General features: G+C 40.0%; 5 protein-coding genes and 2 pseudogenes across 8 annotated transcripts in view; all 7 read right to left on the bottom strand.

Annotated features, from left to right (window-relative positions):
• LOC133126345 (leukocyte elastase inhibitor-like) overlaps nt 1-2,428 on the bottom strand; it is a 5,698-nt gene extending 3,270 nt beyond the window's left edge. The window contains exons 1-4 of the mRNA XM_061238487.1: nt 2,294-2,428; nt 1,459-1,636; nt 728-865; nt 305-422 (exon numbers count right to left, since the gene is read on the bottom strand). Coding sequence (XP_061094471.1) covers nt 305-422; nt 728-865; nt 1,459-1,626 — 424 coding nt within the window. The 5' untranslated portion in view covers nt 1,627-1,636; nt 2,294-2,428. The remainder of the gene's footprint in view (nt 1-304; nt 423-727; nt 866-1,458; nt 1,637-2,293) is intronic.
• A 2,949-nt stretch (nt 2,429-5,377) lies between these two features.
• On the bottom strand, nt 5,378-14,408 carry LOC133127312 (leukocyte elastase inhibitor-like). 3 transcript variants are annotated; one of them, XM_061240097.1, is made up of 8 exons: nt 14,269-14,408; nt 13,205-13,382; nt 11,151-11,243; nt 10,423-10,560; nt 8,617-8,734; nt 8,077-8,219; nt 6,212-6,379; nt 5,378-6,035 (listed from the first exon to the last, which is right to left on the bottom strand). In XM_061240097.1, exons 2-8 carry the CDS (start codon nt 13,370-13,372, stop codon nt 5,628-5,630), a joined length of 1,236 nt encoding a protein of 411 aa, XP_061096081.1. In that variant the 5' UTR covers nt 13,373-13,382; nt 14,269-14,408; the 3' UTR covers nt 5,378-5,627. The 3 variants fall into 3 exon arrangements, with proteins under 3 accessions (XP_061096081.1, XP_061096082.1, XP_061096083.1); XM_061240098.1 differs by having other exon boundaries at nt 13,205-13,412; nt 14,269-14,346; XM_061240099.1 differs by lacking the exon at nt 11,151-11,243.
• Nucleotides 14,409-18,018: 3,610 nt separating this feature from the next.
• Nucleotides 18,019-27,744, bottom strand: LOC133127314 (leukocyte elastase inhibitor-like). 2 transcript variants are annotated; one of them, XM_061240100.1, is made up of 9 exons: nt 27,693-27,735; nt 27,488-27,598; nt 26,111-26,288; nt 23,403-23,492; nt 22,536-22,673; nt 20,615-20,732; nt 19,564-19,706; nt 18,899-19,066; nt 18,019-18,720 (listed from the first exon to the last, which is right to left on the bottom strand). In XM_061240100.1, the coding sequence occupies exons 3-9, from the start codon at nt 26,276-26,278 to the stop codon at nt 18,313-18,315; spliced, it is 1,233 nt and encodes a 410-aa protein (XP_061096084.1). In that variant the 5' UTR covers nt 26,279-26,288; nt 27,488-27,598; nt 27,693-27,735; the 3' UTR covers nt 18,019-18,312. The 2 variants fall into 2 exon arrangements, with proteins under 2 accessions (XP_061096084.1, XP_061096085.1); XM_061240101.1 differs by lacking the exon at nt 27,488-27,598 and having other exon boundaries at nt 27,693-27,744.
• Nucleotides 27,745-28,650: 906 nt separating this feature from the next.
• Nucleotides 28,651-31,172, bottom strand: LOC133127315 (serpin B6-like; annotated as a pseudogene).
• A 9,325-nt stretch (nt 31,173-40,497) lies between these two features.
• Nucleotides 40,498-54,517, bottom strand: LOC133126217 (leukocyte elastase inhibitor-like). The gene is made up of 8 exons (XM_061238184.1): nt 54,097-54,517; nt 51,506-51,683; nt 45,770-45,859; nt 45,096-45,233; nt 42,922-43,039; nt 42,054-42,196; nt 41,397-41,564; nt 40,498-41,221 (listed from the first exon to the last, which is right to left on the bottom strand). Exons 1-8 carry the CDS (start codon nt 54,240-54,242, stop codon nt 40,814-40,816), a joined length of 1,389 nt encoding a protein of 462 aa, XP_061094168.1. The 5' UTR covers nt 54,243-54,517; the 3' UTR covers nt 40,498-40,813.
• A 1,728-nt stretch (nt 54,518-56,245) lies between these two features.
• On the bottom strand, nt 56,246-70,760 carry LOC133126671 (leukocyte elastase inhibitor-like). Its single transcript, XM_061239010.1, has 7 exons — nt 70,673-70,760; nt 64,853-65,030; nt 61,408-61,545; nt 59,619-59,736; nt 57,469-57,611; nt 56,812-56,979; nt 56,246-56,638 (listed from the first exon to the last, which is right to left on the bottom strand). The coding sequence occupies exons 2-7, from the start codon at nt 65,018-65,020 to the stop codon at nt 56,246-56,248; spliced, it is 1,128 nt and encodes a 375-aa protein (XP_061094994.1). The 5' UTR covers nt 65,021-65,030; nt 70,673-70,760.
• LOC133127796 (small nucleolar RNA U3) lies at nt 60,166-60,357 on the bottom strand (annotated as a pseudogene).
• Nucleotides 70,761-71,234: the final 474 nt, after the last annotated feature.

Raw genomic sequence — 71,234 nt, 5'->3', positions numbered from 1 at the left:
ATTGTATTATTGCCCGTTTTTGTTTCTCACCTGATTATTTCTTAGATCATCCTCACTCCCATGCCCCGCCTAGTTTGTCTTATCCCTCAGTGTATTTCAACCCCAGTCTCAGTAGATGCCTTTGTCAGGACGTTGATCTATATGACAGAACTGATTACTTGTAAGCCTGTAATACTACAGATTCCTGAGACGCCCTTTTGCCTGATTTTGAGATTGCCTTACCCTTTCTGTTTTGTCTGCCTTTAGATTTCCCATGGTCTGCGTTTGGGTCTCCTGAACAGTACATTACAGTAGCTACAGTTACCTTTAGTCTGCTTCTCCACCCAGCTGTTAATCTTCACCCTGGCATCCTCTGCTTTTGATTTGAAGTCAACGGTCTCCAGCCCTGCCTGATAGAACTCCTCTGTGTCCTGAATGTATTTCTACAGATTCACAAAGACAATGTTGGAACTATTTTCGATTGTAGCAAGCTGCATGCTTCAGATGGAGAAACCCTTCCAGTGTCTTTCAAAGTGACTTGCCTTTATTTGTAACAGCAATTTGAATTGAAGTGAATGGGAAACAATGAGTGAAAGCCCTATATATGAACATACAACTACCTGATGGTGGCCAACGTAAAACACAGTGCATACACACTGTGGTTAGAATGCAATATGCTTACTTTCACTCAGAAGTATTTACAAGCATTGACAAATATGTACAAGACACATTAAACAAAGTACATTACCTCCAGAAACTCATAAGACTGCTCCCCATACAGGCGATTTGCCAAGCTCAGTGCATACGGGGCACCCTCTTTGTTGAGTTCAGACATCAGTTTTTTTAATCCAGCATGAATGTCATCAGCCTCGTGAAAGTGGAGAGACTGAAGGCGGGTACAGAAAAAGACTTTGAGACTTTCTCTACAGAAAGTACAAGCAAGGCATAAAACTGCTTCAGTTTCTTCTGATTAAAAAAATAACTTTTATCTTACTAACACATCTAGAGTAAATATACGAATCCAACAGCACTGTGGTTGGCCCTTTAAGACTTTACAGAACTTTGCATTCTAAATGTATCTAAATAAAAGGAGAAACCATATTGATTTGACAGTGGCATTAAAGGCAGACAAAGTCACCACCTAAGCCCTATTTTGAGGCAGGAAAAAACCTAGCAATTTGTCTAAAGGAGTTCTGCAAAGAAGAGATACAATTCCTCCACTGTGATGTGAAAGGCTCACTCATTAGAGGACGTGGCAAAAAACATGGAAAATAGCTTACATGCATCAGGTGTCCATTAGAATAACACATTTAATACTGTTTGCCTTCTCAATAGATGATCCTCTCCATGTCTGTTACTGTGCACTGAGGTCGCCCAAGTACTGTAAGCATACTCCTTTACAAAGAAGGTAATTATATATTAATGCAGTTGTGTTGTGCTGGGACGTCTGAGAGTGGCACTGTGCCTGGGTGAACTCACCTCAGCTATCTGTGTAGCTGTGTTCCCCCGGGCGCCCATGTACACCATGGCCAGAGCTGAGGAGATGCTGAGTGGAGAGTAGAAGATGTTGTCCGATTTATTACTCTCACTTATCTTCTTAAACAGATCCAGGGAGAAGTTGGTGTTTGCAGTAGTCAGTGACTCCATTGCTGGTTTCCTGGTAGGGCAAGCATTTCAGAATTAAATACATCATGCAGTTGGAACAACATATAATTTTTCTGCAGTTGAGTAATTTGTAAAGTGCACACTCCAAAAGACAATCTGTGGAAACTTTTCTCATGTCTATTTTCTGGTGGGCATTGGATTTCCTGAATGACGTTGTAAGAATATATCCAGTCGCGGTAATCCAAGTTTTCTCTTTTTTGAGTCATGGGTACGATAATGCCGTTTATTGTAATCTTGAGCAACGAAGATACTCCAAAATAAGTTTACAGTGCTATTCGGCACCATAGACAATACAAACAGAATAATTAATACAGGGTGGAGCAGAATGCCTTTTGTTCAGTGAAAGCAGCATTTCCTTCTATTTTGGTTGCAAGGTAAGCAGGTTTATCCACAATGCAGTTCTGTTCCTTTATAGCTGGATATAAAGATTAACTATCTCATAGCTAACTGTTGAACACAATAACATAATTATTAGATTTTCTAACTATATATTAAACCCAAATTACATTATATCATATCTTGCAAATGCATACTGTCTAGCCATCGTTAGTTTGCCAACTAGCTGATGTCGTTAGTTGCTATATTGCAGCAATTGTAAGATCTCTCAAAAGAATGCCTCACTGAAAGTTTAAAGTGGTTGAATACTCACTTTATTTTCCTATCGTGTTGAAGTGTCAAGCTCCACTCAATCAGAGGTGTGTATGAAAATATTTACTTCAAGCAAAGTTGCTAATTCTCGGCGAGGCGCACCCGCATCACACAACTGTCACCTGTCTTTCTGTTGGGTGCGTCCCTGTATTAAAAATTCCTCCGCTAGTCTCCTCCCCTCATACGGAGGAGACAGGCGAACTACGCACACGGCAACGGGCACGAACTGCACACTATGGACTATGGAATTAAAATATGTTTTGTGCAAATCAATAAATACATTGTCTATGCTGCGGGTCATAAATCTCGTTTTGTGTTCAATGTTTCCTTTTCACAAAAGTCTCACCAGTGAGTCTTGGTACAAACACATTTTCCTTGATTTGGCTCTGAACTCCACTATTTTAGATTTGTTATCGAATAATTCAGACGTGATTAATGTGCAGATTTTCAGGAGTAGCCTATTTATTTTTATTTTTTATTATTTTTTTATTATTGATTTGCATATTTTGGTTTCACCTTGTATAGATTACAACACGTTGCTGGTTTCCTGGTAGGGCAAGCATTTCAAAAGTAAATACATCATGCAATTGGAACTACATATATTTTTTCTGCTATCGAATGGTATGTAAAATGCAGTCAAAATATACAGTAGTTTAAAATGTAAACATTACACACTAATTTTCTCTTATTGGATAAGAACAAAACAATTATTAATGCTGAACGTTTTATGGCTGTTTAACTTTTAGCAACAATGGGCTTTTGAAACAAAGTTCAAATAAACCCTATAAACTCCACTATTTTGGGGACTTCATCAAACACATTCAAAGACAGCCTTTATTTATAGGCTACCGACCCTGTGTAAAAAAGGATCCATTCAAAACAACAACAACAACAACAACAATAATAATAATAATAATAATAATAATAGCCTATTTTTAGAATGAACAGTGCTGCACACTCCGAAGGACAATCCGTAGAAAATTGTATAATTTCCATTTTCTGTTGGGCATGTTGTGAGATTTCCTGAATGATGTTGAAAGAATTTCCAGTTGCGGAATCCAGAAGTTTTCTCCTTTTGGAAATTACATTTGTGTCATATTCATCTTTTGATCTCAAATCAAATTACCTAATAAAATAATAAATTTCACTTAAACATTACCATACATTTGGAGGGCACTGTACATATTAATCCTTCACTATTGCTCACATAATCTTAGATAATTCTGCTTAAATCTATGGAAATGTTAAAGTGAATGTAAAGTGGCTGGAAATTTTTTAAATACTGTAACCATAATTTATACAGATAAATAAAACTACACCTCCGCCAAGTATCTATTTAAGGTTATATAAATAACTATAATACACATTTCAAGTCAGAAATGTGTTGTATTGAAAGCAATGTCAGGATATGGGTGTGGTCTGGACTGCTTCACCACCCCACCTCCCTCCTCAACTTCTCCCAAAATGTACCACCTACAACTAAATTGTATTGGAGGAGATGAGAGGCTGGTAGAGGGATAAATTCGGTAGAGGGATTAAGAGCTGCCTCACAGCAAGGAGGTCCTGGGTTCGAATCCCCGTCGGCCGGGGCCTCTCTGTGCGGAGTTTGCATGTTCTCCCCGTGTCTGCGTGGGTTTCCTCCGGGTACTCCGGTTTCCTCCCACAGTCCAAAGACATGCACGTTAGGCTGATTGGAGAGTCTAAATTGCCCGTAGGTATGAGTGTGTGAGTGAATGATGTGTGTGCCCTGCGATAGACTGGCGACCTGTCCAGGGTGTATTCCTGCCTCTCACCCAATGTATGCTGGGATAGGCTCCAGCCCCCTGCGACCCTGATCAGGATAAGCGGGTTCAGATAATGGATGGATGGATGGATTAAGAGCTGAAAATATTGAGAGGGAGGATGGGAGGAGATATGAAATGAGACTAAAAAATGTATTGGCCATTAGGTCAGGGAATTTTTGGTGTCATCAAGGACCGTGACCCAATAGCTCAGAGTCTGGCAGTAAGTCCCCATGTATAGGAATAGATCTAAGTGTTAAGTATTTATTAGACTCATGTCTTAGATTTATTAAGTCTTCTGCTGCTGTAGCCTATCCACTAAAGAGGTTTGATGCAGAGTGTGTTCAGAGATGCTCATCTGCATACCACTGTTGCAATGCATGGTTATTTGCGTTACTGCCACCTGTCAGCTTCGACCTCCCTTCTCTTCTGACCTCTCTCATTACATTAACAAGCCGTTTTTGCCTACAGAACTGCTGCTCACTGGATTCTTTTTTTGTTTTTTGCATCATTCTTTGCAAACTCTAGAGATGAGTTTGCATGAAAATCCCAGGAGATCAGCAGCTTCTAAGATACACAAACCACCCTGTCTGGCACCAACAACCATTCCACGGTCAAAGTAACTTAGATCATATTTCTTCCCCATTCTGACATTTGGTCTGAAAAAAAACTGAACCTTTTGATCACATCTGCATGCTTTTATGCATTTAGTTGCTGACACATGATTGGCTGATTAAATATTGCATTAATAAGCTGGTGTACAGGTCTACTTAATAAAGTGGTCACTGAGTGTGAGTTGCTATTGGAATTCATTTGATTCCTCTAATTTTGCTGATGCTTAATCCATACCATAATAAGACCATTCTATCAAGTTTGCAATCTTTAGAGTAACTTTAAACGGTCTTTATGATGTTGAACTGGACTTAAAGTCCTGTGAAATGAAACAGGAGAGTGTGGGCTTTGTGCAGAGTGTGCATAGATTTCAGAGGAGAGTGTTGCTAATCTACAAGTGCAACCACATATGTCTTGATTATGAAGAAATCACGAATATGAAGAAATTGAGTTGTCAAATAAAAATGAAATGATGTGGCTGCAAGGTTGTGCATCCTGCTAAAACACTGGTTTTTCATGGAACATAATTAGCCACCATTTTAGCCAGTTATAGAGATTTTGGTTGGCAAGACTGTCCCAAGTAACACCTCTGGTTGATTGGGCATCAGTAGTCTGCTTGTACCAGCTGCACATGGAAAGTTCTCCTCTGATGTAATTACTAAGCAGCTAAGTTAATAAAGCAACTCATACAGTCAAGTTTAGTGCACTTTTATTTTCAAAAATGTGACACTGCTTATTGCTTGTTGTTTTCAGTTGATCACTAAGTAAAGCAGAAGTATTGAAATGCATTATATTTCAAAGAGGATACCATAGAAATCTCACAGTACAATATACTGTAGGAAACATTATTTAGTTGATTACATGTTTTAAGACAAGCAGCATTACAGAAATATTGAATGTCTAGACATTATTGCTTTAGTAGAAACGGCAGAGTTTAAGACTTCAAGGGGAGCAGAAACGGCCATAGAAGAGGATGCTCTGAGTGGGGTTGTGTCTGATGAAGAACAGGAAGGGATGGTCTGCGGTGAACATAATTGGGGGTGGCCTGGCACATCGATACATCATCATGACAGCAGTGGCGGCAGCAGCCTCTGTGCCCTCCTCGTTCACCTCCACAAAGGCCTTGTGCACCACTTTGGACACCACCAGGCCATTGTTGGGAGACATGCCAGAGAAGTCGCTTTTAGCCACATCAAAGGCATCCTTCATGCCCATACTGACCAGAATATCTTTCAGGTCATAGCTCTCTTCCATCTTGAACTTGGGCAGAGCCACATTTACCTCAGGAGTATCCATATTTTCAGGCTGTGTCCACTGAATGAGCTTTTCGTATGTAAGCTCCCTTTCCAACTGTAGGAAAAAAGAAAAGAAAATTGCAAGTGTGGGATTCTCAAAGTTCAGGAAACTCTTTATCATATACCATACTCTGCCAAGTTTGAACCCAGTAGGTATTGTCTTGATTGCCTTGGAGCCAGTATTATAGTTGACAAAGCCATTCAATTATTGTACCCCAAATTCAGTCTTACCCTCTCAAGCCCTGTGGAGTCATCCTCAATCTCTCTGGGCAGAATAATAAGCATGCTCAGCTCTTTACCAATGTAAGGCATCTCCAGAATCTGACAATTGACCTCCGGAATGAACGCCAAATCAAATTTGGCCTTCTGGTGCATCATCTGTACTGGCTTACTTTCATTCTGAAAAATTCAAGATGGTGGAAGTCTTTCACATACAGTTGTAAGCAAACATCTGGGCACCCCGGGTAAAAAAAAAAAAAAGCCTTTTACAATTAATATCTTGGTGAACAGAAGCAAACCTGAACTGTAAATGTTACAGATAAACATGAGACCTTTCTGCAAATTATAACAGTTTATAAATGATAAAAAAGGAAAAGGGCCCGGTGCAAATGTTTGGGAACCCTTTTGGATTATTCTTTGTTACTTTGTTACTCTTTTCAATGAGTCAGGTGAATATAATTTCAGGACTGAACTTTTTATTCTTTTAACTCCATGACTAAAGAATCAAACTGCAGTGGCTGTTCTGTCTGGCGTAAACAACCATGGCTTCCTCTAAACAGTTGTCCAAGGATGTCAGAATGAAGATGGTTCATCTGTACCAAGAAGTGGAAGGCTACAAAAACTCTCTCAACATTTCAAACGGCCTATTTCCACTGTGAGAAACATTATTAGAAATGGGAAGATAAATAGAATAGTTGAAGTCAAGGCAATGTTCAGACAGAATGGCCAGAGACTTGGTGAGAAATGCTCAGAGGAACCCACACATCACTACAAAAAAGCTGCAAAAAAGAGTAGCAGACACAGGTCTAGCTGTTCACAGGACAACAATACAATATACTTTAAATAACAAAGACATTGGTAAAGACATGGCAGAGTTGCCAGAAAGAAGCCCTTTCCTATGACCTCAACACAAAATTATAAAAAAAGAAAACATTGAGAAGCCTAAAGCCTTTCGGAACAATGTGCTTTGGACTGACAAATCCAAAATTGAACTTTCTGGCCACCACCAAAGAAGGTATCTTTTTGAGAAAAAGTGTGAAGCCTTTGTAAAGAAGAACACCTTGCCAACTGTTGTGTGGCAGCTGGGGGCACAGAGTGTGAGTGGAAGGAAGAATAGATTCTACCAAATATTAAGACATTCTAGAGGCTAATGTTCGAAGGTGAGTCTAAACATTGAAGTTGAAGATTGGGTATTCCATCAAGATAATGATCCCAAGCATACCTCAAAATCAACCATGAAGTACCTCTAGGAAAGAGAGATGAAGGTTTTGGAATGGCCACCACAGTCCCCAGACTTGAATATTATTGAAAATCAGTGAAGAGATTTCAAACATGTCATACATGTTAGAGGTATTCTGCCAGAAAGAATAGGGAACATTCCAAAAGTGAGAATTGAAAGACTCTTAGCTTGCCACAGGAAGGCTTTGCAAGCTGTTATAGTTGCCTGAGGAGGAGTTACAAAGTACTAAATGACAGGGTTCCCAAACTTTTGCACAGGGCTTTTTCTTTTTTCTTTTAAAACTGTAAAAGATTAATATTAAATAAATGAATAACTGTAAAATAAAAAGTAATCTTGCTTTAAAATATGTCATGTTTAAATTTGTACCATTTTGAGGTCAGGTTCCCTTCTGTTCACCAAGATATTCATTGTGAAAGCTTTTTCACCATGGGTGCCACAAAGATTTCTTACGACAGTGTAAGTAGTGCAAAAGGTTGTTTTTTTCACTTGCACTTCTTTTCAAAATCAACAAAACATGCAATTTGACCAGGGGTGCCCAACCTTTTGCATAACATTGTAAAATGTAAACTGCGTCAGTGCAGGCCACAATTCTGAATGAGAACTCTAGTCAGGAAACTGAGTAAGCATGAGCTGTTACCTTGCTCAATTTGAACAGAACTTCCTTTGTGTCGGCCTCTTTGAATTTCTTGTCCCAGTTACCCTTAAAATAGATGGCATTCACCAACACCAGTATGGTCATATGATCAACAGTCCCTTTCGCCAGCAAGTTCTTGATTTTCTCTATAAAGAAATGACAGTAAGTGGAGTTGTACATATGTGACTGTCATAGTACTGTAGTAAGATACACTGTGAAGCTACTGAAAAACTGCATTGTTTTGGCTAATGCAGATGTGGTTCATGCAGAAGTTCATATTCGTTTCCACACCAAACACGTGGCAAGATATTTGAACTGATAAAACCCAGTAGTCTTTTTCCCCTTGATTTAAGTGGAATACATAGGCACTGCTGTAAAGCATTCACATTTGTTATCATTTATTAGATGCCAAACAATGGAAACTGACAACAGCAAGCAGCTGTCCACTTCTTGATCATTTCAGTGGAATACGTAGGACAGAGGATCTGCAAATTTCAAATGAAAGTCTCCTGAACCTGTAGATGTGTCTGTAACGGCAGTTACCTTGAGTCTGCTTCTCCACCCAGCTGTTAATCTTCACCCTTTCATCCTCTGCTTTTGATTTGAAGTCAACAGTCTCCAGCTCTGCTTGATAGAACTTCTTTGTGTCCATAATGAATTTCTACAGATTCACAGAGACAGTGAAATTCTAATACTACTACCACTACTAATTAAAATAAATAATAATACATTTTATTTAAAGAGCTTTCCAAAAGACCCAAAGTCTCTTTACATCAGAAGTCACACAATTCAAGTAAAAGAGTTGCAACATCAGTCCAAAAAAAGAGAAAATAAGATAATAATACTACTACTACTAATAATAATAATTATAATAAGTAATGCAAACAAATACAAGAATAAGCCAATGTAAACAGGTGAGCTTTGAGTCTAGATTTAAACATGGTCAGTGACTGCGTTTCTGACAATGGGGGGGGGGCTGGTGTAAGTGTCATTGTCCCATTGTCTGGTATGGGTAAGTACCCATAGCCGTTTCTTGTGTTCTAGCAAGGCATTTACAGTAGGTAAAACTGATCAAGAGGTTAAATATAATCTGGAAAGGAATAATTCATAGGAAAATTGATTTTATTAATTTATTACTTGTTTTATTTCACCAGGAAAACAATAAAACCTATCAAAATAACTCTATTATACTATTATTATACAGTTGTGTCAACAGTAAGATTAACAGCAGGCATTAAATATGGGAGTACAATTCAGTCACTGTGTCATGAATCATATGTCTATAATCAGCATGTCAGGTTTAAGGTTTTGTACATTTTGTAGAACCATTGAAAAGGTTCCCTTTGTCTAATATTACATTTTGTCTAAAGATTTGAAACCATTCAGTGTGACAGATGCAATAATAGAGGAAATCAGGCAGAGAGGAAATGCTTTTTCATGGCATAGTTTCTCCCCATTCTGACATTTGGTCTAAAAAACAGCTGAACCTCTTGACCATGTTTGCATGCTTTTATGCATTTAGTTGTTGCCACATGATTGGCAGATCACATTTTGTGCCATTGCCTATTGTTCATTGCAACCCCCAGCAAACCTTAAATGACTCTACCGGGAAAACAAAATGGAGTTTGAAGCTCAAGTATTCAGGAATTTTACATCTCATAATTGTCTAGCAAAACACAAGAGAAAGAGAAAGATCCAAGAGGTGGTGTGGTGCAACCTCCTGGAGTTGGCATGGAATGGCTCTGCAATGTTAATGATCATCCAAAACCCTCATGGCTGGGTTTCACATTTTTCGACAGAATGGTAAATATGGAGTGCCATATGGAGTGCTGGAGTGCCAGATTTGTATACATTACATGACATTACATTATTGGCATTTGGCAGACGCGCTTATCCAGAGCGACGTACAGTTGATTAGACTAAGCAGGAGACAATCCTCCCCTGGAGCAATGCAAAGTTCAGGGCCTTGCTCAAGGGCCCAACGGCTGTGCGGATCTTATTGTGGCTAGACTGGGATCAGAACCACCGACCTTGGGTATCCCAGTCATTTACCTTAACCACTACGCTACAGGCCGCCCAGTATAAAAAATGAACCCAATCTTGAAAAGTGCTTAAGATCTGTTTGGTCAGCATCAGTATAGGCCAGGGGCTTACAGAACAGGAACTATTACTGAGGCATGCACTGATGAGACATTATAGCAGTATTAATTCCTGATTTCAACACTAATCAGAGTGTCTGAGCATGCAAGAATCAACTGGTACAAGGTCTTATGTTGACTAGCCATACATTCATTCACAAGTGTTGGAAAATGTGTACAAAACACAAGGTCATTAAACAAAGAACATTACCTCCACAAACTCGTAAGACTGCTCCCCATACAGGCGATTTGCCAGGCTCAGTGCATACGGGGCACCCTCTTTGTTCAGTTCAGACATCAGCTTGCTGAATTCAGCATGAATGTCATCATCAGTTTGGGAGCGGAGAGACTGGAGACGTGTACAGACAAACACTTTTTGGGTTTGTTTCCTTACAGAAAGTACAAGCAAGACACAAAACTGCTACAGTTTCTTCTGATTAAGAAAAAATCCCTTTATCTTACTATCTAAATGTGCAAATCCAACTGAAAATAAACTTTGATTATACCATAAGCACTTTCCATTATAACAGAAGTATCTTATTTAATATAACAATTGTGCAGTAAATCTTTGTCTTTTCTGAACAAGCAAGCAAGAAAGAACAATAAAAAGGAAAGAGGCCAGAGTTTCTCTATTAGTCTGTTTGAGTATTAAAACACATTTTCTTTGTGTATTGTATTTATCAGACAATAGTTATGAGCAAACCTTCAGATTAGCATTTTTTTTTAACGTCTTTAAATTTCAATATCAACTTTCACAAAATATGACTATGGCTAAGGGTAAAGACAAACTCTGGAACAAATTGGTAAAGTTAAAGACCAAGACACCATCACCATAGCTCACCAGTCACCCAACAAACACCCATTGTTAAAGCAGCATACTGTATATACAATACATCTCATCCAATTAGTAACCCCAGCTGCAGTAACTTATTTCATCACCTTCAACACATCCAGTGGAAGCTGGTGTCTCTGTAATTGTTGTTGCTGTCCAGAGTTAACTTCGGGTTCTTTTTCTTTCGTAAAGCCAAGCACCTACAGCATCAACATTTTTAACACTGTGATGACATTAAATTCTAGTAGAGAAAGCTTTTTTCTGGAAATTCAAATGACAGAGAATATTTGAGAGACAGAGTATGATTCTTGGACATTTAGTAGCTGCCTTTGTGGAAGCCCCAAGTACAGGGGTCATCTGTACATGTACATAGCCTACTGTGTAAACATTACTGCACAAAACACAATAGCTGCCCAGCCCTGAACACATTTCATAACCTGAATTCCACACTGGCACTTAGGCATTACATTAAGAAGACTTAGGGAGGCTTAAGCTGCACTGACAAGACAAGAATCATATGCTGCATTCAATACCAAGTAACACGGTGACTACACATGGGAAGAATGAAGCGCAGCTAGTTGTTGAAACTTGTCGTCATCCATCCAGGAAGCCGTTACCTTGTTGAACCACAACGATATGTGATAGTAGTAGGTTGTCTGCGGTTATAAAAGGCTAAATTGTGTCGCTTTGTGAAAACTAAATATATTTTAAGGAACAAACAGGGCTAACTCAGTTAGCCATGTAACCTACATGAAAAAGTTCTGCCTCGGCTCTATGTTGCTAGTAGCTTAGGCTACATCTGCCTGCTTCATACTACGCTGTTAAGTGATTGGACACGCTAGGAAAGGTCAGCTTTTTTTTTCAGCAATTTATACTGTAGTTTTATATACAAAATTGAAACACTAATTACATAACAGATTTCAATTTTGAAACTATGAAATTAATATATTTGAATTTTTCACTTAGCATTTTATAGTTTTTTTGTCATCTGGCTGTTGCACTGCTATGGAAGAAAATAAGTGCCAACAAGATCAGGACCGGGAGTGAGGTCCACTGCTGTAGACTGTATTTCTTTATTATAATTTTTACTATACGAGGTTATATTTCAAAGAGAGCCCTACGGGCCACCATAGTAATGACTCTAAGACAACCCACACAAACCACGAAAGCCGGAAATAGAGTCATTTATCCAAAACTCAATTTTTAACACATTTAGCTAAGGAACAGAAAAAGAAAAAAAAAATTCAATTGACTTTCAATTATGAAAGTTCCATAGCGCTATCCAAACACACACACATCTAAAGATACATGTAACACATTTTGCCTATAACAAGCCACTTTTGGAATTTGTTTAATTTGTTGTAAAACACATACAAATGCATATGGAAAATTGTAAGGTAACCCAATTTATTTTACAGTGCATTGCTGCTTTTACTGAATTTTTTCAAAACTCACTGAATTTTTAAATTTATCTCTAAATAGTACAATAATTTAAAGACATTATTTTGTGTCCTGGACGCTTGGCCCATTAATAATAATAATCGTTTGAATGCCACAGCCTGTTTGAGTATTGTTGCTGACCATGTGCATCCATTCATGGCCACAATAAACCCATCTAATGGCTACTTCCAGCATAATAATGCATGTCACAAAGCGAAAGTCATCTCAAAACATGAAAATTAATCCAATGTTCTTCAGTGGCCGAACCAGTCACCAAATCTGAATCCAATAGAACACCTTTGGAATACGGTAGACCGGGAGATTTGTAGCACGAATGTGCAGCTGACAGATCTGCATAAATTGTGTGATGCAATCATGTAAACATGGAACAGAATCTCAAAGGAATGTTTTCAATATCTTGTGGAAACCATGCCACAAATAATTGAGGCTGTTCTGAGAGCCCTACCCATTTGATTTAATTTGCTCTCTATCTTTTCTTGTGGTGAGACAAGTTAAAATGACAAAAATATTGTGACGGAGCAGCACTATTGCATAACATGTTAAACACAATGAAGAAGTCTTCTCAATGGATGATCCTTTCCAAAATGTATGTTAGACTGAGATATCTCAAGTACTGTAAGCACACTCCCACACACAGGAAGTAATGCAGTTGTGGTGTGCTGCAATGTCTGAGAGTGACACTGTGCCTGGGTGAACTCACCACAGACATCTGTGTAGCTGTGTTCCCCCGGGCGCCCATGTACACCATGGCCAGAGCTGAGGAGATGCTGAGTGGAGAGTAGAAGATGTTGTCCGATTTATTACTCTCACTTATCTTCTTAAACAGATCCAGGGAGAAGTTGGTGTTTGCAGCCGTCAGTGATTCCATTGTCGGTATCCTGGGAGGGCGATTCAGAATTCATGTTTTGCTGCAGTAGTAAAGTACAGGAAAACTATGTGCTTCACACTCGCAGTACACAGAAATGTATATGTTTGCTTGTTGGATATGAACTCAACACTTAATGGCTGATGAAACCTGCAGCAATGGGCTTTAAAGTTCAGACAGATAGATGATGCTGAGGTAATTCATTTTAAATCCACTATTTTGGATATAGCTTGCCAAACATAACCTATGTATTTTAAGAATGAATTGTCGCTGCATACTCCTAAATTCCTGTGGAATTTCACATGTTCATATTGAATGGATGCCTTCCTGGAAATAATATCTAGTCTCAGAAATCCAAATTTTCTCTTTTTCGATTCTAGTGGAGAACCTGGTCTAAATGTTTATGTAGTCTACATCAGGCAAAGTTGTTGTTGGGACGGCAATTTGTTTACTGTTATCTTGAGCAACAAGCCTGTCGGTGCATCTGACAGCACACTCCAAATTAAGTCTACAGAAAATTTCAAAATAGGTTTGCATTTGGCACCATTGAGGCAATCCTAGCAGATTAATCATACGGGGTGCGGTAGAATGCCTTTTGTCATTCAGGGAAAACAGCAGGGAGCAGCATTTCATACTTTGTTGCCTGCTGAGTGAGCAAGTTTTGCACAATGCAGTTTTGTTCATTATCAAAACTAGACATCATAGCTAGACATAAAGCTTAACTAGCTCATAATTAAATGTAGAACACGATACAGCAAATGTTTGAGTTTCTGTCTCCATATTAAACCTATAACATAAGATATAGCAGAACCCCCAAATGCATACTAGCTACTGTAGCTATCGTTAAAGATCTGTCTAAAGAATGTCCCACTGGAATTTTGAAGAGGCTGAATACTCACTTAATTTTCCAGTTGTTTTGTTAAGTCCAAGTCGACGACGAGCGTGTGAAGCCTACTAGGTTACTTCACGGAAGAAGACAGTATTTGTCCGCGAGGCACGCCCACATCATAGAGCCCGCATGTCATCTGTCCTTCCGCTTAGGGAGGGCGAACTTCACGAGACAAGCATATTCTTTATAGTCAGCCGGCAGAAACTGTACTGGAATATATTTTTGTCAAAATTATGTATATCCGGTGCGTATTAATCGCCGAACTTAATGATATATAATATGATATGAATGTACCTTGATGGAGACGATGTTGTTCGTTTTTGGGCCGATCAGTTTAATTTTAAGTTTTTTCTAGCTTTTGGACAAACGCAACCATTTCTATGAAACACAAATTTTCAGTATGAGTAATTTCCCACTTTTCAAAATTGATTGATTTAAGGCTATTAATGATACTAGCCTACGTAAATTAAACAGAAAATATTTTTTTTACCGTGCCGTAAAAAAAAACCCCTTCCTGATTTCCTCCATTCGTATTCGTCACACTGAATGGTTCCAGACAAAATGTATTAGACAAAGGGAACCGGAGTAAACCGAAAATATTCATTTCGGTTATTTAACGAAAAAACGAAATACAGTTGCTGTGGCCATGCTCCAAAACCTACCAATTAAAGCAGTTTTGTAGATTAGAGTGGGCTAAAATTTGTCCAAGGTTGATATCAAATTATAGGAAGCGTCTGATTGCAATTATTGCTGATAAAGGTAGTGCATCTATTAATTAATTTAAGGGGGCAATTACTTTTTCACATTGGTGGTATTGAAAACTTTTTTCAATGAATTCATGAACTAATAAATACAAAAAGTGTTTAGTGTTTACTCAGGTTCCCTTTGGCTAATATTACATCTTATCAAAAAATCTGTAACCATTCAGTGGCATCCTTCACTATTGCTCACAAATAATTTTGTGATATGTATGGTATCTGGGGTGGCACGGATGGTGCAGTGGGTAGCACTGCCGCCTCACAGCAAGGAGGTCCTGGGTTCGAATCCCCGTCGGCTGGGGCCTCTCTGTGCGGAGTTTGCATGTTCTCCCCGTGTCTGCGTGGGTTTCCTCCGGGAACTCCGGTTTCCTCCCACAGTCCAAAGACATGCAGGTTAGGCTGATTGGAGAGTCTAAATTGCCCATAGGTATGAGTGTGTGAGTGAATGGTGTGTGTGCCCTGTGATGGACTGGCGACCTGTCCCGGGTGTATTCCTGCCTTTTGCCCAATGTATGCTGGGATAGGCTCCAGCCCCCCTGCGACCCTGTTCAGGATAAGCGGGTTAAGATAATGGATGATATGGTATCTGGTTGAATGTTTAATGGTCACTCTGATGTCGAACTCTGGGACCAAGAAGGGGGCAAATACTTTGTCATGGCACACTGTATATAGTAAAAATGTATAATAACATAAAAACACTTTTCCCCTACCATGATTTTGGTGGGCACTGTACGCAATAATCCTTCATTATCACTCACATAGATAATTCTGTGGTGTGCATGTTGTCTGCTTGAATTTATGTAAATGTTGATTGAATGTCAAACTGTACTTCATCTCTGTGCCTCAAGAGGTGATCTGAAAGAAGCAGCAGCAACCACACATTTCAGAGGAGAGTGTGTGCTAGTCTATGCTCCTCCCGCATTGGGTGTGGAGATTGCACCACGTTCATCAATGCATCAGTTTCATTACATTACATTATTGGCATTTGGCAGACGCTCTTATCCAGAGCGACATACAGTTGATTAGACTAAGCAGGAGACAATCCTCCCCTGGAACAATGCAGGGTTAAGGGCCTTGCTTAAGGGCCCAACGGCTGTACGGATCTTATTGTAGCTGGACTGGGGAACGAACCACCGACCTTGCGTGTCCCAGTCATTTACCTTAACCACTACGCCACAGGCCGCCCTTCGAGTGGGAAAATTCGAGTTTCAAGTGGGAAAATCAAGCATATGGAGATATTGTGAATTAAAAGTGAGAAATCTTGACTGCAAAATAGGCCATCCTGCTAAGCATTGGATTCTACACAATTGTGGTGAGCAGTGGTTACCATAGCCTTTCTGTCAGCTTTAACCAATCTGGCCATTCTCCACTGATGTCTCTCATCAACAAGGCATTTCCATCCACAGAACTGCCGCTCACTAAACTTTTGTGAGTGAAAATCCCATGAGATAAGCAGTCAGAAATACTCAAACCAGCCCATCTTGCACCAACAATAATGCCACGGTAGGAATCGCAGAGATCACATTTTCCCCCATTCTGATGATGTATGTGAACATTAACTGAAGCTCTTGACCCATATCTGCATGATTTTATGCATTGCAATGCTGCAATATGATTGACTGACTAGATAATCGCAGCTCAGGGTGAGACCCTTGGAGAATGGGCAGTGGCTTCTCTCATTGGGCCCAGATTGCTGGCCAGCCATGGAATCATGGCTTTTGGCCGCGGGCCTTCAATAAAATGTTCCAGTGTTTTCCAGAGTGTTCCAATAACTACAGATGCCTCCTGGAGAGGAGTTCACGTGAACCTGTTCGAGTTGGAGGTGATTTTCAGGCTTTGGTGTACTACCTGCCAAGGTCCCTGACAGACAGTTCCTCACAGGAGGGCTTGCAAGCCTTTTCTCTCAGGGCTGTCATTGAGGGTTGTACATAAGTATTGATCCTCTCATTGAACAAGGGGCGCTGCTTGTGTCTCATCAGTCCAGGATGGCGGGTAGGATGCTGAGGGGTTCCCCCTGGCTATATCTAGCTGCCAGAAACTTGTTGATGGCCTGACGTTGGGCTGTCAGCCCCTTCTCAGCTGCCTCTTATGGGTGCACAGAGGCTATGCCCACCAAAGATGACATGCTCTGTCTGTGTATCCAGCATGTTTGCAGTTGGGAGGTGAAGGCTAAGGCCATCTCTCCTCCATAGCCTGGCATTCCAGCCAAGGGTTCTGCCTCACTCCTTTGTGGCTTGGACTTTGGTTTTGGTCTTTTCATCATCCTCGTCACAGGTCACCAGAGGGGGCTGCCATTATGGGCACTGAGGAGTTACACCTGCGCGATTAAACAAACAAATCAGCTTTTTGTCTGTTTCAGAGATTCAGTGCAAGGGCAGGCTGTTTCTGAGCAGCAACTGGCTCACTGGGTGATCAGTGCAATAGCAGTGCTGTGTTGCCCCCTTCGACAGGAGTGGTGGCTCATTCGGCCAGAGGGGTGGCAACCTCCTGAGGAAGTTTGGGCAGAGGTGCTTCCATGGAGGACATTTGTGCAGCAGCTGGTTGGACTTCTTCACTGGCATTCACCAGGTTCCGTCACCTGAATGTGGCATCGTCTGTAGGAGCCTCTGTTCTGTAAGTAGCAGACCCCCCTTAGTTGGTCCCCGTACTTTATTAGTGCGAGTCAGGGTGTTCTTGTGGCGATGTTATAGCATTTTACCCTTAATTTTGGGGGTTTTCCCTTCTGTTCAGGGTGACATTTTTATCCTGAGAAACGGTGGTCCTCGACTCCCTTGGTTACCTATCGAACCCTCCATTTCTGTGAATCACGGCACATAATTACCCTCAGATTTAACCACATACGGAGATTTTTCTCTTGGAATGACTGTCATGCTAAAGTAGGATCTCTGGGTGACTGGACACCAGCATCCTGCCTGTTCCAGATGTGCAGAGTACTAGATTTGAAAAGTATTTATCCGATGCAATGACTGAGCAGCAAAGTCAATAAAGCAACTGACACAGGAAAGGTTTGCACTTCTTTATTTTTGGTTTATATTGGTTATTGCATGTTATCTTTAGTCATTGTTATAGGTTTTAGTTTTAAGATATAATGAACTGACAGGAAGCAATCTTTTGTATGATGCCTGTATTAATTTTCAAAGAGGATACAATGGAAATGAATGGCAACAATGTACTACAGCAGACTAACATGATTTAATCAATTACATTCTTCAAAGGCAAAAGCATTGCAGAGCCATTTAACATGCAGACAGTCTTTAGACTCCTGCTTATAACTGGAAACTGCAGAGTATAAGACTTCAAGGGGAGCAGAAACGGCCATAGAAGAGGATGCTCTGAGTGAGGTTGTGTCTGATGAAGAACAGGAAGGGATGGTCTGCGATGAACTGATCTGGGGGTGGCATGGCACATCCAAGCATCATGGTGACAGCAGTGGCGGCAGCAGCCTCTGTGCCCTCCTCGTTCACCTCCACAAAGGCCTTGTGCACCACTTTGGAAATCACCAGGTCATTGCTGGGAGACATGCCAGAGAAATCACTTTTGGACAGATCGAAGGCATCCTTCATCTCCATATTGACCAGAATATCTTTCAGGTCATAGCTCTCTTCCATCTTGAACTTGGGCACAGCCAAAAGTAACCGAATAGATTCCATCTTCTCAGGCTGGGTCCACTCGATGAGCTTGTTGTACGTGAGCTCCCTTTCCAACTGCAGGAGAAAAGAAGCCATTGATCCAGTTGAGTGGTGGATTTCTGAAGGCTTGTTCACTTCTTACCACATATTATCACACATTCTTATACTCTGACCAGTTTGAAACTACTGGGTATTGCCTCAATTCCCTTGTAGGCATCATTATAATTGAATTGTACACCGAAATCTGTCTTACCCTCTCAAGCCCTGTGGAGACATCCTCAATCTCTTTGGGCAGAATAATGAGCATGCTCAGCTCTTTACCAATGTAAGGCATCTCCAGAATCTGACAATTGACCTCCGGAATGAACGCCAAACCAAACTTGCCTGTCTGTTCCATCATCTGTACTGGCTTACTTTCATTCTGAAAATTGAAGATTTTACAGATCATTCAAATATATGTTTCAATCCATGTACAATATTAAAGCAGTGATATACTCATGCTATTACAGAAATATGTTGTGCTTAATGTAAGTGGGCACCCGGCAGGGGTTTTTAAAACCTCCTTTAATTTAGACAAATTATACAAAACATACAATTTCACCAGGGGTGCCCAAACTTTTGCATACCACTGCAAAAGGTAAATTTCTAAAATCGGAAAATAAAGCAGAATTTATCATTCAACTGTCATGGAGAGCACATTTCACTTCAACATAAAGTTGGATCATTGACCTAACTGCAACACTAAAGAGGAGTGAAATTATCCTCTGGAGTCCCATCTTCAGCAAACTGATGTCAAGAAATGACAAGTGTGTGACTGAACAGCACAGAGGATAAAAGCCTTCCCCGCATCAGTTTGGGCCACAGTTCACAATTATTTTGCAGTCACGGAGTAATCTGGAAAGTGAGTAAGCATGTTACCTTATTCAATTTGAATAGCTGCTCATATGTGTCTCTCCCTTTGAATTTCTTGTCCCAATCAGCCTTAAAATAGATAGCATTCACCAACACCAGACTGGTCATATTGTCAACAGCCCCTTTCGACAGCAGGTTCTTGATTTTATCTACAAGAAAGCACAATAAAGCGGAAAGATATAGATGGGATGGTGTCACACAAGTACATTAATTAAGATACTGCATTATATATGTAGCTGGGTATGTCTTGAATAATGCAGATGCAATTCATCTTCAAGAGGTGTGGAACATGCAGAAACAGAACTTCAGAAATTCAACACCTACAAAATGCAGAACATAAAGTTAACAAAGAAAGGCATCAGGTGCCAAATATGCTGTAAAAAAAATATTACTTCATGAAATATGCGTGAAGTCAATGTTTAGAGTATTACAAAACAAACTACATGTCAAGCAATTATGAAGATACTTTAGTCTGGAACATCGTTCATACAATGATATTATGACATTATTGGAAGACGCTCTTATCCAGAGCGACATACAGATGATTAAACTAAGCAGGAGACAATCCTCCCTGGAACAATGTAGGGTTAAGGACCTTGCTCAAGGGCCCAATGGCTGTGTGGGGATTAGAACCACCGACCTTGCATGTCCCAGTCATTTACCTTAACCACTACACTACAGGCCGCCACAATGATTGATTGTTGCGGTCAATCGATTGGTTCTTCGATGTTTTAATATCAGGACCCAAATTAAAGGTTTTGTGCCTTTCAGGGGCCCTTCCAATGTATTAGCACAGTATAGTGGACTACAGATCAATTCCAGGACCCACATTGCAGCCTATACTCATGCGACCAATTTTCAGTTGCAAGTCAGTCTAAAAAGCACTGCTGTAAAGCATTCACAATTATAATCATTTATCAGATGCCAAACAGTGGAAACCGATAACAGCAAGCAGCTGTCCACTTCTTGATCATTTCAGTGGAATACGTAGGACAGAGGATCTGCAGATTTCAAATGAAAGTCCCCTGAACCTGTAGATGTCTGTAACTGCAGTTACCTTGAGTCTGCTTCTCCACCCAGCTGTTAATCTTCACCCTTTCATCCTCTGCTTTTGATTTGAAGTCAACAGTCTCCAGCTCTGCCTGAAATAACTTCTTTGTGTCCTGAATGTATTTCTACAGATTTACAAAGACAGTGAATGCTTAGCTGTGTCTGGCTTTCACCGAAAAAAGGATTATTTCCAAAGGAATATATCAAGTTCTTTTCAATGTTTGGGAGAAAATCATCCATCCATCCATCCATCCATTATCTTAACCTGCTTATCCTGAAAAGGGTCACAGGTGGGCTGGAGCCTATCCTAGCAAACATTGGGCTAAAGGCAAGAATACACCCTGGACAGGTCACCAGTCCATCACAGGACACACATTCACTCACACACTCATACCCACGGGCTATTTAGACTCTCCAATCAGCCTAACCTGCATGTCTTTGGACTGTGGGAGGAAACCCACGCAAACACGGGGAGAACTTGCAAACTGGGATTCAAACCCAGGACCTGCTTGCTGTGAGGCGGCAGTGCTACCCACTGCACCATCCGTAATCAATTTAATTTTTTATCTTTAAATTGAGGTCAACATCTCAAAATTAAAATGACAATAACATACAATACAAAATAAAATAGGGATTCAAAGCAGGAGCACACCAGTCACTGCGTCATGAATTATGTGTTCATATTCAAATTGACATGAAATCATCATGTCAAGTTTAAGGTCTTTTTGTTCATTCCTCCAACTGCCCAGTGCAGTCACTGGACTTTAAAAAGTACCAGGTCACTGCAATTAAGGTGATATCCATAGGATGTGCTGTAGACCAGAGAGCCGAGTTAGTCAGAGATAGATGGAGCAAGTCTTTGAAAACACCAGTCATTTCATTTTCCTTGCATTGAAGGCTATATGAAGTTCAAGTACAGATTACAACATACTGGGCCTATGGCAGAGTCAAAAATATGATACAAAACAACCATCTCCCTTATGTTTGCATGTTTCTGTGTGGAAAAACAGCGTACCCTTTGAATGTTACATTGCCATGTACACACATGCGTGAACATGCATTATGAGTAAGAGAAAGAACTGATCACTTTGTCCATCTGGAAACAGGGACTAAAAGCCTACATACAAGATGCAAAAATTCAATCATTGAACAAACTGATAGATGTATTTTCAATGAAAAAAGATGTTAAAGGAATACGCCAACATTTTGGGAAATATACCTTTTTTACGACTTTCTGACGAGATGTTCAATTACATTTTCATTTTTGTGCATTGTCTAATTTACACAAGGTATCATGGGTGTTTGAAATACACGTGCAGGAAGAAAATGGTGCAAAACCGCTGTAGCCATTCATTTTTGTTGATTAAATGCATATACACTCACCTATTAGGCATTTATTGAGCTTATTTTTTAGACTTCCACTTACTTATTTGCATTACTGTCACCTTCCTGTCAGCTTTGACCAGTCAGTCAAAGTTTCACTCACATTTTTCCCCCATTCTGATGGTTGATGTGAACATTAACTGAGGCTCCTGACCCGTATCTACATGATTGTATGCATTGCACTGCCGCCACACAATTGGCTGATTAGATCATTGTAACGGGTGTAATAAAGTAAAAATGTTCCTCAAAGTGTTCAGTGAGTGGATTTGGAGCGCTACCTGCACACTCTTTTCAGCCCTAGTGCTGCATTACAATAGTTGCAATATTTTTTCACTAAATGCTCGCCTCCTTCAACTGAGGAATATAAAATAAATAAATCCAAATCTTAAAAGTATGATCCATTTGGTCAGCATCAGTGAGTACAGGCTGGAGGCTTACAACACAGATTTCGTCTTTTGTCCACTGTGCAAACATTCCTTTACAAGTGTGTGCATGAATTGGCAAATGTATTGGTAAATCTGTGCTATTCATCAACAAAACATTACCTCCACAAACTCGTAAGACTGCTCCCCATACAGACGATTTGCCAGGCTCAGAGCATACGGGGCACCCTCTTTGTTGAGCTCAGACATCAGTTTGTTGAATCCAGCATGAATGCCATCATCAGCTTCATGAAGGGGAGACTGAAGACAGGCAGAGACAAGCACTTTGTGACACACATTTCCTTACAGAAATGCAAGCAAGGCATATCATGCTTCAATTTATTCTGACTAATGAATCATTTTGATGATCCCATTAGCACTTTCTATTATAACAAAACAATTTATGAAACTAAATTTTATATAAGCTTTAGCACTATATAAAAGCCTGTCTTAACAATGATCTCTTAGGAGTACAATCTGAAAGAGCGCGTTTTAAACTACTTTTTCCTGACAATAAATAAATTGTCCTATCTTTTTGTCCTATTCATCAACAAATTTAAATAAAATCTATGTAGAATACTAAAATACTTGTGAAGATTGACTTTTTTGTATAAAGGACACAAACCTGGTACCTTCAACAAACCAAAGGAAGAAAAGGAAGACCGTAATAAAAAAAAAGGAAAAATACTGATCAATATATTTTGAAAAAGACAAGAATTTTGGTTTGAGATTTACATTTAAAGACCTAATGTCTTTAAATTAATATTTCTACAGACATTTTTATGTATTTAAATGTCCAATAGAAAGTAGACAAAAGTATAAGTACTGTGAAGGGAAAAGACAAATTCTGCAAATTGGAAAAGCAAAAGACCAAGATACCTCAGTGATACTGCAGCTCACCACTCATCCACCCAAAACCCATTGTTAACACAATTTATAGACATCCCAACCTTGTGGTTAGTAAATTCAGCTGCAGTTACATGTTCTCACCTTCATCACCCCTGGCGGAAGCGGTCTTTTTACTTGTTGTTGTTGCAGTCCAGGAGCTTCAGGTTTCTTCTCTTTTCTAAAGCGAAGCACCTATAGCATCATCAACATTTTAACACTGTGATGACATGCACGTAGACATCTTTAGTAGACACTGAAAATCAAACGACAGTGTGGCTATAATCCTGTGAACATCATATCAAGCCTTGTGTCAACATACTCTTAAACTTTTTATTTCACTGTGGATTGGCCATAGTGGAAAGACTTGGCAATAGAGAACATTTAACATTTGGAACACTGAACATGTGTTCATTTCACCGCCATGTGTTATGTTCCGTCATACTGTATGTATTGCAATGCACTTGAAATTGTATATACCTACATTATTATGGATAGTACTGTATTGTACTGGTGATTGCGATTCTATAATTTTATGTTGCCATTTGACCCTGTCTTGGCTTGGTCTCATTTGTAAAAGAGGTTTTAATCTCAATATGACTTCCTAGTCAAATAAAGGTTAATATATTTGAGAAACTGTATAAATCCAGCATATTTAATAGTTCTCTTGGAGCAAGCTCAGACTGTACAGTCCAAAAGTATTGGAACAGCATGTTCAATTCCTTTGTTTTTGCTATGCACTGAAGACAATTGAGTTTGAGGTCAAAATATGTACATGAGATGACAGATCTGAGTTTCAGCTTTTATTGACTGGTATTTTTGTAAAACAACTTAGTGCATATCACCTTTTGTATCAGACCACCCAATTCTTAGGTGAGTAAAAGTATTGGAACATGTGACTTTACATGTGAAACAGGTGTTTCTTTTTTACAAGATGTGTCCTGTTAGATTGATGGGTTAAACAATAAATAGTTCTCAATGTCTACCCTTGGTTTTTGGCTTAGGTTTTGCCTGTGAAGACTGCATGTGTTAGAAAAGATGAACCAACATGAAGACGAGAACTCTCTCTGGGAGAAAAGAGGGGAAATCATTGGGGATAGCTTGTACAACAACTTGGAATGTCCTGAAAAAGAAAGAAACCGCTGGTGTACTAAGCAACAGACATCGAACATGTTGATCAGGTGAAGGTATCTTAATCAACTGTTTGGAGAAGATCTAGAGAGCAGCAATATAAAGGCTATACCACAAGATGCAAACAATTCATCGGTAGTAAGAATCAGAAGGCGAGATTACAATAAGTACAGCATCTGCCATATGACTAAAATGTAAATGTATGCAGCCATGTTGGTGTGTCCCCCTCAGCTGAGGAGATCTCAGACCGGGGATGGGGGTGGTTGATGCTGTGATTGTGGACTGCAGAGGGGAATTTGTCAGTGCATTCACTTGGATTTTAATTTTACTTTCTTCACTTTGTTTGGAGTCCCCCACAGATGGACTGCAAGACAACCGCCAATGCAGCCTACACCGAGCACTGTCCCAGCTGTGTCCTGTGTAATATGTTACTCCCATTTCCCAGAGTGAACAGACACTGCACTAAACATTATTTCTGCCCTGCCTCTGTTTACTGACTGTGCAGCCTACACAATGGCGGCACATCCTCACAACAGAGGTCAGAAAGGTTCTCTTTTTTTTTCGTTTTTGTTTTTCATTGATTGTAAATGAAATTATGAATCTCATTTGGCTTCATTAATAAAAGGGTTCCAAAATATTAGAAAACGGTTTTGAGTAGGCTGATCATCAGCAAATTAGCAGTACACCATAGACTGGGCTGCGACTTACACCTTAATCCTGGCACCAAAATGGCAATGAGCTGCTTCCACTTGACTGACACACTCCGAGCAGTGACTCTCCTCCCACTTGGGCGAGCAGTTAGTCTCAAAATTACCAGAGGTGTCGGGATCATCTGGAAAACATTAGATCGACAGCAAAACAGCTGGAAACACGCCAGATGCTGGCTGTAAAATAGAGCCCCAAGTGTTTTACCCTTGGCTGTACCTGTACCTGTAAGTGCTGGGCGTGTTTTTAGGTACTTTGCAAAACATGAAAATAAATTAGAAAGGTGTGATTGAAAAGGCTTGTGCAAAAATGTCTAGGTGGCTTCCTTTACAGGTATCTTTTAGAGGTAGGGTGTTGATTTGAAATAACTTAATGGCATCAGCTAGTGGCACCAGTTAGCTGGGCCGACACCACCTGAAGGATTCCTCCATTCCTCCATTCAGAGTAATCTGGCATTTTGTGTATGATATACAGTTTTTCTGTATGATATAAATATGAACGCAATAATTTGACACATCGACTCAACCACAAGTTGGCAGAGTGGATATGATTTTTAAAAAGGTGTTTTTGCATAAGGTGTACATAATGACATGTTACACCCCTCCAGTCCTGGTGGGAGCACATGCCATTATGAAAGCCATTGTCTCCTTACTTTCTTACCTGTCCTTTTCCCAGGTAGCCTACTGATTAAGGTGATAGACAGCACCTGAGCGGGACATTTTCTCTCTCGTACAGAATGGCTCACTGGAACTGGCGTACTGATGCTTCTTCAATAGAGTTTGTGTGTGAATCTCTTTTACCAAAAATAAATCTTAATTTCACTTTTGATCCGCCAATCTCACTTTTCTGTGTTTGGTCAGTAACAAGCCCTGGCTGTAACAACATTCAGTAAGTCTTCCATGGATGATCCCTCCGTAGCTTATTAATGCAGTGTTGTGCTGGGACGTCTGAGAGTGACACTGTCTGGGCGAACTCACCTCAGCCATCTGTGTAGCTGTGTTCCCCCGGGCGCCCATGTACACCATGGCCAGAGCTGAGGAGATGCTGAGTGGAGAGTAGAAGATGTTGTCCGTTTTCTTATGTTCAGTTATGTACTTAAACAGGTCCAGGGAGAACTTGGTATTTGCAGCACTCAGTGACTCCATTGTTGGTCTCCTGGAAGGGCAATCATTTCAGAAAGAAATGCATCATGCAATGGGAATGATATATGTTTTTGCAACAGTAGAATAATATACAATATACAGTTCTAGAAAGCTATAACTACACACACTTGACTCACTCTTAAATACTCTTTACATATGTGGCCGTTAGCGACAACAACCCAGTTCCATTATACTACCATATGTTACGATTACGCCACTCCCATCTATTTAACGGGGATGGGAGAACCCACTGATACTCTACAGTAAAGATCCCTCCCCATGCTAGGGTTATTCAAATGAATGAAAGGATTGGAGGCTGATGTATCAAAAGCAACACAGTAATACTTTATACCATTCGTTCAGAGTAATTCAAATATTTGTTGTGCAAAGGACCAACCTTTACTTACAGCAGTGTATTAGGGGTACATACATGAGTTCTCATCAAGACAAGTTTATATGCAAGATTCCAATAAATAATGTTGGGCAGCACCCCAATGCTCAATATTGACAGGCAACCCACTTTTGATCCACAATAAGTACAGGGCTTCCCAGTGACTCAACACCCCAAGCACCGCAACCAAGGCGACACCAGGTTAACCATAAAAGGCTTGGTCAATACACACCAATCGTAATCACACCACACGGGTGGTCCCCGTAACACACTGAGCTGTCCCAGCCTTGATATTGCACACAGCTCTCATATAATGGTTGATTACAATAGTACAGCCCACCCTTGGTACTGCACACTGCCCAAACACAACAAGTTGCATCAATAGTAAAACATCAATGATTAAGAGCTCATTTTCATAGACATGATATAAATAAACATATACAAACTTCACATATGGGAAAACAGTGGCTAGCTGTCCAAACCAAATGGCAAAAACGACGAGTGGCGGGGTTCATTCACAAGCCGGCTTCCAGGCCATCCGCTCCCCCGCACGCAGCAGCAATTAGGCAAACACTCTTAACACCAGTACGATCGCTTGAAAGACATTGAATATGAATATTCTCAGCGCGCACAGCAGGGCACCGCTTCGATGCTTTGTTTATCGTACATCCCTTACTGCGATTAAGAGGGAATCACTAGCGGAGATTTAAGAATCGTTCTATTTACCTACGAATTCCACGAAACAGACCATAGCAAAATCACATTACGGCCCATCCGAAGGCTCAGATCAAAACCACACACTTTATGGGAAGCATACCTACCCTCGTTAAACCCAACAAAATGTCTCCGTACTTCAGTTACCGGTGACTGCACACGCACACCCTTTAACACACGGAACGCCAATGCCCGAATTGTCTTCGTCCGTCGGTAATCTACAAGAACCCACATACTTATAAGCGTCGTACTCTATTATAAGGCAGCTAATGCTGGCCTAGTATAACAGCATGCCAAACAATTCCAACTTACCGCACTTTCCACTCCGCTCCCCTGGCTAAGCAGCTGACTGATGACGCAAGAATCCTGCCCCTATGCACACCTCGTCATTTAAGCCCTTACTATTCGCCCCTGGGTCCTAAAGTCCCACTTTGTACACATACGTTTGCTTGTTGGTTAAGAAGGAAAACAGTTTTTCACTTTTCTATGGCTGCTATACCTTTACCAAAACTGGTATTTCCAGACAAGGCTGACTATGATGAGAATCCCACATATAATTTCCACTTTTTTATGAATAGCAATTGCATTCAAGCACATTGCCCTCCAAAAGTATGTTAATGGTAGATGGTACATTGGTGCTACTGGTGCCAGTCACTTTCAGAATTATAGTATTACCACACTCGATTTAAAATCTTAAAATCATCTTGGCTGTAACATACAAGCCTTCATAAATACGGCTATCATTTAATCGTATAGGCTAATTGATATTAGGATTACCATTCCAGGATTAGTGCAGTGTACACTACGTGAAAGACATGCCTAAAGAATATCTCACTGAAAGTTGATACCACGCAAGCTGGTTGAGTACTCACCTAGTTCTTATTGTTTCTTCCTATTCCTATTTTCTTCTCCTACTGGAGTGGTGTCTAGTCAATCACAGACAATGAGTGAAGCTGCAACTTCACAAGGAGTACTTCTTAGCCAGGCACACCCACATCACAAAGTGTACAGTACGATCTGTACATGCACTAAACTTGGAAAACTGCCAGTATGGAAATCAGTCATTCGTGTTTGCCCCATTGAACTTATTTTTTGACTGCAGATGAGATGATTTGATGACCAGATATGGAGACTTTTTTCTTGGAATAATTGTCACACAAAAAAATATTTGATTGACTGGGCACCAGCATTCTGCATGTACCAGCAGTGCATGAAATGTACTTCTCTGATGCAATGACTGAGCAGCGAAGTGAAAAAAGCAAGCAACAGAGTAGACTTTTGCACTTTTATTTTCACAAATAAAAAATGTGATCTTGGTTACTGCTTCTTGTTTTTTGCCATTTCAGTGTTGAGTAAAATATAATGAACAGAACAGAAACCATCTTTGGTCTTAAGCCAGTATTAATCTTCAAAGAGGATACAATGGACAGGAATGAAAAAAATGCACTGCAGCAGGATTGTCTAAGCTCTGAGAAGCAGATAACAATGAAATATTATTTTAAGGAAAACATCATTGCAGAGCTATTTAACACGCAGACAGTCATTCTTTAGACTCCTGCATATAACTGGAAACTGCAGTTTAAGGGGAGCAGAACTGGCCATAGAAGAGGATGCTCTGAGTGGGGTTGTGTCTGATGAAGAACAGGAAAGGATGGTTTGCGATGAAACGATTTTGGTATAGCCACAGTGAAGAATCATGGTGACAGCAGTGACGGCAGCAGCCTCTGTGCCCTCCTCGTTCACCTCCACAAAGGCCTTGTGCACCACTTTGGAAACCACCAGGTCATTGCTGGGAGACATGCCAGAGAAGTCGCTTTTGGACACATCGAAGGCATCCTTCATGCCCATACTGACCAGAATTCCTTCCAGGTCATAGTTCTCTTCCATCTTGAACTTGGGCAGCGCCACATTTACCTCAAGACTCTTCATCATGTCAGGCTGTGTCCACTGAATTAATTTCTCGTACGTGAGCTCCCTTTCCAACTGTAGGAAAAAAGAAAAGAAAATTGCAAGTGTGGGATTCTCAAAGGTTAGGCAACTCTTTGGCATATACCATACTCTGCCAAGTTTGACCCCAGTAGGTATTGTCTTGATTGCCTTGGAGGCAATATTATAGTTGACAAAGCCATTCAATTATTGTACCCCAAATTCAGTCTTACCCTCTCAAGCCCTGTGGAGTCATCCTCAATCTCTCTGGGCAGAATAATGAGCATGCTCAGCTCTTTACCAATGTAAGGCATCTCCAGAATCTGACAATTGACCTCCGGAATGAACGCCAAATCAAAGTTGCCTGTCTGTTCCATCATCTGTACTGGCTTACTTTCATTCTGAAAATTGAAGACGTTAAAGATCATTCAAATATATGTTTCAATCCATGTACAATATTAAAGCTGTGATATACTCACGCTATTACAGAAATATGTTGTGCTTACTGTAAGTGGGTACCCGGCAGGGGTTTTTAAAACCTCCTTTAATTTAAACAAATTATACAAAACATACAATTAGTGTGTCCAAACTTTTGCATACCACTGCAAAAGATACATTTCTAGAATTGAACACAGGAAAATAAAGCAGAATTTATCATTCAACTGTTATGGAGAAAACATTTCACTTCAACACAAAGTTGGATCATTGACCTAACTGCAACACTAAGGAGGAGAGCAATTATGCTCTGGAATCCCATCTTTAGCAAACTGATGTCAAGAAATTACAAAAGTGTGACTGAACAGCACAGAGGACAAAAACCTTTCCCGTGTCAGTGTCGGCAACAGTTCATAATTAATCTGGAAACTGAGTAAGCATGTTACCTTATTTAATTTGAATTGCCGTTCATGTGTGTCTCTCCCTTTGAATTTCTTGTCCCAATCAGCCTTAAAATAGATAGCATTCACCAACACCAGACTGGTCATACTGTTAACAGCCCCTTTCGACAGCAGGTTCTTGATTTTATCAACAAGAAAGCACAATAAAGCGGAGATATATAGATGGGATGGTGTCACACAAGTACATTAATTAAGATATCCAGCTACAGGTATAATGCAGTATGTCTTGAATAATGCAGATGTGATTCATCTTTAAGAGGTGTGAAACATGCACAAACAGAAAATTCAATGCAAAATGCAGAACATAAATCTTTTAACAACAAAGAAAGGCATCAGGTGCCAAATATCCTGTATCGTAAGGATGAAAGAAATATTACTTCATGAAATATGCACGATGTGATAGCATCTATCTTTTTCAATTCAAGTCAATGTTTAGAGTATTAGACAACATAAACTACATGGCACGCAAGTCTGAAGATATTTCACTCCAGTACATCGTTCATACAATGATTGATTGTTGCTGTAAGGCTTCAATGTTTTAATATCAGGACCCAAATTAGAGGTTTTGTGCCTTTCAGGCCTTCCAATGTACTAGCACAGTCTAGTGGACTATAGACTCATTCCAGGACCCACTTTGCAGCCTGCACTCCTGCGAACAATTTTCAGTTACAAGTCACAGTTTAAAAAGCACTGCTGTAAAGCATTCACAATTATATTCATTTATCAGAGGCCAAACAATGGAAACCGGTAACAGCAAGCAGCTGTCCACTTCTTGATTATTTCAGTGGAATACGTAGGACAGAGCCTCTGCAAACTTCAAATGAAAGTCCCCTGAACCTGTAGATGTGTCTGAAACTGCAGTTACCTTGAGTCTGCTTCTCCACCCAGCTGTTAATCGTCACCCTTTCATCCTCTGCTTTTGATTTGAAGTCAACAGCTCTGCCTGATAGAACTTTTTTGTGTCCTGAATGTATTCCTACAGATTTACAAAAACAGTGAATGCTTAGCTGTTTCTTGTGTCTGGCTTTCACCAAAAAATGATTGATTATTTCCAAAGGATTATATCAAGTTCATATTAATGATTGGGAGAAAATCTATTGAATTACAATAAACATACAGTAGAAAATATAATGGGGATTCAAAGCAGGAGCAAACCAGTCACTGTATCATGAATTCATTCATTCATTCATTCATTCATTATCCTAACCCACTTATCCTGAACAGGGTCGCAGGGGGGCTGGAGCCTATCCCAGCATACATTGGGTGAAAGGCAGGAATACACCCTGGACAGGTCGCCAGTCCATCGCAGGGCACACACACCATTCACTCACACACTCATATCTATGGGCAATTTAGACTCTCCAATCAGCCTAACCTGCATGTCTTTGGACTGTGGGAGGAAACCAGAGTACCCGGAGGAAACCCACACAAACACGGGGAGAACATGCAAACTCCGCACAGAGAGGCCCTGGCCGACGGGGATTCGAACCCAGGACCTCCTTGCTGTGAGGCGGCAGTGCTACCCACTGCACCATCCGTGCCGCCTGTATCATGAATTATGTGCTCATATTCAATGACTGAAAATATCATGGCAAGTTTAAGGTCTTTTTGTTAATTGCTCCAACTGTTTGCATGTTTCTGTATGGAAAAACAGCTTACCCTTTAAATGTGAGTCGCATTGCCATGTACACAAATGCGTGAACATTCATTATGAGAAAGAGAAAGAAAACGGATCATTTTGTTTGTTGATAATTCACAATGAAAATTTTTTTAAAGGAATAAACCAACATTTTGGGAAATATCCCTTTTTCTATATTTAGACGAGATGTTCGATTACATTTTCATTTTTGTTTATTCACTGGCTCAGTTTACATGTTAGCACAATGTTTTCGCTTAGCATAAAGACTTAAAGCCTATTGGAGTCAGGAGCCAACCTCCTTCAAAGTGAACCTTACACCTCACAGCAACTCCAATGCTGTCTTATTTACACAAGGTATCATCGGTATTTGAAATACACATGCAGGAAGAAAATAGTGCAAAACTGCTGTAGCTATTCATTTTTGTTCCTTAAATGCATATACACACACTGAGCACTTTATTAGGTATTTTAGACTTTTTTTTAGACTGCTTTAGCCTATTCACTTAAGAGTTATGATGTGTTGTGTCCAGAGATGCTCTTCTGCATACCACTGTTGTAATGTGTGGTTATTTGCATTACTGTCACCTTCCTGTCAGCTTTGACCAGTCTGGCCACTCTCCGTTTCTGTCTGCAGAACTGCTGCTCACAGGAATTTTCGTGGAGATCAGCAGTTTGAGATACTCAACCCACCCTGTCTGCCACCAACAATCATCCCACGTTCAATGTCACTTAGATCACATTTTATCCTCATTCTGATGGTTGATGTGAACATCAACTGAAGCTCCTAAAAGTCTGTCTTAACACGTATTTCTTATAATGACAATCCGAAAGAGCTCGTTTTAAGCTTCTTCTTTTTTTTTTTTGTCCTATTAATCTAGCAGTGTGATATTCCATGTTCACAACATCCACCAAGTAGCTCTTCCAAAATGTCCTAGGTGGTATATGAGGGTTGATCCATAGTTGTAAAATAACTTTTTGGAAGCTGTGAAACCTGCCATCAGCATTTTCCTTTGGGTTACAGTATGTTCTAGGTCAGAGTCATCATTTAAGAGGCAGAGGTGTGGTGTTTTTTGGATATAGACACCCAGCAGTTTTGATAGTTCATTCACTACACACGTCCACAGACGTCCATGTGCACAAATGTGCCTGGTAGGATGTTACATATATTACATATGTAGTTAGAAGCTCGTTTCATTTGAAACCTTCTAAAAGAAATTGCATATGCTCTGTGGATAGTTTTGTAGCGGATTAGCTGGTGGGCAAAATTTTTGGAGCTTTGAGATAGGTTAAGCCAGATATTATCCCAGTCTAGATCTTGATTAAATGCGGACAGTTCCCTGTCCCATAATTTCTCTATGTATAAACATGAAGCAGATTTATGTACCAAGGCATTGTAAATGGAAGAGACTGTAAGGCTGGAAATCTGGCATTATCACTCAGGGCTGGTCAGCTTGCTGGCTTCCTCTGGTATTGTGGAATATGTGGCTGTAAAGTAATCTAAGCCAGGAGCATGCACCATTAACCCCCACTATCTCCCCACCCATACGGGCAGGAGCCTGTGGGGGAAGACTCAGGCCTCCAGCCGTAAAACTCGTTACGACGGGGCAACATCCTTTACGGCACGGGAAGGTTTCAGAGGGCACGGCCTGTTAGGCCCTGACCTTCTCCTGAACCCCCCTTCTTTGCTCTCTCCCTCTTTACTCAGTACTAAATGATGTGTACAGCATTGGATGTTTCATGACAAAGTCAGTTTAGATAATATTCATGTTTGGTATTATTCTGATTGTTTCAGTGCGACTGGTGCAATGGTTTTATTTCTGCAACAGCAAACCCTGGACATCATAACCAAACAGGAGAAACTGTGTGGAGCTCTGCCCCAGTGAAAGCCATGTGCCTCAACCACCCTGCGTTTCCTGGGGAGGCGTGGCTCCAAATTACAGATGGGTGACCCATTTTTAGGGTTAACATCAAAGGCCAGATTTTGGATTTAAGGACAGTGAACTAAGCAATCTGGGAGAATGCAATCAGCCTCCCGTGCACTCCGTGCACGTAATTTCTACGTACAGGGTGTCTGTAGCCAGACTCCCGTATGTAGCTTTTATAACCAGGTATGACTTTTAAGACTCTGTAATTTGGTTTCCATTGTAATGTTTTTTTATTTGAAACTAGTGTGTAATTACCTATGTAACCTGTCTGGTAAAATAAAATTGTTAAAACTTGGATCTGTTTGGTTTTCCTTACTGACACTAAATGTTACACAGGGAATGCGTGGTTTACCCCCTCAAACTGGTCTAGGGAGGATGATTATTTCCACTTACTGTATCACGGCATATAGCACCCGTAGACCTATGTTGGTAAATCCCTCGCCTCCGCATGGTAGAGCACAGCCGTAGCTATGTTGGTCTGCTTGGGTCCCTAGGCTGTAAACAGATATACCCGAGAGTAGCTATTCCTGCGACCTCTGTGATGACTACAGATAGCTAGTCAGTTCTTGAGACGTGCACATATCGCGCGATGTGACATGCGGTGGTACCAGCAGAGGATTGTTCAGCGAGTTCTTCTCAGTACAGGATTCCTATAGCGATCAAGTCAAAATTATAAATAAGACATCCACTAAATGTGGATAACTAATCTAAATTATTATTCTAAAATGGAGTCAGATAAACGAAGGTGAATCTATTGGCCCTATTGTGGAGATTCTGGGTCAGCCCGGACCAGTAAAGAGCGGAAGGCAGAGTGGTACTACTGCCTTTGTATCGTGGTTTGTTTATTGGCTGATCTAGACTGTCTGCATAGGGGCCACTCATTTTTAACCCTATTAGTATTCTTTCAGCAATACCAGAAGGACGAGCACACTGATACCTTCAGCCCTCGCTAAATTCCGTCGTTGGGTTAGCGTGGGGTTTTACAGTTGGTGACCCCGACGTGATCCAATTCCATTCATGCAAGATTCGTCTGCCGACGTGATCTGCTTTCATCCGTGTAAGATTCGAGGCTTACAAGGGATGAGGTGTCTGAAGTTTGCTCCTTCTGGTGGTGTTGTGCAACCCGGCAGGATACCCGTTACCCCGGGTGTGTGGTTTTCCTTCCATCTGGTTTTGCGATCCTTGGTGTGGTGAGTAGCATGGTTACTTTCTATCAGTAATGTTAGGGAGAGTTGTGTTATTTTGCTGCATGGATACTGTTTAGGGAATCGACATATCCCGGACAGGACTGGGACCGTAGAAACCAGCCATATTTTCAGGTTACTACCCCTCAGGGTACGTAGCGCGATCATTGTAGAGGGCAGAGAGAGAGAAATGCTGGTATGCATGTTTGTGTAACTGTGCTGTGTTACTGTGACTATTAGCTTAAACAGCAAATAGGCTACAGTAGGAACGGTTTTAGAAACAAGCATGTCGCAGTTGAAAGTATAAGTAGTATTTTTGATGGCTGTCCATAGATGTGCAATATGACAACATGCACATATATATAATATTAATTGTGGAGGAAGTTTGAGCTCTGTTAAAGTTGGCAAGCTTCTTCATCTTATTTAAGTATATGATTGTAAGTTGCGACTGACTGCTGAGTCAGGAGCATAGCCTAGGTTTTAAGTTCCAGCCCAAGAAGCAGAGTTTGGGAGGCCTGTACCAGTGGTCACTAAACCTCTGTGTAATGGGCCTGATGTTACGTCACAGGGCCGCTGGGTGCCACAGCAGATACAAGTCTCCACCCCTCTGATGCGCTGCTACAAGGTTGGGGAATCAGCTGCATGTGGGGCATATGCGAGACCTCTGAGGCTGGTGTCGGGTGTCGCCTCACAGAATTTCTGTCTTTCTGAGCTGCTGGAAACTGAGTCCTCTGGCCTGTGCTACCTGTATCAGTAACATCATCATAATTAAATACATAGGCGATAGTTTGTGAAATATTTGTTATAGACATGTGTAAAATTAAATCTACCAATAATATACCCTATAATAGAGGTCACATAGGCTTTGCCCTAGTGGGGATACATCTGTAGTAAAACAGGATGAAATCCCCGATTATCATTTTTCCTATTGGATAAATGTAATTATATATAGGCATAGGCCAAACGTATAGTGCATCTTGGTGCACCATATTGGTTTCCTCTGTTTCGCTTTGCGTGCTCTAGCTGCACCACTGTGAATGCAGAGGATTTATATTATTATAATATGGTATACTGCATGTCTTTGCATGCCATTTAGGAAATGTTAGGAAAACTAACATACTTACTTGGGTGCCAGTTAGATTAACTGAGGCATGTGTGTACCTAAATCTAATTGTATGTTTGTGTGGTTTCTCCCACTAACACAAAGTATATATATTAGAATATTCCCTAGACCCCAGATAAACCAGTCAATGACAAAAATTAACCCTTAAAGTTTACTGGCCTAACAGTGGCCAGCCTCATCTGTCACTGCTGGGGAAGACGTTTAAGACCAGAGAGGTATTTACAACCTAGGGGAAATAAATTGGCTTATATTTTGGAAGAAGGTGTTCCAAATGGAAAAATGCTTAAGCAAATTTAAAAATAATGATTAGAATCAATTTCTTCTCTTGTTTTATTCCCTGGGCATTAAAACTTCATAAGGGGGGCATTTTTTGGCAAAGACTGGCTTATGGGTCATTCCCTCATAGCTTTCCACTGTTGTCTTCTTGCTTGTTGTCTTTCCTCCCCCACTTTGTCTGTCACCTGTTGTGTCACTTGTCTTTAGAACAGTGAACCTGCACTCCCAATGAAGTGTATAATTTGTTATGTTTTGATCTTTTTGTTTTTGATCAATTCTTGAATTGGATTTTCTGGATTTATGCAGATATTCACCCCGAATAAATGTATATTTTTTCAAGTAAATAACTGAATTATAAATCTTGTAATGGTGCATGCGAGCTATATAATTTCCAGTGTTCTGTTAGCATTCTGTATGCAACATACTGCAGTGTTGTACAAACGTATGCATGGTTATAGGCACGGCTCGATGATTTAGACTATTTAGAGTATTTAGACTCTGCCTCTTAAATTGTCAGAAGGCTTAACCCATTGCAACATTGGATGTTCTCTTGGTGGGCTGTCCCAGATTAATGAATCATTTTGATGATCCCATTAGAACTTTCTATTATAACAAAAAATATATATAATCTGAAAGAGCTTGTTTCAAGCTAACTTTTTCCTGACAAGATAAATTGTCCTATCTTTATTGTCCTATTCATCAAAAAATAGAAATAAGATCTACACAGAATACTAAATGGTCCTTTGAATTAAGGACACTTAAACCTGGTAACTTCAACAAGCCAAAGGAAGAAAAGGAAGGCAGAATGATAAAAAAGGAAAGATACTGATTAATACATTTAAAAAAAGACTTTGGGTTTTTTGTCTACAAGTAACTTGAGATTTATATTTAAAAACCTAATGTCTTTAAATTAATATTTCCAAACACATTTTCTAATGTATTTAAATGTCCAATAAAAAATATACAAAAGTATAAGTACAGTGAATGGCAAAGACAAACTCTGCAAATTAGAAAAGCAAAATTACCTTGGCGATAATGTAGCTCACCCAAAACCCATTGTTAACACAATTTACAGACATCCCTTGTGGTTAGTGAATTCAGCTGCAGTTACATGTTTTCTGACCTTCAGCACCCCTGGTGGAAGCTGTCTTTTTACTTCTTGTTGTTGCAGTCCAGGAGCTTCACGTTTCTTCTCTTTTCTAAAGTGAAGCACCTATAGCATCATCAACATTTTAACACTGTGATGACAAGCACGTAGACATCTTTAGTAGACACTGAAAATCAAACGACAGTGTGGCTATAATCCTGTGAACATCATATCAAGCCTTGTGTCAACATACTCTTAACAAACTTTTTATTTCACTCTGGATTGACCATATTCATAGGGGAAAAAACTTGGCAAAAGAGAACATTTAACATTTGGAACACGGATGTGTTCATATACCTACATTATTATGGATAGTACTGTATTGTACTGGTGATTGCGATTCTATAATTTTATGTTGCTATTTGACCCTGCCTTGGCTTGGTCTCATTTGTAAAAGAGGTTTTAATCTCAATGTGACTTCCTAGTCAAATAAAGGTTAATATATTTGAGAAACTGTATAAATCTGGCATATTTAAAAGCTCTCTTGGAGCAAGCTCCGACTGTACATGTACAGTCCCCTCAAAAAGTATTGGAACAGCATGTTCAATTCCTTTGTTTTTGCTATACACTGAAGACAATTGAGTTTGAGGTCAAAAGATGTACATGAGATGACATATCCGAGTTTCAGCTTTTAAGAGGGGAAATCATTGGGGATAGCATGCACAACTGTCCTGAAAAATAAAAAAATCAATGGGCTTATCATCAAATAGGTTGATCAAGGAAAACAGCAGCAGTTGAAAGAAACATTGTGAGAGCTGTGAAGAAAAACCCCAAAACATCAGTGAGTGACATCAAATCTCCACAGGGCAGGGGTGAAGGTATCTTAATCAACTGTTTGGAGAAGATCTAGAGAGCAGCAATACTATACTGCAAGATATACTGCTATACTGCAAGATGCAAACAATTCATCGGTAGTAAGAATCGGTAGGCGACATTACAATTAGCAAAGAAGTACAGAAATGAGCCACAAAAGTTCTGGAACAAAGTTTTATGAACTGATGAGACCAAGATCTACCAAAATGATGGAAAGCCCAAAGTGTGGAGAAAGAAGGGATCTGCTCATGATCCAAAACATACAAGCCCATCTTTGAAGCATGGTGAAGAAAGTGTCATGGCTTAGGCTGACATGGCTGCTTCTGGAGTGAGCTCACTCATCTTTATAGATGATGGAACTCATGATGGTTGCAGCAGGATGAATTCAGTAGTCTTCTTTATCATGTAGAAAGACAATGACCCAAAAGACACTGCCAACACAACATAGGCCTTCATTCATTTTATCTTCTGAAGAGGAGATTGAAGGGAAAAACCACCCGAAACAAACAACTGAAACAGGCTGCATTAAAAGCCTGTCAAATACTGATGCAACAGTTTGGTGAGGTCAAGGCTTGATGCAGTTATTGCAAGCAAGGGATATGCTACCAAATATTAAGTGTTATTTATTTTCATTTATTTAAATACTCCAATCCAATACTTCTGCTCACCTAAAAAATGGGCAGTCTGATGCCAAAGGTGCTATGTTCTCAGCAGTTTAACACATCTAGGTGTAAATACCAGGAAAAAAAAAGCTGAAATCCTGAAGTCTTGTCTTCCTGTTCATCTCAACCCCAAATGTATTCACAGTATTGCACAAACAAATGAATTGGCCTTGCTATTTCAATTCTTTTGGAGGGGACTGTATCTCAAATAGTACTGTGTAAAAATTATTGCACAATTATTGCACAGGACAAGAGCAGCCCAACCCTGAACACACCCATTTCATAACCAGATTTTTTGCCTGTTGGAAGATAAAAAATAACAAATAACTTGATATAAGAATATAAACCAGTCATATCAAAGAGAAATGGAAGCAACTATCTTTACTGGCAAGTATTTTTACTGTATCGTGAACATGAACAATATTTAAAATTCACTGTCAGTCTTGTCAATGGAGCAAATGAGCTTGTCAATGCACTACTGCCACGTTTATCTTAAAATGTATGCAGCCATGTTGGTGTGTCCCTCTCAGCTGTGAAGATTGCAGACTGGGGATGGGGGTGGTTGCTGCTGTGGTCGTGGGAATGCAGAAGGGAATTTGTGAGTGCATCCACTTGGATTTTTATTTTACTTTCTTTACTTTGTTTGGCGTCCCCCTGAGATGGACTGCAAGACAACCGCCAATGCAGCCTACACCCAGCCAATGTCCCAGCCGTGTCCTGTGTAATACACTGCTCAAAAAAATTATGGGAACACTTAATCATCACAGTGTAACACCAAGTCAGTTAAACTTCATCAATATCAATCTGTTCATTTAGGAAGCACAAGTGATTGTGAATCAGTTTCACCTGCTTTGGTGCAAATGAAAGTGACAACAGGTGCAATGGAGATGCCAAAGTCATTGGCGCCCTGTTCTCTTCACAGATGAGAGCCGGTTCACGCTGAGCGCATGAAAGAGTCTGTAGATGCCATGGTGAACGTTATGCTGCCCGTAACATCATCCAGCATGACCGGTTTGGCAGTGGGGTAGGCATATCCTTGGAGGGTCACACGGACCTCCATGTCATAGCCAACGGTACCCTGACCGCTGTGTTAGGTACACAGTCCTTACAGCACGTCCTTACAGCAGCCATACCCAGCCACAACTCCCGGCAAATCTTTATACCTTTTTACATCCTGTTTCACTTCCCGTTTTCCTGGTCTTACGTCACGAGCATTAAAGGCACAGTTTCTAATTTCTCCAGTTAATGTGCGTACGCATGGGTCAGAGTTTCCGTGGAGAACCGCACATTTTCCCGTCAAGTTCGTTTTTTATAAATGCTTAGAAAGTGGCGTACGCATTCTTTTGTGCCTACGCAACGTTTATAAATGAGGCCCCAGATATGGAGACGTTTTTCTTGGAATAATTGTCACACAAAAAAATATTTGATTGACTGGGCACCAGCATTCTGCATGTACCGGCAGTGCATGAAATGTACTTCTCTGATGCAATGACTGAGCAGCGAAGTGAAAAAAGCAACCAACAGAGTAACTTTTTTGCACTTTTATTTTCACAAATGATTAATGTGATCTTGGTTACTGCTTCTTGTTTTTTGATATTTCAGTGTTGAGTAAAATATAATGAACAGAAAGGAAGCAATGGTCTTAAGCCAGTATTAATCTTCAAAGAGGATACAATGGACAGGAATGAAAAAAAAACCACTGCAGCAGGATTGTCGAAGCTCTGAGAAGCAGATAACAATGAAATATTATTTTAAGGCAAACAGCATTGTAGAGCCATTTAACATGCAGACAGTCATTCTTTAGACTCCTGCTTATAACTGGAAACTGCAGAGTTTAAGACTTCAAGGGGAGCAGAACCGGCCATAGAAGAGGATGCTCTGACTGGGGTTGTGTCTGATGAAGAACAGGAAGGGATGGTCTGCGGTGAAACGATTTTGGTATATCCTGCCACATAGTAACCTCATGGAGACACCAGTGGCAGCAGCAGCCTCTGTGCCCTCCTCGTTCACCTCCACAAAGGCCTTGTGCACCACTTTGGACACCACTAGGTTAGTGCTGGAAGAAATGCCAGTTAAGTCGCTTTTTGACTCATCGAAGGCATCCTCCATCCCCATACTGACCAGAATACCTCTCAGGTCATAGGTCTCTTCCATCTTAAACTTGGGCAGAGCCACATTTACCTCAACACTCTTCATCATGTCAGGCTGTGTCCACTGAATTAATTTCTTGTATGTGAGGTCCCTTTCCAACTGTAGGAAAAAATAAAATTGCAAGTGTGGGATTCTCAAAAGTTAGGCAACTATTTCATATATATATACGATACTCTGCCAAGTTTGAACCCAGTAGGTGTTGTCTCGATTGCCTTGGAGGCAGTATTATAGTTGACAAAGCCATTAAATTATTGTACCCCAAATTCTGTCTTACCCTCTCAAGCCCTGTGGAGTCATCCTCAATCTCACTTGGCAGAATAATGAGCATGCTCAGCTCTTTACCAATGTAAGGCATCTCTAGAATCTGACAATCGACCTCCGGAATGAATGCCAAACCAAAGTTACCTGTCTGTTCCATCATCTGAACTGGCTTAATTTCATTCTGAAAATTAAAGATGTGACAGATCATTCAAATATATGTTTCAATCCATGTACAATATTAAAGTGGTGATATACTAACGCTATAACAGAAGTATGTTGTGCTTACTGTAAGTGGGTACCTGACAGGGGTTTTTAAAACCTCCTTTAATTTAGAGAAATTATACAAAACATACAATTTCACTAGGGGTGCCCAAACATTCGGATACCACTGCAAAAGATACTTTTCTAAGATTGAACACAGGAAAATAAAGCAGAATTTATCATTCAACATTTCACTTCAACACAAAGTTGGACCAGTGACCTAACTGCAACACTAAAGAGGAGAGCAATTATGCCCTGGAGTCCTGTCATTAGCAAAATGATGTCAAGAAATTACAAAAGTGAGACTGAACAGCACAGAGGATAAAAACCTTTCCAGCGTCAGTGTTGGCAACAGTTCATAATTATTTAGGAGTCACAGAGTAATCTGGAAACTAAGTAAGCATGTTACCTTATTCAATTTGAATTGCCATCTATGTGTGTCACTCCCTTTGAATTTATTGTCCCAATCAGCCTTAAAATAGATAGCATTCACCAACACCAGACTGGTCATACTGTTAACAGTCCCTTTCGACAGCAGGTTCTTGATTTTATCTACAAGAAAGCACAATAAAGTGAAGATATATAGATGGGATGGTGTCACACAAGTACATTAATTAAGATATCCAGATACAGATATAATGCAGTATGTCTTGAATAATGCAGATGCGATTCATCTTTAAGAGGTGTGAAACATGCACAAACAGAAAATTCAACATCTACAATGCAAAATGCAGAACATAAATCCTTTAACAACAAAGAAAGGCATCAGGTGCCAAATATCCTGTATCGTAAGAATTAAAGAAATATTACTTCATGAAATATGCACGATGTGATAGTGTCTATCTTTTTCAATTCAAGTCAATGTTTAGAGTATTACACAACATAAACTACATGGCACGCAATTCTGAAGATATTTCACTCCGGTACATCGTTCATACAATGATTGATTGTTGCTGTAAGGCACTGCTTCTTCAATGTTTTAATATCAGGAACCAAATTAGAGGTTTTGTGCCTTTCAGGCTTTCCAATGTACTAGCACAGTCTAGTGGACTATAGACCCATTCCAGGACCCACTTTGCAGCCAATTTTCAGTTTCAAGTCACAGTTTAAAAAGCACTGCTGTAAAGAATTCACAATTATAATCATTTATCAGATGCCAAATAATGCAAACCAATAACAGCAAGCTGTCCACTTCTTGATCATTTCAGTTGAATATGTACGACAGAGGATCTGCTCAAGTCTCCTGAACCTGTAGATGTGTCTGTAACGGCGGTTACCTTGAGTCTGCTTCTCCACCCAGGTGTTAATCTTCACCCTTTCAACCTCTGCTTTTGATTTGAAGTCAACAGTCTCCAGCTCTGCCTGATAGAACTTCTTTGTGTCCTGAATGTATCTCTACAGATTTACAAAGACAGCGAATGCTAAGCTGTTTCTTGTGTCTGGCTTTCACTAAAAAATATTGATTGTTTCCAATGGGTTATATGAAGTTTCTATCCATGTTTGGGAGAAAATAAGTTATTTTTACTTTTTTAAGTAAAATGCTGCATGCTACAGTACAAAATTAAATGGGGATTCAAAGCAAGAACACACCAGTTATTGTGTCATGAATTATGTGTTAATTTTCAATGACTGAAATCATCATGTCAAGTTGAAGGTCTTTTTGTTCATTCCTCCAACTGCACAGTGGAGTCACTGAAGGCTATATGAAGTTCAAGGAGTACAGATTACATTGTGCTAAAAGCAATCTGGAAGGTGTGGTCCAGGGTAGGGGCACAGAATTAAATTTTACAATCTGGTAAAAATGAAGAATGTATAAAAAAGCATACTGGGCCTATGGCACAGTCAAAAATATGATACATAACAACCCAACCTTATGTTTGCATGTTTCTGTGTGGACAAACAGCGGACCCTTTGAATGTTATATTGCCATATACACACATGCAGAAAACATGCATTATAAGAAAGAGAAAGAAAAGTGATCACTTTGTCCATCTGGAAAAAGGGACTACAACAGATTAAGATGCAAAAATGAGTTCACAGATCATTGAAAAAAACCAATAGATGTATTTACAATGAAAAAAAAAGTTACAGGAATTCACCACACACATTTTGTAAATGGTTGGCATTTATATAGCACCTTTATCCAAAGCGCTGTACAATTGATGCTTCGCATTCACCCATTCACACACCGACCGCGATTGGCTGCCATGCAAGGCACCGACCAGCTCGTCAGGGGCATTTGGGGGTTAGGTGTCTTGCTCAGGGACACTTCGACACAGCCCAGGCGGGGGATCGAACCGGCAACCCTCCGACTGCTCTTACTGCCTGAGCCATGTCACCCACTTTTTGGGAAATATACCTTTTTTCCGACTTACCCAGACTTACCCAGGCGAGATGTTCAATTAGATTTTCATTTTTGTTCATTCACTGGCTCAGTTTCCATGTTAGCATAGTGTTTTAGCTCATCATAAAGACTTGAAACCTATTGCAGTCAGAAGCCTACCTCCTTCAAAGTGAAGAAATACACGTTACTCCAAAGCTTTCTAATTTACAGAAGGTATCATGGGTGTTTGAAATACATGTGCAAGAAGTAAATGGGGCAAAACTGCTGTAGCCATTCATTTTTGTTCCTTAAATGCATATACACTCACCAAGCACTTTATTAGACTCATTTTTTAGACTTCTACTGCTATAGCCTATCCTATCCAGTCAGGATGCATTGTGTGTTCAGACATGCTCTTCTGCATACCACTGTTGTAATGTGTGGGTATTTGCATTACTGTCACCTTCCTTTCAGCTTTGACCAGTCTGGTCATTCTCCTCTGACGTCTCTCATTAACAAGGTGTTTCTGTCTGCAGAAATGCAACTCATTGGATTCTTTTTCGTTTTTTGCACCATTCTTTGCAAACAGACTAGTGTCTGTGAAAATCCCAGCAGTTCCTGAAATACTCAAACCAAGCTGTCTGCCACCAACTATCATTCCCCGTTCAAAGTCACTTAGATAACATTTTTTCCCCATTCTGATGCTTGATGTGAACATTAACTGAGGCTCCTGACCCGTATCTACATGACTGTATGCATTGCACTGCTGCCACACAATTGGCTGATTAGATCATTTTAACAGATGTAATAAAGTAAAAATGTTCCTAATAAAGTGCTCAGTGAGTGGATATGGAGCTCTACCTGCACACTCTTTTCAGCCCTAGTGCTGCATTACAATAGTTGCAATATTTTTTCACTAAATGCTCGCCTCCTTCAACTGAGGAATATAAAATAAATAAATCCAAATCTTAAAAGTATGATCCATTTGGTCAGCATCAGTGAGTACAGGCTGGAGGCTTACAAAACAGATTTCGTCTTTTGTCCACTGTGCAAACATTCCTTTACAAGTATGTGCATGAATTAGCGAATGTATTGTCAAATCTGTGCTATTCATCAACAAAACATTACCTCCACAAACTCGTAAGACTGCTCCCCATACAGGCGATTTGCCAGGCTCAGAGCATACGGGGCACCCTCTTTGTTGAGCTCAGACATCAGTTTGTTGAATCCAGCATGAATGCCATCATCAGCTTCATGAAGGGGAGACTGAAGACAGGCACAGACAAGCACTTTGTGACACACATTTCCTTACATAAATGCAAGCAAGGCATATCATGCTTCAATTTATTCTGATTAATGAATCATTTTTATGATCCCATTAGCACTTTCTATAATAACGAAAAAATATATATAATCTGAAAGAGCTTGTTTCAAGCTAACTTTTACCTGACAAGATAAATTGTCCTATCTTTTTTGTCCTATTCATCAAAAAATGTAAATAAGATCTACAAGACTTTCGGGTTTTTGTCTACAAGTAACTTGAGATTTACATTTAAAAACCTAATGTCTTTAAATCAATATTTCTAAACACATTTTCTAATGTATTTAAATGTCCAATACAAAGTATACAAAAGTATAAGTACAGTGAAGGGCAAAGACAAACTCTGCAAATTGGAAAAGCAAAATTACCTCAGCAATAATGTAGCTCACCACTCACCCACCCAAAACCCATTGTTAACACAACTTACAGACATCCCATCCTTGTGGTTAGTAAATTCAGCTGCAGTTACATGTTTTCTCACCTTCAGCACCTCTGGTGGAAGCTGTCTTTTTACTTCTTGTTGTTGCAGTCCAGGAGCTTCATGTTTCTTCTCTTTTCTAAAGCGAAGCACCTACAGCATCATCAACATTTTAACACTGTGATGACGTGCACGTAGACATCTTTAGTGGACACGGAAAATCAAACGACAGTGTGGCTATAATCCTGTGAACATCACATCAAGCCTTGCGTCAACATACTCTTAAACTTTTAATTTCAGTGTGGATTGACCAGAGTGGAAAGACTTGGCAATAGAGAACATTTAACATTTGCACTTGGAATTGTACATACCTACATTATAATGGATTGTACTGGTGATTGCGATTCTATAATTTTTTGTTGCTATTTGACCCTGTCTTGGCTTGGTCTCATTTGTAAAAGAGGTTTTAATCTCAATGTGACTTCCTAGTCAAATAAAGGTTAATATATTTGAGAAAGTGTGTAAGCACGGCATATTTAACAACTGAGGCGGCAAGGATAGTGCAGTGGGTAGCACTAAACTGCCCGTAGGTGTGAGTGAATGATGTGTGTCCCCAGCCCTGCGATGGACTGGCGACCTGTCCAGGGTGTATTCCTGCCTTTCGCCCAATGTATGCTGGGATAGGCTCCAGCCCCCCTGCGACCCTGTTCAGGATAAGCGGGATAGGATAATGAATGAATGAATTAATATTTAATAGCTCTCTTGGAGCAAGCTCTGACTGTACATGTAAAGTCCCCTCCAAAAGTATTGAAACAGCATGTTGAATATCTTTGTTTTTGCTATACACTGAATACAACTGAGTTTGAGGTCAAAAGATGTATATGAGATGACAGATCTGATTTCAGCTTTTATTAACTGGTATTTTTATAAAGATTTGTAAAACAACTTAGGACATATCACCTTTTGTATCAGATCCGATTTCAGTTTTTATTAACTGGTATTTTTATAAAGATTTGTAAAACAACTTCGGACATATCACCTTTTGTATCAGACCACCCAATTCTTAAGTGAGTAAAAGTATTGGAACATGTGACTTTACATGTGAAACAGGTGTTGTTGCCCAGATGTGTCCTGTTAGATTGATGGGTTAAACAATAAATAGTTCTGAATGTCTACTCTTGGTTTTAGTCTTGGGTTTTGCCTGTGAAGACTGCATTTGTGTTTGAAAAGATAAACCAACATGAATACCAGAGAGCTGTCTTTGGGAGAAAAGCCATTTTGGAGCTTAGACAAGAGGGGAAATCATTGGGAACTGTGAAGAAAACCCCCAAAACATCAGCCAGTGACATCACAATCTCCACAGGGCAGGGGTGAAGGTATCTTAATCAACTGTTTGGAGAAGATCTAGAGAGCAGCAATATAAAGGCTATACTACAAGATGCAAACAATTCATCGCTAGTAAGAATCGGAAGGCGAGATTACAATTAGCAAAGAAGTACAGAAATGAGCCACAAAAGTTCTGGAACAAAGTTTTATGGACTGATGAGACCAAGATCTACCAAAATGATGGAAAGCCCAAAGTGTGGAGAAAGAAGGGATATGCTATGATCCAAAACATACAAGCCCATCTTTGAAGCATGGTGGAGAAAGTGTCATGGCTTAGGCTTGCATGACTGCTTCTGCTCATGATGGTAGCAGCAAGATGAATTCAGTAGTCTTCTTTATCATGCAGAAAGACATTGACCCAAAACACACTGCCAACACAACATAGGCCTTCATTCATTTTATCTTCTCAAGAGGAGATTGAAGGGAAAAACCACCCGAAACAAACAACAACTGAAACAGGCTGCAGAAAAAACCTGGAAAAGCATCACAAAAGAATGATGAAACAGTTTGGTGTTGTCAATGGGTCGCAGGCTTGACGCAGTTATTGCAAGCAAGGGATATGCTACCAAATATTAAGTGTTATTTATTTTCATTTACTTAAATACTCCAATACTTTTGCTCACCTAAAAAATGGGCAGACTGATACCAAAGGTGCTATGTTCTAAGTAGTTTAAGAGATCTAGGTGTAAATACCAGGAAATAAAAGCTGAAATCCTGGAATCTTGTCTTCCTGTTCATCTCAACCCCAAATGTATTCACCGTATTGCACATTGAATGAATTGGCCTTGCTATTTTAATGCTTTTGGAGGGGACTGTATCTCAAATAGTACTGTGTAAAAATTATTGCACAATTATTGCACAGGACAAGAGCGGCCCAACCCTGAACACACCCATTTCATAACCAGATTTTTAGCATGTTGGAAGACTCCCCTTATGACTGTGTTGCAACATGCAGTCTAGCACGCAGCTGACTTTGACTTCCAGCTCAATAATATTTTAGTTCAATCTCATAGATTTAGAAGGTGTATAAAATAGCAAATAACTGGACATAAGAATTTAAACCAGTCATATCGAAGAGAAATGGAAGGAACTATCTTTACTGGCAAGTATCTTTACTGTATCATGAACATGAATATTTAAAGTTCACTATTAGTCTTGTCAATGGAGCAAATGAGCTTGTCAATGCACTACTGCCACATTTATCTTAAAATGTATGCAACCATGTTGGTGTGTCCCTCTCAGCTGTGAAGACTGCAGACTGGGGATGGGGGTGGTTGCTGCTGTGATCGTGGGAATGCAGAAGGGAATTTGTGAGTGCATTCACTTGGATTTTTATTCTACTTTCTTTACTTTGTTTGGCGTCCCCCTGAGATGGACTGCAAGACAACCACCAATGTCGCCTACACCCAGCAATGTACCACCCGTGTTCTGTGTAATACACTGCTCAAAAAAATTAAGTCAGTTAAACTTCATGGATGTCAATCTGGCCATTTTGGAAGTGATTGTGAATCAGTTTCACCTGCTTTGGTGCAAATGAGTGACAACAGGTGCAATGGAGATGCCAAAGCAAGACAACCCCCAAAAAGGTCATGGTTTTGCATGTGGTGGCCACAGACAATTGTGCTCACAGCCCAGCACCGTGCAGCTTGATTGGCATTTGTGAGAGATCACCAGAAATGGCAGGTCTGCCATTGGCGCCCTGTTCTCTTCACTGATGAGAGCAGGTTCACACTGAGCGCGTGAAAGAGTCTAGAGACGCCATGGTGAACGTTATGCTGCCATCATCCAACATGACCGGTTTGGCAGTGGTTCAGTGATGGTCTGGGGAGGGATATCCTTGGAGGGTCACACGGACCTCCATGTCATAGCCAACGGTACCCTGACCGCTGTGTTAGGTACAGGGATTAAAATCCTCAGACTGATTGTCTGACCTGAGGAGCATTACATTACATTACATTACATTACATTAATGGCATTTGGCAGCCACTCTTATCGACGTACAGTTGATTAGACTAAGCAGGAGAGAATCCTTTGATTGTAAAAGAAATTATGAATCTTATTTGGCTTCATCAATAAAAGGGTTCCCAAATATTAGAAAACGGTTTTGAGCAGGCTGATCATTAGCAAATTTGCAGTACGCCATAGACTGAGCTGCGACTTGCACCTTAACCCCTTCCCCGGCGGAGACGAGTATATACAGTATGTTTTTACCGGATGTGTTTTTTTCAGTCACGAACACGTCTAAACATCTAAATAAAATTTCAACCACAAAAATGGGGAAAAAAATGAAATACAAGTTATTTTTCATAATCAGCATAAAAAATACTATATAAATTTTTTTGACAGTGACAGTTTTTTTCCAAAATAATTGGCGGGGAAGGGGTTAAACCTGGCACCACAATGGCAATGAGCTGCTTCCACTTCACTGACACACCCTGAGTGGTGAGTCCCAAAATTACCAGAGGCATTGGGATCATTGGAAAATATTAAATCGACAGCACACCAGCTCAAAACACGCCAGATGCTGGCTGGAAAATAGAGCCCCTAGTGCATGTACTTCTGTATTATCTGTGGTTTCACAGGCAACAAAACAGCTTCCATTGTCATCATTCTCCTGACAAATTCGACAATTACATTTCCATGTGTGGGATCAATAAAGTGTATTTCACCTCTCCATTAATCAACCTCTAAGTTTTGTTTTTTTTAATATTAATTTATTTCAGATTTTTCCCTTTTCTCCCAATTTGGTAGCCAATTGTTCCCCTTCTACTCCAATTAGAGTTAGTGTTAGATACACCATCCACACCCGTCCCTAGGCGGCCCGAGGGAGAACGACACGCATTCTTCAAGCCGTCTCGTCTCACAATCATAACCGTGATTCCGAGGCATCCGAGGTGCTTATTGTGTGGCGATCAGCGAACCCTGCCAAGTCCCTCCCTCTGGAGCAGCGAGCCAATTATGCCACTCCGCGTGAGCCGGCCAAACTTGGCTTTTGGCAGGACCGGGAATCGAACCTCGGTCCTCTGGGTTTTTTTGCACAACTTAGAGGTTGTGCAAAGTCAACCTCTAAGTTGATTAATGACAGATATGCAGGATTTGCATGCTATGGAAAGATTCTGATCCATGACCAAACCAGCCTATGTAAGGAGGTACTGAAATGACTCAGCAATGCATTAACACAACCAGAAGAAGTAGTTCAAGATAGCATTTGCTTAGGTATATTCCCAGAAAAAATATAGTTCTCGAAAATGGTTGAATGGATAAAAAAATAAACTAGTCAGAAAACAGTCATTGCTTCATAACCATATTTGGTCCATAAATATGTCTGTATTGAATAATTTGCAAAAAACAAACTTATATTTCTACCAAACATAATGAACATGTTCTACCAAACATATTGGAACATGATTTTCTGACGTAGAGAAACGGTATCAAAGATTGTTAGTATAAGGCTTTTATTGTCTGTGGCGAGGTGTGGGTTGTAAACAGTGAGCATGGGAAGGGGGGGCGCTGAATTTTATTGCCCTGATTTGCAAAAAAGAGGCTGATAAAAATCTAAACTTCTGTTGTAGCTAGTGGACCGTCTTTTTAACAATCTGCCATCGCCGTTTTGTGGTTTTAGTATGACACAGTATTCCATCCATCCATCCATTATCTGAACCTGCTTATCCTGAACAGGGTCGCAGGGGGGCTGGAGCCTATCCCAGCATACATTGGGCGAAAGGCAGGAATACACCCTGGACGGGTCGCCAGTCCATCACAGGGCACACACACCATTCACTCACACACTCATACACTCATACCTACGGGCAATTTAAACTCTCCAATCAGCCTAACATGCATGTCTTTGGACTGTGGGAGGAAACCGGAGTACCCGGAGGAAACCCACGCAGACACGGGGAGAACATGCAAACTCCGCACAGAGAGGCCCCGGCCGACGGGGATTCGAACCCAGGACCTCCTTGCTGTGAGGCGGCAGTGCTACCCACTGCACCATCCGATGACACAGTATTTTTAATATAAATATAAACACTACAACCATTTGATACGTCGACAACTCAACCACGAGGGGGCAGACTGGATAGGGTTCAAAAGAAAATGTTTTATTGCATAAGATACAAGAATAACACATTTGTTACACCACTCCAGTGCTGGTAGGAGCACATGCCATTTTAAAAGCCTTTGTCTCCTTATTCTCCTTCAATAGAGTTTGTGGGTGAATCTCTTTTTACCAAAAATAAATCTTAATTTCACTTTTGATCCGCCCACCTCACTTTGTGTCCGGTCAGTAACAAGCCCTGGCTATAACAACATTCAGTAAATCTTCTCAATGGATGATCCCTCTGTAGCTTATTAATGCAGTTGTGTTGTGCTGGGACGTCTGAGAGTGGCACTATCCCCGGGTGAACTCACCTCAGCTATCTGTGTAGCTGTGTTCCCCCGGGCGCCCATGTACACCATGGCCAGAGCTGAGGAGATGCTGAGTGGAGAGTAGAAGATGTTGTCCGTTTTCTTACTCTCACTTATCTTCTTAAACAGGTCCAGGGAGAACTTGGTATTTTCAGCACTCAGTGACTCCATTGTTGATCTCCTGGTAGGGCAGTCATTTCAGAAATAAATGAATCATGCAATAGGAATGATATATAATTTAGCAAAAGTTGAATAATATACAACATACAGTTATAGAAAGCTAAAGCTACATACACTTTACTCACTCTTTTTAAATAATTTTAATTACATACTTCTTGTTAGTTTATAAGAAAAATAGTTTTTCACTTTTCTATGGCTGTTATACCTTTACCAAAACTGGGCTTTCCAGACAAGTTTGACTGTGATGAGAACCCCTCATATAATATCCACTTTATCCACATATAATAGCAATTGCATTCAAACACATTGCCCTCAAAAAGCATGTTAATGGTAGACTGATAGGGCTTTAGACTAACTTTTTACATTGGTGGCGCTGGTGCCAGTAACTTCAAGTATTATTGTATTACCACACTTGATTTGGTATGCTATCTTAAAATGAGCTTGGCTGCGTTTACCAATAACCGTGTCGCTTAGCGTTTTACGAAGACTCGAAAGGTATACCTTACTAAAGTTGTATTCTTAAAAAATATTGAATTCATCATGACTGGTGGGAGCTTATTAATATAATAAAATTACTAACTAAATCATCCAACCGTGTATATAATTATTGCCAAACTATATATACGGTTTGTGATATCACATTGTGGTCCCGCAACACCACCTAGCAATACACCTTCTTTGGCATGTCATGTTTTATTTAAATTATTTTAATATTTTTGTTATGGTGCCTTAAATGACTTTGCAATCAGTATTGATTTCTCAGGAGCATCATCACATAACTGTAATTCACTATATGTATTACTATTTTTTATTATTAGCTGACGTTTTCATATGCATCAAGATATTCTACCTGAACTCAGATAATGTAATGGGTGTGAGGCAACGGCCCTGACTGCAGGTTGAGAGATGAGTGTCATATAAATTTAGATCCTTAGGGACTGATGGTAGGCCACTAGAAAACCCAGCCAATTATTGTTTTTGAATCAGGGGTGAGTGTTTTATGAGGTGGGGTCGCATTTCTGCATATTCGCCTCTCCTCGGAACATTCAGTTTTCATATGTTTGTGCTTGTCATTGTTCTAGTGAGGCTCCTCCATGGTGAAGTTACTGGTTCAGTCAGGGTCTCTATGTGATTGACCTTAAATTTGGACCACTCCACCAGGTGCTGCTATTTTTGGTTAGTTCTTCAAACACTGATTAATTACATTATATAATATTACATTATTGGCATTTGGCAGACGCTCTTATCCAGAGCAACGTACAGTTGATTAGACAAAGCAGGAGACAATCCTCCCATGGAGCAATGCAGGGTTAAGGGCCTTGCTCAAGGGCCCAATGGCTGTGCGGATGTTATTATGGCTACACCGGGATTAGAATCACCGACCTTGCGTGTCCCAGTCATTTACCTTAACCACTACGCTACAGGCAGTCTAGCTTAATTAATTCATATTATATATCCAGTGATATGTGTTGTAATTAATTATGACTAGAAGGACGGAGTGTCATGGGGATGGTGCAGGTTTTGTATATAATGACTGTTCACATTTAATTTTGTGTTGACAAAGTCATGCAATCTTAAGAAATTAACCGAATCAGATAAAATTAACGACATTTCTGAGAGAATTATTTTATCGGTCAAATTCGACTGGAACACAACAGGAGGGTTAATAAAAACATTATCGCCATCATAAAATGTTACTTCTAGATGTTAATTCGTTGCTTATTCATATATAAACCTTATCTTATCAGCGCGGCTAATGACACTACGACATAGTGAGACTAAATTACACTTTTCTCTTGCGTTCTTTGAGAATTATTATTTATAATTACTTACTTTAGAAGGAACATATTTCTCATATCCCTATCGTAAGTTCATTCAAAATCGACAAGATCAGTACGAATTGCCAGCTGTTAAACGCAAGCCAAAGATCGCCTCACACAAATTATTATAAGTGATTTCAGTAACTTTTCAAGTGATTTTAGGAACGTTTAGTAGCACTATTAAAAATACAAAGTTAACGTTTAGAAGTCACACCTCTCAAGAGATAATTTGAGACACATCATGAAACGTTTGCGGGTAACAGCTTGCCCTTGCCTGTCAAACCTGATTATATAGCTACGGACCAAAAGCTGACACTGTTGCAGAATTGGGTGGGAAGAACCCGTTTCCTTTTTTCAGCAATTCCAAGCATTTTCAGTGCAGAGCCATCCAAACATTCAACTGAATTCTTCCCTTCTCATACGTGGTCATATGCTAAAATAAAACATGTGGTTTTAAAGAATACAGTAGGCTAGCTAACTACATTTAGTCGCAGTAATGAGAATATCGAAGGTTAACCAACAGAGACATGAGATTGCATTACGAGCGATGCATTAGTTCAATACAAACTCGTGGGTAATCAAACCCAACCCTACCTGCTGGCACAAGCAACGAATGCGAAGATTCCACCGAGGATGCTCAACACCAGTGGTAAAACTGTTTTCACATACCTTAAATTGCAAAACTGTTGCAACCGAGAGTAAATGTAATGTAATGTAAAAGAACACAACATCGCTTTCATTCGTTTTCTCTAGCTACGTAAATTCAAGCTGCGTCATTCACAATTTTTATCAGCAAGGCTAACAACTCCGCTTATGTTTACAACTTCGCTTAAGCTTGATGTCGTTTAAAGTTAGCAACGTTGCACTAAGGTGGTCAGTCACTGTAACCAACGTTAGCTAGCTCCTATATTCTGATTAGCTAGCTACAAGTAGACCAGAAGGGATAGTTTAACCAGAAGGGACCAAGCTTCCGCTGTTGGTTGGAGCAGAGAAAAAAATCTTCCGGACCCGCTGTAAAACCAGTTTCCGGGGGTAGAGGAAAGAGGAAGTTAACCCTCAAGACTCCCAATAATAATTATTTAGATTTCTAGAGCCTAAACAATTGAGGCTATTTCACGTTGTTTTTTTTTTATTGCTTTCTTATTCACTCGCAACCCCGCACTGTGAATCTATCGGGCAACATGCCCCTAAAGAAAACTTTGGAGTAATATTGTTGGGGGTGCACAGATTACAACATTGGTGGTGTATTTTATTTATTACAGTTAATTCCAGGAAAACAAATCAACAATTTGCATGGAGTCCAAATTCATTCTACAAATATAGTTGACCAGTAGATAACATTTAGATATCAAAGAATACAGTAAACATACAATGGAAGGTGAAAATATACCCCCTGTATATACAGTATTTAAACTTAAAAAGTTCAACAAATACAACTGGCAGGTTCATATAGTTTCATACACACAAATACAAAGACCTCTCTACTTTCTTCAATAAAAGCAGAAAGGATTCATACTACTCCAACAGCTGAAAGCTCTTAGATTAAAACCACTCTTCAACATTTAAACTTAAAGCAATCAATAAAAAAGTAATTATTATATCTGTGTACACTCGTGAGTGTTTAACATGTATGTGTATACATTGCATATACCCACCCATGACAGATAAATCAAAACCATTTATTCAGCAAGGACTCAGCAGTAATAGTTCATGCTTGAAAACCTACCAACTGGTCTGAATTAAAGCAGCTCTGCAAAGAAGAGTGGATGGCGATGTGACTGATATTAAAGTATAGGAAACGTTTGGTTATTTCTGCTAAAGGTGCTAGTTATTAAGGTGGTGGGGGTAAAAAAATAAAAGAATAAATGTTTTTTTGAATTTACTTCGTGTTCCCCTTGTGCAATAGTACATTTTGTCAAGAGATTTGAAACCATTCAGTGTGACCAACATGCAATAATAGAGAAAGGGGGAAATACGTTTTCATGGCACTGTATAAACGCAGCAAGAATAACATCTCACCTGACCATGACCATGCCAGCACTGTACATAATCATATGAATGTTGTCTGCTTGAATTCATGTAAATGCTTAATGGTCACTCTGATGCCAAACTCTACTTCATCTCTGTTCCTGAAGAGGTGCTCTCATATGAAAACAAGCAGCTGGCAACTGCACATTTCAGAAGAGAGAGAGTGCTAATCTATGCTCATATTGGCTGTAGAGTTTGCAGCATGATTGTCTCTGCATCATTGTCAAGTGGGAAAATCAAGCAAATGGAGATATTCAATTGTGGATTTCTGCAAATCATGTGGAACATAATTAGTCATAGATTTAGCCAGATATGGAATCATTCTTGGAATGATTGTCAAACAAAAAAATCTGATTGACTGGGCACCAGCATTCTGCATGTACCAGCAGTGCATGAAATGTACTTCTCTGATGCAATGACTGAGCAGCTAAGTGAAAAAAGCAACCAAAAAAGTAAACTTTTGTGCACTTTTATTTTCACAAATGAGAAATGTGATCTTGGTTATTGCTTCTTTTTATTTCTTGTTTTTTGTCATTTTAGCGTTGAGAAAAATATAATGAACAGAAAGGAAACAATGGTCTTTAGCAAATATTAATCTTCAAAGAGGATACAATGGACATGAATGAATACAATGTACTGCAGCAGGACTGTCTAAGCTCTGAGAAGCAGATAACAATGAAATATTATTTTAAGGCAAACAGCATTGCAGAGCCATTTAACATGCAGAAAGTCTTTCTTTAGAGTGGGGATGTCTGATGAAGAACAGGAAGGGATGGTCTGCGATGAACCGATCTGGGGGTGGTATGGCACATCCAAGCATCATGGTGACAGCAGTGGCGGCAGCAGCCTCTGTGCCCTCCTCGTTCACCTCCACAAAGGCCTTGTGCACCACTTTGGACAACACCAGGTCGTTGCTGGGAGACATGCCAGAGAAATCGCTTTTGGACACATCGAAGGCATCCTTCATGCCCATACTGACCAGAATTCCTTCCAGGTCATAGGTCTCTTCCACCTTGAACTTGGGCAGAGCCAAAACTAAATGAGTATATTTCAACTTCTCAGGCTGTGTCCACTCGATGAGCTTGTCGTACGTGAGCTCCCTTTCCAACTGCAGGAGAAAAGAAGTCATTGATCCAGTTGAGAGTGATGGATGTCTGAAGGCTTGTTCACATATTATCAGAAATTCTTATACTCTGCCAAGTTTGAAACCACTGGGTATTGCCTCAATTCCCTTGGAGGCATCATTAAATAGAATTTATTGTACACCGAAATCTGTCTTACCCTCTCAAGCCCTGTGGAGTCGTCCTCAATCTCTCTGGGCAGAATAATGAGCATGCTCAGCTCTTTACCAATATAAGGCATCTCCAGAATCTGACAATTGACCTCCGGAATGAACGCCAAACCAAACTTGGCTGTCTGTTTCATCATCTGCACCGGCTTACTTTCATTCTGAAAAATTGATGTTACAGATCTTTCAAATATATGTTTCAATCCATGTACAATATTAAAGCGGTGATATACTCACCCTATTACAGAAATATGTTGTGCTTACTGTAAGTGGGTACCCTACAGGTGTTTTTAAAACCTCCTTTAATTTAAACAAATCTACAAAACATACAATTTCACCAGGGGTGCCCAAACGTTTGCATACCATTGCAAAAGATACATTTATAAAATTTAACGCTAGAAAATGAAGCAGAATTTATCATTCAGCTATCATGGAGAGAACATTTCACTTCAAGACAAAGTTGGATCATTGTCCTAACTGCAACACTCGAAGAATAATCATGCTCTGGAGTCCCATCTTTAGAAAACTGACAGAAAACTGTTCAGTGTGACTGAACAGCACAGAGGATAAAAACCTTCCCCGCGTAAGTGTAGGCCACAGTTCATAATTATTAGTCACAGAGTAATCTGGAAACTGAGTAAGCATGTTACCTTATTCAATATGAATTGCCGCTCATATGTGTCTCTCCCTTTGAATTTCTTGTCCCAATTAGCCTTAAAATAGATAGCATTCACCAACACCAGACTGGTCATATTGTCAACAACCCCTTTCGACAGCAGGTTCTTGATTTTATCTACAAGAAAGCACAATGAAGGGGAAATGTATAGATGGGACAGTGTCACACAAGTACATTAATTAAGATACCCAGTGACAGATATAATGCAGTATGTCTTGAATAATGCAGATGCGATTCATCTTCAAGAGGTGTGGAACATGCACAAACAGAAAATTCAACACCTACAATGCAAAATGCAGAACATTAAAGTTAACAACAAAGAAAGGCATCAGGTGCCAAATATCCTGTAAGAAATATTACTTCATGAAATATGCGCAATGTGATAGTATCTATGCTTTTCAAATTCAAGTTAATGATAAGAGTATTACACAACATAAACTACATGTCAAGCAAGTCTGAAGATATTTTAGTCTGGTACATCGTTCATACAACTACATTATGACATTATTGGCATTTGGCAGACACTCGTATCCAGAGCGACGTACAGTTGATTAAACTAAGACAATCCTCCCTGGAGGAATGTAGGTTAAGGGCCTTGCTCAATGGCCCAATAGCTGTGCGGATCTCACTGTGGCCTTACCGGGATTAGAACCACTGACCTTGCGTGCCCCAGTCATTTACCTTAACCACTACGCTACAGGCCTGCACAATGATTGACTGTTGCTGTAAGGCACTACTTCTTCAATATTTTAATATCAGGACCCAAATGAGAGGTTTTGTGTCTTTCAGGGACCTTTCCAATGTACTAGCACAGTCTAGTGGACTACAGACCCATTCCAGGACCCACTTTGCAGCCTGCACTCCTGCCACCAATTTTCAGTTTCAAGTCACAGTTTAAAAAGCACTGCTGTAAAGCATTCACAATTATAATCATTTATCAGAGGCCAAACAATGGAAACTGGTAATGTCGTGTCTAGGAAACGACAGAGTCCAAATCTTCAATTTGTCGAAAAACATCTTCGCGAGGGAAAAGACGACACCAGGCAGCAAGATCTTCAGGAAATTCAGACTTTATTAGCACACGTGCATAAAGCCGGATCAGCTCTCCAGAACTGAACCCCGACTGGCATTTGTACACCCATTTTATACACAGTTACTCCACCTACAACTCCTCCTCAAACCTCATTCTGGCAAATCACCCATACTTTTCTTATCGTAACTCCTCCCAACGCTCCTCCCACAACGTCATTGTGGCAAATTGCCAACGGTCCTTATGCTCTGCCAACTCTGTACAAAGTTCAGGGCATTCTGCCAACTACGTGTCCTCACTTCACCCCGCACCTGCTCTTGGCAAACTACCAGACCTCAGAAAGTTCTGGATGCCCTCCCTCTAACACGTCATCCATACACGTCACTCTGTATCTTTCGCTTTTATAAGACAAACTAAGCAGCAGTAATCATTGAAAATATACAGACAAACTAAACATTTCATTAATATTCACTTCTAATATACTTTTCTAATATACAGACATACTAAACATTTGATTAATTATTCTCTTCTAAGGGAATAAATGTACGTAGCATTCTTTGCTCTCATTTCAACAGTTTTCACTGTGGTTTCTTGCGTTTTCATAAGCTCAGCTATAATTAATGTTCTAGGTCAAATAGATACACTCCTGGCATAAAACATCGAGAGTCCCGGAGAAATCAGCTGTATAGTCATATCTTGCTCTGCCCGTGTCCTTGACAGTTTGGTCTACACAGTTCAAGACGGCACCCCCCTGCCAGCTGGCTGGGTTCACTGTGTAATCCTAGCACAATTTAGCAGTTAATCAGTTTGAAACTATACAGGGTACATATCATACTTTAATACAGATATATTGATAAACTTTTAGCACACATCGTCGAGAGTTTTGGAGGAACCAGCCTGCTCACTAAGGCGGAGTCTGATTTTGACTTGTGATTGGTTATCATGCTTTTAGGAGGGAGATCTTTCATTCTGTGAATTTTCCCCTACAGTAACAGCAAGCATTGATCATTTCAGTGGAATACGTAGGACAGAGGATCTGCAAATTTCAAATGAAAGTCTCCTGAACCTGTAGATGTGTCTGTAACTGCAGTTACCTTGAGTCTGCTTCTCCACCCAGCTGTTAATCTTCACCCTTTCATCCTCTGCTTTTGATTTGAAGTCAACAGTCTCCAGCTCTGCCTGATAGAACCTCTTTTTGTCGTGAATGTATTTCTACAGATTTACAAAGACAGTGAATGCTTAGCTTTTTCTGTTTCCGAAAAATTATTATTTTTACATTACATTACATTATTGGCATTTGGCAGACGCTCTTATCCAGAGCGACGTACAACAAAGTGCATACCCATAACCAGGGATAAGTTCGCTGAAAGACCCTAGAGGTAAGTACAATTTCAACTGCTACCTGTACAACAAAGATAAGGACAAGGGCCTTTTTTTTTTTTTTAAACAAACAAACAAACAAACAGAGCAAAAGTCACCAAAGTTAACAATCAAAACACTGCTTACCTAGCCAACTAAAAATACCGATACACAAAGCAAGTCACAGAGACAACAATTAAGGTTCACAGGGAGGTAGGGAGGGATGGGGAGAGGTGCTGCTTGAAGAGGTGTGTCTTCAGCTTGCGCTTGAAGGTGGGGAGAGATTCTATAGTTCTATAGTATAGGAACGGTCATCTATGATAGAGAACTGCTGATTAAAAACCAATATTCTCTATCCGCTTCACGCTCAGAAAGGGATGCACTATCTCGTCATCGTGGGCAGTGAGACCAAACACTTTCAAAACGCATTCCTCAGTCACACACTGTAGAAACGATCCCTGAAAACATAGTTTTAACGTCAAAATGGTAATCTTGTGGTTCCCATTAAAGTTGCAAGTGCTTTCATTTACGATTGTTTTGATCACAGGATAAAAAGAGACACCTCATCGCCACAGTAATTTTTTTTCCTAAACGGCGCCCCATGAATGAATTATTTTGAACGCAATGTTATTCGGCAACTGCAAACTAAAAAAATTAAGGCATGCTATAATGAACCCAAAAGGTTTTGGAAATGAGCCAGATGGCCATTCTCTTTCATTCTAGCAATTATCTCAGGAATCAGAAGCATAAAAACATATCTTCTTCACCACCTGATCAACCAAGACGGTTCCGAAGTTGTCATTTCACAAAAGATGTTTAATTGCAATCATAAACTAACCACTCAGAACACATCCACCTTCCTCCACATTCTCTGCAGAAGCGGAACGGTCATCTATTTTAAAGGATTATATCAAGTTTCTATCAATGTTTGGGAGAAGATTAATGAATTAAACATTTTTATCCTTTGATTTAATTGAGGTCAACATCCCAAAATTAAAATGGCAATAAACATACAGTTCAAAATAAAATGGCGATTAAAAGCAGGAGCACACCAGTCACTGTGTCATGAATTGTGTGTTCATATTCAATGACTGAAATCATGTCAAGTTTAAGGTATTTTTGTTAATTGCTCCAACTGCACAGTGCAGTCACTGGACTTTACTAGTACCAGGTCACTGCAATTAAGTTGATATCCATAGGATGTGCTGTAGACCAGAGAGCTGAGTTAGTCATCAGAGATAGATGGAGTAAGTCTTTGAAAAACACCAGTCATTTAGTTTTCCTTGCATTGAAGGTCATATGAAGTTCAAGGAGTACAGATTACATAGTGTTAAAATCTGGAAGGCTTGGTCCAGGGTAGGGGCACAGCATTAAATTATCTGGTAAAAATTAAGAATATATTGTCTGTCATTCTCAACTCATCGGATCTTTGTCTTTTGTCCACTGTGCATACATTCCTTTAAAAAAAGTATTTCCATGCGCAAATGTATTGGCAAATCTGTGCAATTCATCAACAGAAATTACCTCCACAAACTCGTAAGACTGCTCCCCATACAGGCGATTTGCCAGGCTCAGTGCATACGGGGCACCCTCTTTGTTGAGTTCAGACATCAGTTTGTTGAATCCAGCATGAATGTCATCATCAGCTTCATGAAGGGGAGACTGAAGACAGGCACAGACAAGCACTTTGTGACACAGATTTCCTTACAGAAATGCAAGCAAGGCATAAAACTGCTTCTATTTCTTCTGATTAATGAATCACTTCGATGACCCCATTAGCACTTTCTATTTTAACAAAACAATATACAAAACTACATTTTATATAAAATTTTACACTGTATAAAAGTCTTTCTCAAGAAGTATTTCTTATTATGGCAATCTGAAAGAGCTTGTTATAAGCTTTTTCCTGATAAGGTAAATTGTCCTATCTTTATTCATCACAAAATAGAAATAATACTAAAATTCTTGTAAAGATTGACTTTTTTGAATTAAGGATACTTAAACCTGGTTCCTTATTCAACAAGCCAAAGGACAAAAAGGAAGGCAGGATGATAAAAAAGGAAAGATGCTGATTAATACATTTTTAAAAAGACAAGAAAGATCAGAGTTGGGGGTTTTTGTCTGCAAGTAACTTGAGATTTATTGTTAAAACCCTTTTTTTTTTCTAATGACTTGAAATAAATATTTCATAAGACATTTTCTCATGCATTTAAATACAAAATATACAAAAGTATAAGTACAGTGAAGGGCAAAGAGAAACTCTTCAAATTGGAAAAGCCAAAGACCACGATACCACAGCAGTACTGGAGCTCACCAGTCACCCACCCAAAACTCATTGTTAACACAATTTAGACATCCCATCCTTGTGGTTCGTAAATTCAGCTGCAGTTACATGTTTTCTCACCTTCAGCACCCCTGGTGGAAGCTGTCTTTTTACTTCTTGTTGTTGCAGTTCAGGAGCTTCAGGTTTCTTCTCTTTTCTAAAGCGAAGCACCTATAGCATCATCAACATTTTAACACTGTGATGACATGCACGTAGACATCTTTAGTAGACACTGGAAATCAAACGACAGTGTGGCTATAATCCTGTGAACATCATATCAAGCCTTGCGTCAACATACTCTTAAACTTTTTATTTCACTGTGGATTGACCATATACTTGGGGGAAAAAAACTTGGCAATAGAGAACATTTGAGAAACTGTATAAATTTGGGATACTTAATAGCTCTCTTGGAGCAAGCCCCCAGTTTAGGGGCCACTATACATATACAGTCCCCTCCACATGAATTGGAACAGAAATTTCAGTAAATGCTTTTGCTATACACTAAAGACAATTGAGTTTGAGGTCACAAGATGTACATGAGATGACAGATCTGAGTTTCAGCTTTCATTAACTGGTATTTTTATCAAGATTTGTTAAACAACTTAGTACATATCACATTTTGTATCAGATCACCACATTTTTAGGTGAGCAAAAGTATTGGAACAGGTGACTGACAGGAGTTTCTTGTTGATCAGATGTTTCCTGATTGATGGGTTAAACAATAAATAGTTCTGAATGTCTACTCTTGGTTTTATCCTTGAGTTTTGCTTGTGAAGACTGCATTTGTGTTATAAAAGATAAACCAACATGAAGACCAGAGGGCTGTCTTTGGGAGAAAAACAAGCCATTTTGAAGCTTAGACAAGATGGGGAAATTATTGAGGATAGCTTGTACAACAACTTGGAATGTCCTGAAAAAGAAAGAAACCGCTGGTGTACTGAGCAACAGTACGAACAGGTTGATCAAGGAAAACAACAGCAGTTGAAAGAAACATTGTGAGAGATGTGAAGAAAAGGTCCAAAACATCAGTCAGTCACATGAAAATAAATTGGAAAGGTGTGATTGAAAAGGCTTCTGCAAAAATGTCTAGGTGGCTTCCTTCACAGGTATCTTTTAGAGGTAGGGTGTTGATTTGAAATAACTTAATGGCATCAGCGAGTGGCGCAAGTTGGCTGTGCCGACACCACCTGAAGGATTCCTCCATTCAGAGCAATGGTTCATTTATTCTGGTCAGGGCAGCACAGGCTTAGGGTTGGTGCTTTGCATGGCAGCCAACTGAGGTTGGTGTGTGTGTGTGTGTGTGTGTCAATGATAAGCATCAATTGTACAGTGCTTTGGATAAAGGCGCTATATAAATGCAGACATTTACTAATTACCATTTGGTGCTGTATTTGCCCCTGCAGGAGGGAGTACAGGGGCTCATGGGCCTAGAGAGTCATGGCTTCTCGGTTACAGGAGGCTCCTGTATGAAACTGATGTGAGCTGGACAGAGACTAGGTCTTGGGCAGGACTGGCACTTGTTCCTACACACACAGCAGGTCTGAATCACTTTTACGTCTCTGTCTTGTGGGCATGGATCAATACACTCTGCTTTAAGTGTGAGACCATATGGACAGTGGAAGAACTGCCACTGTTGAATCTGCCTCCTCTGATTTGGCCAGTGTAGGGGGCCAGTTCATAAGGGCTGGTCTGACCATACTGGCCCATTTAAGGAGGGACTGAAATGACTAGTTCAAGATAGCATTTGTTTAGGTATATTCCCAGCAAAAATATAGTTCTCAAAAATGGCTGAACGGTTTACGAAATAAACGTTAACGTTAGTCAGAAAGCAGTCATAGCTTCATAAGCATGTGGGATATTTGTTTCCATAAAGATGTCTTTATTGAATAATTTGCGACACAAACGTATATTTCTACCAAATATAATGAAAGTGATATAAGAAAAGAAATAAAAGTGTTTATTTATGCAACTTCTGAATTGTACATATTTGTTCTTATTTTGGAACATGATTTTTTGATGAAGAGAAATGGTATCAAAGATTGTTAGTATATGCCTCTTATTGTCTGAGTCTGTGGCGAGGTGCGAGTTGTAAACAGTGAGCATCTGGCAAGGGGTGGCACTGAATTTTATTGCCCTGCTTTGCAAATAAGAGGCTGATGAGAATCTAAACTGCTGTTCTCGCTAGGAGTCTTTTTAACAATCTGGCATTGTGGTTTCATTACATCAGTTTTTTAAAATATAAATATGAATGTAAAAATAATTTGACATGTCAACAACTCAACCACAAGGAGGCAGAGTGGATAGGGTTAAAAAGAATGTTTTATTGCATACGATATAAGAATAACACACTTATTACACCCCTCCAGTCCTGGTGGGAGCACATTATAGGCATTATAGAAGCCTTTGTCTCCTTATTCACACACAAACTCCTTCAATAGAGTTTGTGTGTGAATCTCTTTTACCAAAAATAAATCTTATTTTCACTTTTGATCTGCCAACCTCACTTTTCTGTGTTCGGTCAGTAACAAGCCCTGGCTGTAACAACATTCAGTAAGTCTTCTCAATGGATGATCCCTCCGTAGCTTATTAATGCAGTTGTGTTGTGCTGGGACGTCTGAGAGTGGCACTATCCCCGGGTGAACTCACCTCAGCTATCTGTGTAGCTGTGTTCCCCCGGGCGCCCATGTACACCATGGCCAGAGCTGAGGAGATGCTGAGTGGAGAGTAGAAGATGTTATCCGTTTTCTTATGTTCAGCTATGTTCTTAAACAGGTCCAGGGAGAACTTGGTATTTGCAGCAATCAGTGACTCCATTGTTGGTCTCCTGGAAGGGCAATAATGCAATAGGAATGATATATCTTTTTGCAACAGCAGAATAATATACAGTATGCAGTTCTAGAAAGCTATAGCGACACATACTTTACTCACTCTTTTAAATACTCTACATACGTTTGCTTGTTGACTAAGAAGGAAAGCAGTTTTTTACTTTTCTATGGCTGCTATACCTTTACCAAAACTGGGCTTTCCAGACAAGGTTCAGAGGTTGACTATCATGAGAACCCCTCATATAATATCCACTTTTTTATCAATAGCAATTGCATTCAAACACATTGCCCTCAAAAAGTTTGTTAATGGTAGAGTGATTGGGCTCTAGACAAACTTTTTACATTGGTATCCTGTATTTGGATCAACGATGTGATATCTGATGTGTAACTTTGCTGTCTCTTTGTAATACTTTCCAAAAAGGACACATAATATCCTATGATATGTTAATGTACCGGCGGCACGGATGGTGCAGTGGGTAGCACTGCTGCCTCACAGCAAGGAGGTCCTGGGTTCGAATCCCCGTCTGCCGGGGCCTCTCTGTGCGGAGTTTGCATGTTCTCCCCGTGTCTACGTGGGTTTCCTCCGGGTACTCCGGTTTCCTCCCACAGTCCAAAGACATGCACGTTAGGCTGATTGGAGAGTCTAAATTGCCCGTAGGTATGAGTGTATGAGTGTATGAGTGTGTGAGTGTGTGAGTGTGTGAGTGAATGAATGGTGTGTGTGCCCTGTGATGGACTGGCGACCTGTCCAGGGTGTATTCCTGCCTTTCGCCCAATGTATGCTGGGATAGGCTCCAGCCCCCTGCGACCCTGTTCAGGATAAGCGGGTTCAGATAATGGATGGATGGATGGATGGATGGATTTAATAAAAAGACCAATAAAGTGGTCCAATAAAGTAGACCAATTCAGGCCAGTGACAAACAATTTATAGTGCAGAAAAAGTGGTGTGACTGACCAAAGGTAAATACAAAAAAAAAATTATATATATATATATATATATACAGTCAGGTCCATAAATATTGGGACATTGACACAATTCTCCTCTTTTTGGCTATATACACCACCACAATGGATTAGACATGAAATTACTTTCAGCTTTAATTTGAGGGTATTTACATCCAAATCAGGTGAACGGTGTAGGAATTACAACAGTTTCTATATGTGCCTCCCACTTTTTAAGGGACCAAAAGTAATGGGACAATTGGCTGCTCAGCTGTTCCATGGCCAGGTGTGTGTTATTCCCTCATTATCTCATTTGCGGATAAAAGGTCTAGAGTTAATTTCAAGTGTGCTATTTGCATTTGGAATCTGTTGCTGTCAACTCTCAATATGAGATCCAAAGAGCTGTCACTATCAGTGAAGCAAGGCTGAAAAATCAAAACAAACCCATCAGAGAGATCGCAAAAACATTAGTTGTGGCCAAATCAACCGCTTGGAACATTCTTAAAAAGAAAGAACGCACCGGTGAGCTCAGCAACACCAAAAGAACCGGAAGACCACGGAAAACAACTGTGGTGAAGAAAAACCCTTCACAACAGTTGGCCAGATCAAGAACACTCTCCAGGAGGTAGGTGTATGTGTGTCAAAGTCAACAATCAAGAGAAGACTTCACCAGAGTGAATACAGAGGGTTCACCACAAGATGTAAACCATTGGTGAGCCTCAAAAACAGGAAGACCAGATTAGAGTTTGCCAAACAACATCTAAAAAAGCCTTTACAGTTCTGGAACAACATCCTATGGACAGATGAGACAAAGATCAACTTGTACCAGAATGATGGGAAGATAAGAGTATGGAGAAGGAAAGGAACTGCTCATAATCCAAAACATACCACATCAGTGAAGCATGGTGGTGGTAGTGTCATGGCGTGGGCATGCTGCCAATGGAACTGGTTCCCTTGTATTTATTGATGATGTGACTGCTGACAAAAGCAGCAGGATGAATTCTGAAGTGTTTCGGGCAATATTATCTGCTCATATTCAGCCAAATGCCTCAGAAGTCATTGGACGGTGCTTCACAGTGCAGATGGACAATGACCTGAAGCATACTGCGAACCAAAGAGTTTTTTAAGGCAAAGAAGTGGAATGTTATGCAATGGCCAAGTCAATCACCTGACCTGAATCCGATTGAACATGCATTTCACTTGCTGAAGACAAAACTGAAAGGAAAATACCCCAAGAACAAGCAGGAACTGAAGACAGTTGCAGTAGAGGCCTGGCAGAGCATCACCAGGGATGAAACCCAGCGTCTGGTGATGTCTATGCGTTCCAGACTTCAGGCTGTAATTGACTGCAAGGGATTTGCAACCAAGTATTAAAAAGTGAAAGTTTGATTTATGATTGTTAGTTTGTCCCATTACTTTTGGTCCCTTAAGAAGTGGGAGGCACATATACAAACTGTTGTAATTCCTACACCGTTCACCTGATTTGGATGTAAATACCCTCAAATTAAATCTGAAAGTCTGCAGTTAAAGCACATCTTGTTTGTTTCATTTCAAATCCATTGTGGTGGTGTATAGAGCAAAAAAGATGAGAATTGTGTCGATGTCCCAATATTTATGGACCTGACTGTATATATTAATAATTACTATGCATTTAGATGAGAATAATGAGGAAATTAAACAGGTGCAAGAATGAAAACATTACTCGCCCAACTCGATCAGCATATATCCAACCATGAGCTCTATGAGACCCTCCAATCTGGCTTCAGAACACATCACAGTGCGGAGACTGCCCTTATTAAGATCATCAATGATCTCCCCATCGCTGCTGACTCTGGCCACATCAGTTTACTCATCCACCTGGACCTCTCAGCAGCCTTCGACACAGTCTCCCACTCTATCCTCCTCAACCAGCAATCCGGCCTCACCAGTACATGCCCTCTCCTGGTTCCAGTCATCTCTCTCCAACAGGAAACAGTTTGTCACCATCAATGGCTCCAGTTCCTCTCTGGCCCTAGTCAAGCATGGTGTCCCTCAAGGCTCGGTGCTAAGACCTCTCCTTTTCACCATCAAAATGCTCCCCCTCGGCCAGATCATCTGCCACCATGGTCTCAACTTTCACTGCTACGCTACACAATATGACTATGACATATCCAGGCTTGAATATTTTAAATAATATTTGAATGGGTTTCAATAACCAAAATACCTGCTCAACGCAGAAGGTGACCAATTTTAACTGAAATTACTGGCTCATTTTAACAAACACATGAAGTTAAATGGGCCAGTAACTAAAAATATTATCGCTATTTTTCTGAAAGAAGCCACCAAGACACGGATCATGAAATGCTACTTCCAGATGTTCATTCGTTGCTTATTCATATATCAACCTTATCTGGCCCATTTAACTGATGACCCAATTTACCTGACTTCACCCTACAGTTTTGCCACTAAACACTGTGACTACAAGATCACAGAAAAGCACCATATGATGGGTAGTAGAGCGGACAATTTCAAGTTTCTTGTAGGGATATCATAGCGCGGCTGCGACACATATGGTCGGTCACTGTCGAGCATTGATATTTTTTAATTATTTTCCCAAATAGCAAGATAGCAGGCATCTCTTTAGAAGGAACATATTTCTCATGTCCCTCTCGTAAGTTCACTTAAAACCGACACAAGATCAGTCCTAATAGCCGACTTTTAAACGCAAGCCAATGGTTGAAACACAAGAGTATTAACCATTTGCCTTTATGGTGCCTAGTAGCACCATAAAAAATGCAAAGTTAACGTTTAGAAGGGTGGCACGGATGGTGCAGTGGGTAGCACTGCCGCCTCGGTTCTAATCCCCGTCGGCCGGGGCCTCTCTGTGTGGAGTTTGCATGTTCTCCCCGTATCTGCGTGGGTTTCCTCCAGGTACTCCGGTTTCCTCCCACTGTCCAAAGACATGCAGGTTAGGCTGATTGGAGAGTATAAATTGCCCATAGGTATGAGTGTGTGAGTGAATGGTATGTGTGCCCTGCGATGGACTGGCGACCTGTCCAGGGTGTATTCCTGCCTTTCGCCCAATGTATGCTGGGATAGGCTCCAGCCCCCCTGCGACCCTGTTCAGGATAAGCGGGTTAAGATAATGGGTGGATGAATGGACGTTTAGAAGTCACACTGCTCAAGAGACGCATCGTGCAGCCTTTATGGGTAACAGCTTGCGCTTGCCTGAGTTCATGACGTTCAGAAGTGTACAGCACACGTAGCAATGTTCTATTTTGTATCATTCCTTTCGATTCGGTTACTAACCTCACTTTAGACCTCCAGCTATACAACTTCATAAACACTCTTGAATAAACCAAAACACTCATTTACATCATAAAAAACGCAGCCTTTGCGATTTACATTGCATTCTTTTAAATCGCGATTGTGGTGAGAAATTGATTATTCGTTCAGTCCTACTGACAATATAAACCTACAGTAAAGGCTGTAAGAAACAATACAATATACAATACAATATAATTCTGCACACAATATAGTGTGCAGAATTATGTTCCGGTGTAGCAATCGGGTTCGCATTTTTTAATAGCCAATCATACCTGGTTTGGAATTGCTGAATAAAGGAAGCTGGTTGTTCTGACCCGACTTTGCCACAGTGTCAACTTTCGGTCAGTATCAGGTTCTTTCTTACGTTAGTTGTGGTATTATTGCACGTCAGTTCAATAATGCGAAAAGAGACGGTAAGGATTTGATGGGGGAGTTGCTAAGCTAACAAAGACGGCATTTAGTTAACAGTGTATATATGTTTTTAGCAAACACGACATTAGTCATTTTAAGATTTAAGCTAGCAATAAAGAATAGCTAGGCTATTTGAAATGCATCAGACCTACAATGTGTGGCTCCAAGGTGTTTCATGATTGTTGAAACGAGATGTTAATGAGTCTTATTTTTCACTTGCATAATGCCTATTTCTGTTATATAATCCAATCAAAATGACAAATATAAATGTGTAAAACCGGCCCCCGATGGTAAGATATAGCCCCAGGTGGTGATATAGGGTAGTCACCACGTGTATCCAAGATACATAGGCTATAGTCCAGTGTAGCCTAAACATTTAAGGTACAATAGGTAAGATTTTTGTGTTAAGACATTGTTACAAGACCATTGCAAATCCCTTCCTATCATTGAAAAGGCTCACTGACATGTTGACTCTGGCTGTGTTTTAGTAAATTCAGGTTTCAAAGTGTACATTTGTCGGGCAGTTCTAAGTGCCAAAGCCAATGACCAACAGGTTTTTGAGTGCGCAGCAAAAATATGCAAAAGAAAGATAGGTTTGCCACAGCAATGTTTACTTGATGTTTACTCACAGGAAATTACACCCGGAAAGTATCTAAGTACTAATGATTTATCTAAATATCTAGGCCTACACCAGAGCCATGCAAACATTCTACTGAATTCTTCCCACATGCAGTAGTCATATATACTTAAATAAAACATGTGCTTTTAAACAATACAGTAAGCTAGCCAACTACATTTAGTCACAGTAATGAGAATATCGAAGGTTAAGCAACAGAGACATGAGATTACATTACGAGCGATGCATTAGTTCAATGCAAACTTGTGGGTAATCAAACCCAAACCTACCTGCTGGCACAAGCAACGGATGGGAATGGTAAAACACCAATGGTAAAACAGTTTACATTTCAATGTTTTCACATACCTTAAATTGCGAAACTGGTGCAACCGACAGGAAAACGCTCCTTCTTTAAGGTGAATTATGTTATATTGGCGACACGCACTTTAGGACTGAAGTAAAATAGTTTAGTTTTTTTTATTTAAAAAAAAAAAAGCAGAGTGAACAAAACATCCCTTTCATTTGCTTTTCTCTAGCTACGTTAATACATTCAAGCTGTGTCATTCACAATTTGTATCAGCAAGGCCAACAACTTCTTACAACTTCGCTTAAGCTTGATGTTAGTAACGGTAGAATAAGGTGGTCAATCTCTGTAACTAACGTCAGATAGCTCCTATACTCGAATTAACTAACTACAAGCAGACAAAAAGGGACTAAACTTCCGCCATTGGTTGGAGCAGATAAAAAAAATAATCCCTCAGATCAGTTTCCGGGGTTAGAGGAATGAGGAAGGAAACCCTCAAGACTCAATTTCTAGAGCCTAAACTGGGCTTTTTCTTGTCTGACAATTAAAAACAATTGAGGTTATTTCATGTTGGTTTTTTGACTGCTTTCTTCTTCAATCGCAACCCTGCACTGTGAATCTATT

The sequence above is a fragment of the Conger conger genome, chromosome 4, assembly GCF_963514075.1.
Source record: "Conger conger chromosome 4, fConCon1.1, whole genome shotgun sequence".
Lineage (NCBI taxonomy): Eukaryota > Metazoa > Chordata > Actinopteri > Anguilliformes > Congridae > Conger > Conger conger.
This window is presented reverse-complemented; position numbering and strand designations above follow the sequence as displayed.

What these genes read in the sequence shown, in the direction of transcription:
- LOC133126217 (XM_061238184.1), bottom strand. Translation starts at nt 54,242, where the DNA reads ATGAAAGCGATGTTGTGTTCTTTTACATTACATTACATTTACTCTCGG. An exon ending in TTCGTTGCTTGTGCCAGCAG is followed by an intron (nt 51,684 to 54,096) that starts GTAGGGTTGGGT and finishes CTGCCCTACCAG; the next exon opens with GAGATCAACAATGGAGTCAC. An exon ending in AGTCTTACGAGTTTGTGGAG is followed by an intron (nt 43,040 to 45,095) that starts GTAATGTTTTGT and finishes GTAAATCTGTAG; the next exon opens with AGATACATTCAGGACACAAA.
- LOC133127312 (XM_061240097.1), bottom strand. Translation starts at nt 13,372, where the DNA reads ATGGAATCACTGACGGCTGCAAACACCAACTTCTCCCTGGATCTGTTT. An exon ending in AGTCTTACGAGTTTGTGGAG is followed by an intron (nt 8,735 to 10,422) that starts GTAATGTTCTTT and finishes GTGAATCTGTAG; the next exon opens with AAATTCATTATGGACACAAA. An exon ending in GGTGGAGAAGCAGACTCAAG is followed by an intron (nt 8,220 to 8,616) that starts GTAACTGCCGTT and finishes ATTTCTTTATAG; the next exon opens with AGAAAATCAAGAACTTGCTG.
- LOC133126671 (XM_061239010.1), bottom strand. Translation starts at nt 65,020, where the DNA reads ATGGAGTCACTGATTGCTGCAAATACCAAGTTCTCCCTGGACCTGTTT. An exon ending in CAGCTACACAGATAGCTGAG is followed by an intron (nt 61,546 to 64,852) that starts GTGAGTTCACCC and finishes GCCTGTCTTCAG; the next exon opens with TCTCCCCTTCATGAAGCTGA. An exon ending in GGTGGAGAAGCAGACTCAAG is followed by an intron (nt 57,612 to 59,618) that starts GTAACTGCAGTT and finishes GCTTTCTTGTAG; the next exon opens with ATAAAATCAAGAACCTGCTG.
- LOC133127314 (XM_061240101.1), bottom strand. Translation starts at nt 26,278, where the DNA reads ATGGAGTCACTGAGTGCTGCAAATACCAAGTTCTCCCTGGACCTGTTT. An exon ending in TTCCGCCAGGGGTGATGAAG is followed by an intron (nt 22,674 to 23,402) that starts GTGAGAACATGT and finishes GCCTGTCTTCAG; the next exon opens with TCTCCCCTTCATGAAGCTGA. An exon ending in GGTGGAGAAGCAGACTCAAG is followed by an intron (nt 19,707 to 20,614) that starts GTAACTGCAGTT and finishes GCTTTCTTGTAG; the next exon opens with ATAAAATCAAGAACCTGCTG.